The sequence below is a fragment of the Lytechinus pictus genome, unplaced genomic scaffold, assembly GCF_037042905.1.
Source record: "Lytechinus pictus isolate F3 Inbred unplaced genomic scaffold, Lp3.0 scaffold_23, whole genome shotgun sequence".
Taxonomy (NCBI): domain Eukaryota; kingdom Metazoa; phylum Echinodermata; class Echinoidea; order Temnopleuroida; family Toxopneustidae; genus Lytechinus; species Lytechinus pictus.
Window position 1 is genome coordinate 1,258,900 of NW_026974143.1, and position 72,089 is coordinate 1,330,988.

The 72,089-nt window shown below is 38.5% G+C and overlaps 2 protein-coding genes and 1 long non-coding RNA gene across 3 annotated transcripts; 1 reads left to right on the forward strand and 2 right to left on the reverse strand.

The window, feature by feature from the left end:
- The first annotated feature begins 22,577 nt into the window (after window positions 1-22,577).
- LOC129261898 (uncharacterized) lies at window positions 22,578-30,682 on the forward strand. Its single transcript, XM_054899924.2, has 4 exons — window positions 22,578-22,658; window positions 27,729-28,238; window positions 29,282-29,509; window positions 30,410-30,682. Exons 1-4 carry the CDS (start codon window positions 22,578-22,580, stop codon window positions 30,680-30,682), a joined length of 1,092 nt encoding a protein of 363 aa, XP_054755899.2.
- Window positions 30,683-32,010: 1,328 nt separating this feature from the next.
- On the reverse strand, window positions 32,011-50,089 carry LOC135158000 (uncharacterized). Its single transcript, XM_064115207.1, has 16 exons — window positions 49,230-50,089; window positions 47,250-47,315; window positions 44,986-45,048; window positions 43,523-43,567; window positions 43,059-43,103; window positions 42,432-42,503; window positions 42,005-42,115; window positions 41,027-41,297; window positions 40,101-40,377; window positions 38,823-39,059; window positions 38,299-38,375; window positions 37,893-38,000; window positions 37,187-37,389; window positions 35,079-35,147; window positions 34,752-34,847; window positions 32,011-34,133 (listed from the first exon to the last, which is right to left on the reverse strand). Exons 1-16 carry the CDS (start codon window positions 49,439-49,441, stop codon window positions 33,863-33,865), a joined length of 2,223 nt encoding a protein of 740 aa, XP_063971277.1. The 5' UTR covers window positions 49,442-50,089; the 3' UTR covers window positions 32,011-33,862.
- A 12,824-nt stretch (window positions 50,090-62,913) lies between these two features.
- LOC129283924 (uncharacterized) lies at window positions 62,914-66,938 on the reverse strand. The gene is made up of 3 exons (XR_010296842.1): window positions 66,739-66,938; window positions 64,637-64,889; window positions 62,914-64,036 (listed from the first exon to the last, which is right to left on the reverse strand). It is a non-coding gene; the product is annotated as an uncharacterized LOC129283924 (long non-coding RNA).
- Between the last annotated feature and the right edge of the window lie 5,151 nt (window positions 66,939-72,089).

Here is a 72,089-nt window from a genome sequence, read left to right on the forward strand (position 1 = left end):
AAGATCAATTTGGTTGATTTTCAAGACATAAAAAGGTGATTTCGATTAGCGGCGAATGTATTACCAGACCGAAGTGGAATTGTTGGAATACACGTATATAATACATAATTATATAACACGCGCTATATTTTCGTCCAAGCACCCCCTACCTTTTGGGGCATCGTAGACCCCGTCCCCCTTTTCTGTGCACCAATGTTCACCCCTAAATCGATGAAGTGATTAATAAAGATCAATTTGGTTGATTTTCAAGACATGAAATGATGATTTCGATTAGCGGCGAATGTATTAACAGACCAAAGTGGAATTGTTGGAATACACGTATATAATACATAATTATATAACACGCGCTATATTTTCGTCCATGCACCCCCTACCTTTCGGGGCATCGTAGACCCCGTCCCCCTTTTCTGTGCACCAATGTTCACCCCTAAATCGATGAAGTGATTAATAAAGATCAATTTGGTTGATTTTCAAGACATAAAATGGTGATTTCGATTAGCGGCGAATGTATTACCAGACCAAAGTGGAATTGTTGGAATACACGTATATAATACATAATTATATAACACGCGCTATATTTTCGTCCATGCACCCCCTACCTTTCGGGGCATCGTAGACCCCGTCCCCCTTTTCTGTGCACCAATGTTCACCCCTAAATCGATGAAGTGATTAATAAAGATCAATTTGGTTGATTTTCAAGACATAAAAAGGTGATTTCGATTAGCGGCGAATGTATTACCAGACCAAAGTGGAATTGTTGGAATACACGTATATAATACATAATTATATAACACGCGCTATATTTTCGTCCATGCACCCCCTACCTTTCGGGGCATCGTAGACCCCGTCCCCCTTTTCCGTGCACCAATGTTTACCCCTAAATCGATGAAGTGATTAATAAAGATCAATTTGGTTGATTTTCAAGACATAAAATGGTGATTTCGATTAGCGGCGAATGTATTACCAGACCAAAGTGGAATTGTTGGAATACACGTATATAATACATAATTATATAACACGCGCTATATTTTCGTCCATGCACCCCCTACCTTTCGGGGCATCGTAGACCCCGTCCCCTTTTTCTGTGCACCAATGTTCACCCCTTAATCGATGAAGTGATTAATAAAGATCAATTTGGTTGATTTTCAAGACATAAAAAGGTGATTTCGATTAGCGGCGAATGTATTACCAGACCAAAGTGGAATTGTTGGAATACACGTATATAATACATAATTATATAACACGCGCTATATTTTCGTCCATGCACCCCCTACCTTTCGGGGCATCGTAGACCCCGTCCCCCTTTTCTGTGCACCAATGTTCACCCCTAGATCGATGAAGTGATTTATTAAGATCAATTTGGTCGATTTTCAAGACATAAAATGGTGATTTCGATTAGCGGCGAATGTATTACCAGACCAAAGTGGAATTGTTGGAATACACGTATATAATACATAATTATATCACACGCGCTATATTTTCGTCCATGCACCCCCTACCTTTCGGGGCATCGTAGACCCCGTCCCCTCTTTCTGTACACCAATGTTCACCCCTAAATCGATGAAGTGATTAATAAAGATCAATTTGGTTGATTTTCAAGACATAAAATGGTGATTTCGATTAGCGGCGAATGTATTACCAGACCAAAGTGGAATTGTTGGAATACACGTTTATAATACATAATTATATAACACGCGCTATATTTTCGTCCATGCACCCCCTACCTTTCGGGGCATCGTAGACCCCGTCCCCCTTTTCTGTGCACCAATGTTCACCCCTAAATCGATGAAGTGATTAATAAAGATCAATTTGGTTGATTTTCAAGACATAAAATGGTGATTTCGATTAGCGGCGAATGTATTACCAGACCAAAGTGGAATTGTTGGAATACACGTATATAATACATAATTATATAACACGCGCTATATTTTCGTCCATGCACCCCCTACCTTTCGGGGCATCGTAGACCCCGTCCCCTTTTTCTGTGCACCAATGTTCACCCCTAAATCGATGAAGTGATTAATAAAGATCAATTTGGTTGATTTTCAAGACATAAAATGGTGATTTCGATTAGCGGCGAATGTATTACCAGACCAAAGTGGAATTGTTGGAATACACGTATATAATACATAATTATATAACACGCGCTATATTTTCGTCCATGCACCCCCTACCTTTCGGGGCATCGTAGACCCCGTCCCCCTTTTCTGTGCACCAATGTTCAACCCGAAATCGATGAAGTGATTGATAAAGATCAATTTGGTTGATTTTCAAGACATAAAAAGGTGATTTCGATTAGCGGCGAATGTATTACCAGACCGAAGTGGAATTGTTGGAATACACGTATATAATACATAATTATATAACACGCGCTATATTTTCGTCCAAGCACCCCCTACCTTTTGGGGCATCGAAGACCCCGTCCCCCTTTTCTGTGCACCAATGTTCACCCCTAGATCGATGAAGTGATTAATAAAGATCAATTTGGTTGATTTTCAAGACATAAAATGGTGATTTCGATTAGCGGCGAATGTATTACCAGACCAAAGTGGAATTGTTGGAATACACGTATATAATACATAATTATATAACACGCGCTATATTTTCGTCCATGCACCCCCTACCTTTCGGGGCATCGTAGACCCCGTCCCCCTTTTCTGTGCAACAATGTTCACCCCTAGATCGATGAAGTGATTTATTAAGATCAATTTGGTCGATTTTCAAGACATAAAATGGTGATTTCGATTAGCGGCGAATGTATTACCAGACCAAAGTGGAATTGTTGGAATACACGTATATAATACATAATTATATAACACGCGCTATATTTTCGTCCATGCACCCCCTACCTTTCAGGGCATCGTAGACCCCGTCCCCCTTTTCTGTGCACCAATGTTCACCCCTAAATCGATGAAGTGATTAATAAAGATCAATTTGGTTGATTTTCAAGACATAAAATGGTGATTTCGATTAGCGGCGAATGTATTACCAGACCAAAGTGGAATTGTTGGAATACACGTATATAATACATAATTATATAACACGCGCTATATTTTCGTCCATGCATCCCCTACCTTTCGGGGCATCGTAGACCCCGTCCCCCTTTTCTGTGCACCAATGTTCACCCCTAAATCGATGAAGTGATTAATAAAGATCAATTTGGTTGATTTTCAAAACATAAAATGGTGATTTCGATTAGCGGCGAATGTATTACCAGACCAAAGTGAAATTGTTGGAATACACGTATATAATACATAATTATATAACACGCGCTATATTTTCGTCCATGCAGCCCCTACCTTTCGGGGCATCATAGACCCCGTCCCCCTTTTCTGTGCACCAATGTTCACCCCTAGATCGATGAAGTGATTTATAAATATCAATTTGGTCGATTTTCAAGACATAAAAAGGTGATTTCGATTAGCGGCGAATGTATTACCAGACCAAAGTGGAATTGTTGGAATACACGTATATAATACATGATTATATAACACGCGCTATATTTTCGTCCATGCACCCCCTACCTTTCGGGGCATCGTAGACCCCGTCCCCCTTTTCTGTGCACCAATGTTTACCCCTAAATCGATGAAGTGAATAATAAAGATCAATTTGGTTGATTTTCAAGACATAAAATGGTGATTTCGATTAGCGGCGAATGTATTACCAGACGAAAGTGGAATTGTTGGAATACACGTATATAATACATAATAATATAACACGCGCTATATTTTCGTCCATGCACCCCCTACCTTTCGGGGCATCGTAGACCCCGTCCCCCTTTTCTGTGCACCAATGTTCACCCCTAGATCGATGAAGTGATTTATAAAGATCAATTTGGTCGATTTTCAAGACATAAAAAGGTGATTTCGATTAGCGGCGAATGTATTACCAGACCAAAGTGGCATTGTTGGAATACACGTATATAATACATAATTATATAACACGCGCTATATTTTCGTCCATGCACCCCCTACCTTTCGGGGCATCGTAGACCCCGTCCCCTCTTTCTGTACACCAATGTTCACCCCTAAATCGATGAAGTGATTAATAAAGATCAATTTGGTTGATTTTCAAGACATAAAATGGTGATTTCGATTAGCGGCGAATGTATTACCAGACCAAAGTGGAATTGTTGGAATACACGTTTATAATACATAATTATATAACACGCGCTATATTTTCGTCCATGCACCCCCTACCTTTCCGGTCATCGTAGACCCCGTCCCCCTTTTCTGTGCACCAATGTTCACCCCTAAATCGATGAAGTGATTAATAAAGATCAATTTGGTTGATTTTCAAGACATAAAATGGTGATTTCGATTAGCGGCGAATGTATTACGAGACCAAAGTGGAATTGTTGGAATACACGTATATAATACATAATTATGTAACACGCGCTATATTTTCGTCCATGCACCCCCTACCCTTCGGGGCATCGTAGACCCCGTCCCCTTTTTCTGTGCACCAATGTTCACCCCTAAATCGATGAAGTGATTCATAAAGATCAATTTGGTTGATTTTCAAGACATAAAATGGTGATTTCGATTAGCGGCGAATGTATTACCAGACCAAAGTGGAATTGTTGGAATACACGTATATAATACATAATTATATAACACGCGCTATATTTTCGTCCATGCACCCCCTACCTTTCGGGGCATCGTAGACCCCGTCCCCCTTTTCTGTGCACCAATGTTCAACCCTAAATCGATGAAGTGATTAATAAAGATCAATTTGGTTGATTTTCAAGACATAAAAAGGTGATTTCGATTAGCGGCGAATGTATTACCAGACCGAAGTGGAATTGTTTGAATACACGTATATAATACATAATTATATAACACGCGCTATATTTTCGTCCAAGCACCCCCTACCTTTTGGGGCATCGTAGACCCCGTCCCCCTTTTCTGTGCACCAATGTTCACCCCTAAATCGATGAAGTGATTAATAAAGATCAATTTGGTTGATTTTCAAGACATGAAATGATGATTTCGATTAGCGGCGAATGTATTAACAGACCAAAGTGGAATTGTTGGAATACACGTATATAATACATAATTATATAACACGCGCTATATTTTCGTCCATGCACCCCCTACCTTTCGGGGCATCGTAGACCCCGTCCCCCTTTTTTGTGCACCAATGTTCACCCCTAAATCGATGAAGTGATTAATAAAGATCAATTTGGTTGATTTTCAAGACATAAAATGGTGATTTCGATTAGCGGCGAATGTATTACCAGACCAAAGTGGAATTGTTGGAATACACGTATATAATACATAATTATATAACACGCGCTATATTTTCGTCCATGCACCCCCTACCTTTCGGGGCATCGTAGACCCCGTCCCCCTTTTCTGTGCACCAATGTTCACCCCTAAATCGATGAAGTGATTAATAAAGATCAATTTGGTTGATTTTCAAGACATAAAAAGGTGATTTCGATTAGCGGCGAATGTATTACCAGACCAAAGTGGAATTGTTGGTATACACGTATATAATACATAATTATATAACACGCGCTATATTTTCGTCCATGCACCCCCTACCTTTCGGGGCATCGTAGACCCCGTCCCCCTTTTCTGTGCACAAATGTTCACCCCTACATCGATGAAGTGATTTATAAAGATCAATTTGGTCGATTTTCAAGACATAAAAAGGTGATTTCGATTAGCGGCGAATGTATTACCAGACCAAAGTGGAATTGTTGGAATACACGTATATAATACATAATTATATAACACGCGCTATATTTTCGTCCATGCACCCCCTACCTTTCGGGGCATCGTAGACCCCGTCCCCTTTTTCTGTGCACCAATGTTCACCCCTTAATCGATGAAGTGATTAATAAAGATCAATTTGGTTGATTTTCAAGACATAAAAAGGTGATTTCGATTAGCGGCGAATGTATTACCAGACCAAAGTGGAATTGTTGGAATACACGTATATAATACATAATTATATAACACGCGCTATATTTTCGTCCATGCACCCCCTACCTTTCGGGGCATCGTAGACCCCGTCCCCCTTTTCTGTGCACCAATGTTCACCCCTAGATCGATGAAGTGATTTATTAAGATCAATTTGGTCGATTTTCAAGACATAAAATGGTGATTTCGATTAGCGGCGAATGTATTACCAGACCAAAGTGGAATTGTTGGAATACACGTATATAATACATAATTATATAACACGCGCTATATTTTCGTCCATGCACCCCCTACCTTTCGGGGCATCGTAGACCCCGTCCCCCTTTTCTGTGCACCAATGTTCACCCCTAGATCGATGAAGTGATTTATTAAGATCAATTTGGTCGATTTTCAAGACATAAAATGGTGATTTCGATTAGCGGCGAATGTATTACCAGACCAAAGTGGAATTGTTGGAATACACGTATATAATACATAATTATATAACACGCGCTATATTTTCGTCCATGCACCCCCTACCTTTCAGGGCATCGTAGACCCCGTCCCCCTTTTCTGTGCACCAATGTTCACCCCTAAATCGATGAAGTGATTAATAAAGATCAATTTGGTTGATTTTCAAGACATAAAATGGTGAATTCGATTAGCGGCGAATGTATTACCAGACCAAAGTGGAATTGTTGGAATACACGTATATAATACATAATTATATAACACGCGCTATATTTTCGTCCATGCACCCCCTACCTTTCGGGGCATCGTAGACCCCGTCCCCCTTTTCTGTGCACCAATGTTCACCCCTAGATCGATGAAGTGATTTATTAAGATCAATTTGGTCGATTTTCAAGACATAAAATGGTGATTTCGATTAGCGGCGAATGTATTACCAGACCAAAGTGGAATTGTTGGAATACACGTATATAATACATAATTATATAACACGCGCTATATTTTCGTCCATGCACCCCCTACCTTTCGGGGCATCGTAGACCCCGTCCCCCTTTTCTGTGCACCAATGTTCACCCCTAGATCGATGAAGTGATTTATAAAGATCAATTTGGTCGATTTTCAAGACATAAAAAGGTGATTTCGATTAGCGGCGAATGTATTACCAGACCAAAGTGGCATTGTTGGAATACACGTATATAATACATAATTATATAACACGCGCTATATTTTCGTCCATGCACCCCCTACCTTTCGGGGCATCGTAGACCCCGTCCCCTCTTTCTGTACACCAATGTTCTCCCCTAAATCGATGAAGTGATTAATAAAGATCAATTTGGTTGATTTTCAAGACATAAAATGGTGATTTCGATTAGCGGCGAATGTATTACCAGACCAAAGTGGAATTGTTGGAATACACGTTTATAATACATAATTATATAACACGCGCTATATTTTCGTCCATGCACCCCCTACCTTTCGGGGCATCGTAGACCCCGTCCCCCTTTTCTGTGCACCAATGTTCACCCCTAAATCGATGAAGTGATTAATAAAGATCAATTTGGTTGATTTTCAAGACATAAAATGGTGATTTCGATTAGCGGCGAATGTATTACCAGACCAAAGTGGAATTGTTGGAATACACGTATATAATACATAATTATATAACACGCGCTATATTTTCGTCCATGCACCCCCTACCTTTCGGGGCATCGTAGACCCCGTCCCCTTTTTCTGTGCACCAATGTTCACCCCTAAATCGATGAAGTGATTAATAAAGATCAATTTGGTTGATTTTCAAGACATAAAATGGTGATTTCGATTAGCGGCGAATGTATTACCAGACCAAAGTGGAATTGTTGGAATACACGTATATAATACATAATTATATAACACGCGCTATATTTTCGTCCATGCACCCCCTACCTTTCGGGGCATCGTAGACCCCGTCCCCCTTTTCTGTGCACCAATGTTCAACCCTAAATCGATGAAGTGATTAATAAAGATCAATTTGGTTGATTTTCAAGACATAAAAAGGTGATTTCGATTAGCGGCGAATGTATTACCAGACCGAAGTGGAATTGTTGGAATACACGTATATAATACATAATTATATAACACGCGCTATATTTTCGTCCAAGCACCCCCTACCTTTTGGGGCATCGTAGACCCCGTCCCCCTTTTCTGTGCACCAATGTTCACCCCTAAATCGATAAAGTGATTAATAAAGATCAATTTGGTTGATTTTCAAGACATAAAATGGTGATTTCGATTAGCGGCGAATGTATTACCAGACCAAAGTGGAATTGTTGGAATACACGTATATAATACATAATTATATAACACGCGCTATATTTTCGTCCATGCACCCCCTACCTTTCGGGGCATCGTAGACCCCGTCCCCCTTTTCTGTGCACCAATGTTCACCCCTAGATCGATGAAGTGATTTATTAAGATCAATTTGGTCGATTTTCAAGACATAAAATGGTGATTTCGATTAGCGGCGAATGTATTACCAAACCAAAGTGGAATTGTTGGAATACACGTATATAATACATAATTATATAACACGCGCTATATTTTCGTCCATGCACCCCCTACCTTTCAGGGCATCGTAGACCCCGTCCCCCTTTTCTGTGCACCAATGTTCACCCCTAAATCGATGAAGTGATTAATAAAGATCAATTTGGTTGATTTTCAAGACATAAAATGGTAATTTCGATTAGCGGCGAATGTATTACCAGACCAAAGTGGAATTGTTGGAATACACGTATATAATACATAATTATATAACACGCGCTATATTTTCGTCCATGCATCCCCTACCTTTCGGGGCATCGTAGACCCCGTCCCCCTTTTCTGTGCACCAATGTTCACCCCTAAATCGATGAAGTGATTAATAAAGATCAATTTGGTTGATTTTCAAGACATAAAATGGTGATTTCGATTAGCGGCGAATGTATTACCAGACCAAAGTGAAATTGTTGGAATACACGTATATAATACATAATTATATAACACGCGCTATATTTTCGTCCATGCAGCCCCTACCTTTCGGGGCATCATAGACCCCGTCCCCCTTTTCTGTGCACCAATGTTCACCCCTAAATCGATGAAGTGATTAATAAAGATCAATTTGGTTGATTTTCAAGACATAAAATGGTGATTTCGATTAGCGGCGAATGTATTACCAGACCAAAGTGGAATTGTTGGAATACACGTATATAATACATAATTATATAACACGCGCTATATTTTCGTCCATGCACCTCCTACCTTTCGGGGCATCGTAGACCCCGTCCCCCTTTTCTGTGCACCAATGTTCACCCCTAGATCGATGAAGTGATTTATAAATATCAATTTGGTCGATTTTCAAGACATAAAAAGGTGATTTCGATTAGCGGCGAATGTATTACCAGACCAAAGTGGAATTGTTGGAATACACGTATATAATACATGATTATATAACACGCGCTATATTTTCGTCCATGCACCCCCTACCTTTCGGGGCATCGTAGACCCCGTCCCCCTTTTCTGTGCACCAATGTTTACCCCTAAATCGATGAAGTGAATAATAAAGATCAATTTGGTTGATTTTGAAGACATTAAATGGTGATTTCGATTAGCGGCGAATGTATTACCAGACGAAAGTGGAATTGTTGGAATACACGTATATAATACATAATAATATAACACGCGCTATATTTTCGTCCATGCACCCCCTACCTTTCGGGGCATCGTAGACCCCGTCCCCCTTTTCTGTGCACCAATGTTCACCCCTAGATCGATGAAGTGATTTATAAAGATCAATTTGGTTGATTTTCAAGACATAAAATGGTGATTTCGATTAGCGGCGAATGTATTACCAGACCAAAGTGGAATTGTTGGAATACACGTATATAATACATAATTATATAACACGCGCTATATTTTCGTCCATGCACCCCCTACCTTTCGGGGCATCGTAGACCCCGTCCCCTTTTTCTGTGCACCAATGTTCACCCCTAAATCGATGAAGTGATTAATAAAGATCAATTTGGTTGATTTTCAAGACATAAAATGGTGATTTCGATTAGCGGCGAATGTATTACCAGACCAAAGTGGAATTGTTGGAATACACGTATATAATACATAATTATATAACACGCGCTATATTTTCGTCCATGCACCCCCTACCTTTCGGGGCATCGTAGACCCCGTCCCCCTTTTCTGTGCACCAATGTTCAACCCTAAATCGATGAAGTGATTAATAAAGATCAATTTGGTTGATTTTCAAGACATAAAAAGGTGATTTCGATTAGCGGCGAATGTATTACCAGACCGAAGTGGAATTGTTGGAATACACGTATATAATACATAATTATATAACACGCGCTATATTTTCGTCCAAGCACCCCCTACCTTTTGGGGCATCGTAGACCCCGTCCCCCTTTTCTGTGCACCAATGTTCACCCCTAAATCGATAAAGTGATTAATAAAGATCAATTTGGTTGATTTTCAAGACATAAAATGGTGATTTCGATTAGCGGCGAATGTATTACCAGACCAAAGTGGAATTGTTGGAATACACGTATATAATACATAATTATATAACACGCGCTATATTTTCGTCCATGCACCCCCTACCTTTCGGGGCATCGTAGACCCCGTCCCCCTTTTCTGTGCACCAATGTTCACCCCTAGATCGATGAAGTGATTTATTAAGATCAATTTGGTCGATTTTCAAGACATAAAATGGTGATTTCGATTAGCGGCGAATGTATTACCAGACCAAAGTGGAATTGTTGGAATACACGTATATAATACATAATTATATAACACGCGCTATATTTTCGTCCATGCACCCCCTACCTTTCAGGGCATCGTAGACCCCGTCCCCCTTTTCTGTGCACCAATGTTCACCCCTAAATCGATGAAGTGATTAATAAAGATCAATTTGGTTGATTTTCAAGACATAAAATGGTAATTTCGATTAGCGGCGAATGTATTACCAGACCAAAGTGGAATTGTTGGAATACACGTATATAATACATAATTATATAACACGCGCTATATTTTCGTCCATGCACCCCCTACCTTTCGGGGCATCGTAGACCCCGTCCCCTCTTTCTGTACACCAATGTTCACCCCTAAATCGATGAAGTGATTAATAAAGATCAATTTGGTTGATTTTCAAGACATAAAATGGTGATTTCGATTAGCGGCGAATGTATTACCAGACCAAAGTGGAATTGTTGGAATACACGTTTATAATACATAATTATATAACACGCGCTATATTTTCGTCCATGCACCCCCTACCTTTCGGGGCATCGTAGACCCCGTCCCCCTTTTCTGTGCACCAATGTTCACCCCTAGATCGATGAAGTGATTTATAAAGATCAATTTGGTCGATTTTCAAGACATAAAAAGGTGATTTCGATTAGCGGCGAATGTATTACCAGACCAAAGTGGCATTGTTGGAATACACGTATATAATACATAATTATATAACACTCGCTATATTTTCGTCCATGCACCCCCTACCTTTCGGGGCATCGTAGACCCCGTCCCCTCTTTCTGTACACCAATGTTCACCCCTAAATCGATGAAGTGATTAATAAAGATCAATTTGGTTGATTTTCAAGACATAAAATGGTGATTTCGATTAGCGGCGAATGTATTACCAGACCAAAGTGGAATTGTTGGAATACACGTTTATAATACATAATTATATAACACGCGCTATATTTTCGTCCATGCACCCCCTACCTTTCGGGGCATCGTAGACCCCGTCCCCCTTTTCTGTGCACCAATGTTCACCCCTAAATCGATGAAGTGATTAATAAAGATCAATTTGGTTGATTTTCAAGACATAAAATGGTGATTTCGATTAGCGGCGAATGTATTACCAGACCAAAGTGGAATTGTTGGAATACACGTATATAATACATAATTATATAACACGCGCTATATTTTCGTCCATGCACCCCCTACCTTTCGGGGCATCGTAGACCCCGTCCCCTTTTTCTGTGCACCAATGTTCACCCCTAAATCGATGAAGTGATTAATAAAGATCAATTTGGTTGATTTTCAAGACATAAAATGGTGATTTCGATTAGCGGCGAATGTATTACCAGACCAAAGTGGAATTGTTGGAATACACGTATGTAATACATAATTATATAACACGCGCTATATTTTCGTCCATGCACCCCCTACCTTTCGGGGCATCGTAGACCCCGTCCCCCTTTTCTGTGCACCAATGTTCAACCCTAAATCGATGAAGTGATTAATAAAGATCAATTTGGTTGATTTTCAAGACATAAAAAGGTGATTTTGATTAGCGGCGAATGTATTACCAGACCGAAGTGGAATTGTTGGAATACACGTATATAATACATAATTATATAACACGCGCTATATTTTCGTCCAAGCACCCCCTACCTTTTGGGGCATCGTAGACCCCGTCCCCCTTTTCTGTGCACCAATGTTCACCCCTAAATCGATGAAGTGATTGATAAAGATCAATTTGGTTGATTTTTTCAAGACATGAAATGATGATTTCGATTAGCGGCGAATGTATTAACAGACCAAAGTGGAATTGTTGGAATACACGTATATCTCTTGGCTTGCTTCGCGAACGAAGATTTATAAAGGCAGTCCACGTCGACTGCAGGCACGCATGTGACTCACAAGGCCAATACTTGATAGACAGGCCCGGCCACAGCGGCCGCAGTCAAAAGTCACGTTTGGTGTGGCTGCTGAGGCTTCGCGATTCTTTCTGCGGCGACGTTTCTCCCTCAGGTGATCTTTTCGGGATTCCTCGAAAGAAGAGGCAGCCTGATGGACTATATGTCGCCAGCTAGCACGGTCAGCAGCCAGAGTAGACCACTGGCAATGATCGATATGGCATGTACCGAGGGACTTCTTCAGGATGTCCTTGAAGCGTTTCTTTGGAGTCCCTCTGTCACGATTGCCAGTAGAAAGTTCGCCGTACAGGGCTATCTTGGGCAGGCGATGGTCTTCCATTCTTGAGATGTGTCCTGCCCAACGGAGCTGAGTCTTCAGCAGCATGGCCTCGATACTGGGGATCTCCGCCTGTTCAAGGACCTCAACATTTGTGACATAGTCGGTCCAGTGAATGTTGAGGATGATCCGGAGACAGCGCTGATGGAAACGCTCCAGGAGTCGCATGTGGTGGCGGTAAGTTACCCACGACTCAGAACCGTGCAGTAGGGTGGTGAGGACAACAGCTCTGTATACGCTGATCTTGGTGCCCCTTTTCAGATGCTTATTTCTCCAGACCCGCTTGTACAGTCTGCCGAAGGCACTGTTAGCTTTGGCCAGTCTGTTGTCTACTTCCCTGTCAATCTTGGCGTCTGAAGTAATTGTACATCCCAGGTAGGTAAACTGGTGAACGCTCTTCAACACAGTCTCGCCAATAGTGATGTGAGGAAGGCGGTACTCTTCCCGGGGTGCAGGTTGATGGAGGACTTCCGTCTTCTTCAAGCTGACTTCGAGTCCGAAGAGTTGAGCAGCCTCCGCAAAGCAGGATGTCAAGCACTGCAGGGCTCTTTCGGTATGGGCAACGAGGGCAGCATCATCGGCAAAGAGAAGGTCTCTAAATATTTGCTCACAAGTTTTTGTGTGGGCCTGCAGTCTCCTGAGATTGAATAGACTGCCATCGAGGCGGTAGCGGATGTAGACAGCCTCGTCTTCATCAAGACCTTCCATGGCCTGCTTGAGCATTACGCTGAAGAAGATACTGAACAGCGTCGGTGCAAGGACACAACCCTGTTTCACACCGTTTGTGATTGGGAAAGATTCGGAGTGATGGCTGTTTAACCTAACTTGGCCACGCTGGTTTTCATGCAGCTGGGTGATCATACTGAGGAACCTTGGGGGACAACCGAGGCGTTCCAAGATTAGCCAGAGGCCCTTTCTGCTCACCGTGTCAAATGCCTTGGTTAGGTCGACAAACGTTATGTACAGTCCTTTATTTTGTTCCCGGCATTTCTCTTGGAGCTGACGGAGGACGAAGACCATGTCTGTGGTACCTCGGTTTGCTCTGAAGCCACACTGGGTTTCTGGGAAGTGGTCTTCTGCGATGACAGGTACTAGCCTATTCAAGAGCACTCGGGCAAAGATTTTTCCTGCGATGGACAGTAGAGTGATACCCCTGTAGTTTGAGCAGTCAGACCTTTCCCCCTTATTCTTGTATAAGGTAATGATGACTGCATCGCGGAGGTCTCCTGGTAGCTTGCCCTGTTCCCAACAACAGACAAGGAGTTCATGGAGCTTGTTGTGTAACACTGGTCCTCCACATTTCCATATCTCAGGTGGAATTCCATCAACTCCTGCTGCTTTGCCACTCTTCATCTGCTCAATGGCTTTTGTAAGTTCTTGCAGAGAGGGCGGTACATCCAGTTCCTCCTTGACTGACAGCTGGGGGATGCGGAGGGTTGCTGAGTCCTGGACAACCCGGTCAGCTCCAAAGAGTGCCTGGAAGTGCTCAGACCATCGGGTAAGGATAGATGTCTTGTCTTTGAGGAGTGTCAGTCCATCCGCACTGCGTAATGGACTCTGAGCCTGGTGTCTGGGGCCATAAACAGCCCTGATGGCTTCATAGAAGCTTCTGTAGTCACCAGCATCGGCGTACTGCTGTGTTCTTGCTGCAAGTTTGGTCCACCACTCATTTTGCATCACACGAAACTTACGCTGGAGGTTGTTGCAGATGTGACGGAAGGCAGCTTTCTTCACAGGACAGGACGGATGTGACAGGTGGGCCTGGTGGGCCGATCTCTTCTTTTCCAGCAGTTCCTGGATCTCTTTGTTGTTTTCGTCAAACCAATCTCTGCTCTTCTTTATGGAAAACCCGATAGTTTCCTCAGATGACTGCAGAATGGAAGCTTTAAGCGAGTTCCATAGTGTTTCAGGAGAAGGATCCTCTAGGCAGCTGTTGTTTTCAAGCTTGGCCTGTATGCCTACCTGGAACTCAGCTTTCACTTCAGCTGATTGTAGCTTGTTGAGATCAAACTTTTTCCTGCGGGGGCCTCCCTTTCTTAGCTTAGGTTTGAAATGCATCCTGAGTTTGCAGCGCACTAGGCGATGGTCAGTATGACATTCTGCGCTGGGCATCACTCTGGTGTGAAGGATGTCGTTTAGGTCACGTCCACGCACTAAGACATAGTCAATGAGGTGCCAGTGTTTAGAACGAGGATGCATCCATGTTGTCTTGAGACTGTCCTTTTGCTGGAAGACGGTGTTGGTAATGACAAGTTGTTGTTCCATGCAGAGCTCCAGCAGCAAGCGTCCGTTGTCGTTACACTTTCCAACACCATGCCTTCCGAGTACTCCTTTCCAGGCGACATCATCCTGTCCTACTCTAGCATTAAAGTCGCCGAGAATTAACAGCTTGTCGTCTGCAGGGGTGCTTTGGAGAAGTCTGCGGAGTTCCGAGTAGAACATGTCTTTTTCTGCAGGATCGGCTTGAAGAGTCGGAGCATACACACTAAAAAGTGTTGCATGCTGCTTGTTCTTTAGAGGCAGGCGCATGGACATGATGCGGTCGGAATGACCAGTTGGTAGGTTTTCCAGCTTGGAGGCGATGGAAGATTTGAGCATGAAACCAACGCCAGCTAGACGTCTTTCCGTTGCAGGTTTCCCTGACCAGAAGAGGGTGTATCCAGCGCCCTGCTCATGTAGGCTGCCTTCTTCTGAGAAGCGGACTTCGCTTAGGGCAGCAATGTCAACATCAAGCCTTGATAGTTCATGCGCGATAAGAGCAGAGCGACGTTCCGGTCGGTTGCTGTCAGTTCGGTCAAGCATAGTTCTGATGTTCCAGCATGCTAGTTTCAGTGTTTGTACACCCTTACAGGTGGGTGTGTACCTTTTTTTCTTTGTTGTTGTTCGACCGCGTGAGAAGATGCCCGTTGACCGCGGCTAGCCAACTGGGTGATGAGAGACGAGCTTTGGTTAGGCCACCTTTTCTAGGCCCCTCTCCGTGTGGAGCAAGCAGTGCTGTCCCTAGATAAGGCTGCTCGGTCGTTCAGGGTGCTGCCGAATGATGCCGTCGTCTCTGGGTCAACATCAGGCGACCAATATCCTGAACCGCCTGCATGCAGGATTGGAACTGCGGCTTCCAGTGACATCTTCCACCTGCCGATTTCGCCCCTTTCCCGTCGCTACAGGGCTTTGTAAGTTTGGTGGCGTTTTGGACATGGACATGTCCTTTATGCCTGCGCTATGGAGGTTTAAAGCTCGTGGATAGTGTTGGTAAAGGTTTAAAAAATTCCAGTTGCATGAGTCTTTACCATTGAATAGCAATTACTGGTAACAACTGGAAGTGAAATTGACAAAATTGCTTCTTGAAAATGTCAAATTTTGATATAAAGACTGAGAAATAAAATCATTCTCCTGGACTGAATTTCTCCGATATTTTGCTGAATTTCGGCACTCGTATATTCGAGAATAGTCAATTTAAATAGCGCCCACTCTCGTCCACGGCTGATTTGGTTCCAACCAGTCGTTGATTGTTGGCCGATGCGCTCTACCAAGCCAAAAATATCGTTGCGAGCGTAGTCTGCTATTTACGTGTGTACGCTGGTCGATCATTGTGATGTGACGAGCATGGCAGCCGCCGATCCTCTCCCGTAGCGAGAGCGGCGCGAGGATCGCAGGTCGTCGTTATGGCATGGTTAGAATAGATAAAAATAAGACAAAAATATGTGGACTTACTTACCCTTATGCTATCCCTATAGTTTACAGCTTTTGTTTACTGTAGTTTGTTTTGACGTTCATGACGTACTGGAGAGGTTTCTGTGAACATTTTATAGAGTTTAAACGGCTACAAATGCCAAGCTTGAACGGCAAAATTGGTCGAGCGACCATGCACAGATCAAGGGATTGCTTGAATTGGCGGGATGTGTGATATGTATGTACGTATTATGTAAACACTGCATGCATGCAATGGATATCTCTCAGCGCACGCTCGCCTCAGCGCTATCCACCTCCGAGCTCCATGTAATGCATGGCGCTTGGCTTGAAAATTACGACCAGCGAATGCTAAATGCAATTTTACCATTACCGTTGTGTGTGAGTTGGAGTTTGTCAGACCTGTGTCAATCATATAATGATTATTTACGTCTGGGATCGACCTTTAACGTCACCATCCGAAAGACGTGACTAGGGCTCGAACCTCTGCATCAATTTGGAACCTCCCCACATAACTTCGATTACAAGCGCACATCACAACGCCAATCACCGCCCCCTCTGCTCAAAAGTATATATTTTCCATTTGCGAAGGGGGGGGGGTACTAGTCTGCCACCCTGGCGGAGCTCATGGGGGGTGGCAGGAAATTGTGAAATGGGGAAAGGGAGAAAAGAGAGAAAGGGAAAGAAAAGGAAAAAAAGTGAAGGGAAATAGAGAAAGAGAGTGGAAAGATTGATGGGGAAGAAAAGAGAGAAAGGAAGACAGGACGAGGACAGGACTAGGGAGAAAGAACAGATAATAGCGAAATGAACATATAAAGAATATTAGAGATAAGAGAATGCAACGGTAATTTATGGCGGGAAAAGGAAAGAATTAAAAGAGGCAAGTGCCCGGGGGCGGCAGAAAAATGTAGGCCTATTGCCGTACACATGCGTGACCAAATTATTTCTAAGTACCCCCTAAACGAGTTTTTCTCTGTGTGCATAATAATATTTATCCACCTACAAATTTTTCGCTGGCTTCATTTACACATTAATTTGGGCTACTAAACTAGTTGTCGCCATGATCTCTACAATAAACGATTTTTTACCATCGGGACGAACCCGAACACTTCAAAAACGAGGAGGAAAGGCCCCTGGAAAAAAACATATCGTAAAATGGTTTGGTTTGGCTCGTCTAAAAAATAGCTTTGGAAAAAATACCCTAAATAGTTTTGTCCCCACAACTGACCAGTAACTTGGTGCTTTGATAAGCCACCCGCGTCCAATACTGAAATAAAACACCCCTTTAATCGCGAGGTGGCAAAAGGAACTAAGAAATGAGTTGGAATGTGGGGTAAACTGAATTAAAAAGCTTGGAATTGGAATATGACGAGGAATAAAACAATAGGAGGAAGAACAAAAGGAATAATGTGAAAGCGTATTATGTGCCATGAAGTCTATTTCAGCTTGCTAAATGGAGGTCTCCCACATTTTGAAATGAATTATGTCGATATAATGTAATCTGATTATGTTTCAAATATTAAGAAAAAATGTCAGATTGTATGAATTAGACTATATTACAATTAGAATGACAATATTATGCATAAGTTATGTTATCCATTATGTTATTAGTTTATTGTTATGTTATGCTGAGAAAAAATACACTTCGCTTTAATTTTGTTACTGGATCGTGGAATTAATGTAATCAAATTAATAAATTTCACGCAATAACGGACGCAATTTGGATAAAATGTTCATGTATGGCGCTGTTAAAAGGATATCCTTGCATGCAAGATATTGCGAGTACAAACATTTTGACATTTCATGTAATAAGACGTGAAAATTATACATGCAGAGCACTGAGTGAGATCGTTTTATCATGAATAAAATGTGTATCTAACTAAAGAATCATCGCGAGAGCGAGTGCGAGCTATATATTTTTTAAATAATACTGACCAGAAAAGAAACCTGCAAAGGAATGCATTTTGTGACATATGCAGGATACATAATATCTCACGAAGCAAGCGCGAGATGAAAAATTGTGATCTTCAACAATCGATGCGAGCGCGAATTTATGAATAAAAAACTATTATGCTTTATTAAAAATACGGGATTTCATTTGGAAAACACGCATATTTCATTTTGAAAAATGGCATATTTCTTCTACGAGATTTTTTTTTTTTTTTTGGGGGGGGGGGTACTCCCTGCCCCCCGCTATACGTTGCCCCTTTCGTTGAAATGGAAACGGTTGGGGAAGATGTAATGTGATAAAAATTGATCATTTCGAATTTACGCCGAATCATGATGTCTTTTTAAGACACGAAACTTTGAGTGATCCGATGAGTTGACGCCGTATCAAAATACAAAATAAAATGACTTAAAAATCATTGGCGGCGGAAGCCAAAAAATTTAGAGGGGGTCCACCTGAAATGTTGGTGATGGACACAGGTAAAAAATTTGACAAGCAAAAAAAAAAAGGTCATCAACAAAAAATTTAGGGGGGTCCGTCCCCCCACCTCAAATTTAGTGGGGACAGGTCCCCCCGCCCCCCCCCCGCTTCCGCCGCCTATGCTCAAAATAATTGAGATATATAACACAGGAAAATGGGACGCCCCCCCCCCCCCCGGAAGGAGCAGCGGCACACATACGGAATCCGTTTTTCTTGTAGTGAACAATCTCAAGTGCATCGCTGGGCTCAATCAAAGCGTTGCTAGTCTGATAAGAAAAAATGACCAACATAAAATGAAAAATATGAATAAAAATATTTCTACTCTCGAATAAAAATAAATAAATAAAATTCCCAGGTCCATGGATAATATGAGAGCAAAGACCATGCATGATTAGCCTTTTTGCATGAACATGGTGTACTTGAAGGTGGATGACGTTAATTGGTCCTATAAATTATTAGGCAAGTCGCACCACCATTTTTTTCTCATCTCTCGTTCCGCTTGGTCATGCGTCTAAAAAACGGGACAGTTTTGAAAAGTATATAAATAATTTGTTTCAAATTATTATACCTATATTTTGATGTTAATAGATGCTCTGACATCTTATCTTTGAAATGCAATTTAAAAAAATATTTTTTGTTAATGCTTGAATTTTCCTTTATAAGTAAGAAGACTTTTGGTCAACCAAGTAAGAAGATTTGCATTATTAATTGGGAAGAATTCGTAATCATTCAAAACTTTTATTATGTGAAACAAATTATGTTATGGTACCTATAAAAGACATGAATCCTTCACCAAGTTTAATTATGTGGTTAGCAGCCTAGGAATGGATTCATGTCTTTCAAGGGCAATGGTGTAGCTATTGAGTAGATTTTGAAGGAGCAAGATATGGCAGATCTGGTAAAATGTATTAAAAAGTTGTGAAGCGAGCAAGCAAAAAAATTCCACCTTTTTATTAAAACATCCAACTTTGTGATTTTGACATAATATTCAGAAATATTATATCATATTTCACTTTCTATGTTTTTTTTTTTTTTTTTTTTTTTTGGGGGGGGCACCCCGATCCCCCACCCATCAGTATGCCATTGTTCAAAGGCACCATAACCTTATTAGCACACAATGAAAGGATTTGAAAGAAAAATAGACAATTTCCCATACTTCGGTTTAAAAAAAATGTTCTTGCCTAAAGGAATATTCAAAGCTGAAAGAGAGCATACTGAAAAGGAACAACAACAGAACTATTCAATAAATAACTAGATTTGGAAATGAATTTTGACCGCATAATTCGAAATTATGGCAAAGATAATGAAGTCTGCTGATTATAGCAAGAAGTCCGACCGTCATATTTATCATTTTATGCCATTTTGGCGCAAGCCTCCTTTTAAACCCCAGACAAAAACATTCCGTGTTCGCTCAAGCATGAACTAAACTAAATTATTTTAATGGCATTTGGAGGGTAAGACCTTAGAGCACCTATTGACACCAAAATATGGAGATGATTTGAAACAATAATTTTATGGACTTTTCAAATTTGTCCCGTTTTATAATGGATAATAACTATATTGTTGGTTCGGAAAATGAATGTGCATGCATGATGCCGCGAGAAAGATGAAAAAACGTTTGTTTTCTCACAGATGTCAAGTGCAATTGCTGGTCTCCTTTCTTATGTTTGTGGCTGTATTCATTGTTCTTACAAGCCCAAATAGAGAAGGGACGGTTGCCCGCCCCTTAGAGGAGTTTGACACTTCTTTCATTTTTTTTTCGACACATTGATCTAAATTCCACTGAAATTGCTATCATAATAGGCCATATGGTTATTATGATAGTATTGTACTGTTCATGTGTACCCATCATTATTGCCACTGCACTATAGATATTCTTCTTCCGGCGACCCCTAACAAATAATACAATATTATTGTTACAGTGATGGCGGACCTGATTCATTTTATAGTGGCCTCCTTTCGATTTTTGTGATTTTTATTGAAAGAAAATAAATTATCGGTACCATAATGACCTTCACTTTGTAGTGGAACCCCCCCCCCCTCTTTTTTAAATTTCTCGCTCAAACCCCTCTTTGGGGAAAAAGCTAAGGATCCACCCCTTATTTCATTCCCTATAGTCCCAAGTTCGATAAGACACTGTACGAATGAGGTCTTATTGATTGAATTTTCACTCTGCCATGAAAAAAAACCCGCTAGTCCAGCCAGTAAGACATCGGAAATGCGTGTTGGGTTCTAGCAGGGGCCGCGGAAGCTGGGGGGGGGGGGTTCAGCCCCCACACCTTTTTTTTTTTACAAATTAAACCGTGCACAAAAACGTAAAAATGACCATAAGATTGTGATTTTTTGCATGGTCTGCCCCTCTTCCAATTTGGAAACCGTTCCGCGGACCTTGTCTTGTACCAGTACCACTGGGCCTCAGCCCACCATTCACTTCACAGGCTCGGCTTCCGTATCATACACCCATGTACGATATCATTCTAGTGACTAGTCTACAACTGCAGACCCACATCTGAGTGTGTGTATCACAGCTGATTCAAGGAGTCTGCATAGCAGACTAGGTCTACTGGGGCTGCAAATGTGGGGAGAAGATTTTCAAAGAAGAAGCAGACTCTGAAACGGCTGGTTTGCTTCGCAAACAAGCCACGCCGCAGCGCGCGAAGCGCGCTGACTTCCCACCTCACGAGCCATTCAGAGTCTGCATAGCTCCGCCGGTAAAGAGAGTCACCTCCAGCCCCACCCCGATCTCAACAATCTCTACCCTCCGATTCTATGACACCCCACTCTCCACTTGACTTTTTTGAAATAATCTTTCTGTGTCTTACTCCTTTTCTGTACCTATATATATCTATCGATATTTACAAACATTTATTTGGTCTAATTAACACACATAGCGTGAGACACATTGGCAAATATCATCGTTCGTTCTGTGACATTTTGTTTTATTTACCCACGGTATATCGTCAGAAACATGCAAGCACCATTGCTAGAGAATGGAAGAGCTCATCGGCAGAGGCTGATAAGATGGTTGTAAGAGTCAACGCCAACCCCTCAATTCGACATGCATGGTCAGCCACCAACGTCACCCTCCGTGTTATGTATATAGTCTTGATTTACAAGTCTTTCCATTGGCATATCGGTATCAAAGTGAATTATGTTATTGTGATAAGATTACATGAATGTTGAAAGGCGATCATTGATAGCTCTAATAAGTCGACGCATGAAGTGTATATTCACTTTATATATGTATATATATATATATATATATATATATATATATATATATGTGTGTGTATATATATATATATATATATATATTACTACTAATGGAAGGCGGGTCTGAGACGTTACGTACGAAAGACTAGTATGTGAGATTAACCAAAGAAAAACCAACAGGAAAGGGGGTTGGCTCCCAACTCCCATGCATAAACCAAGGAAGATTTCCCTATTCACAATAAAACGATAGCAATAACTTTCGCATTGATGATAGACCTTTCCACCCTTTCCAAACGTTACAAGTTACAAACGTAAGTAAATCTTCTGAAGTTTCTCCAAGAGGTTTGTACAGCTATATATCTAGCATCATGGATACCTCATCACCAGATGATTATGATCCTTATGAAACTGATCTGGATGAAGCCTATGTCCGTTACTTTCAACAGGAGGTAAGTTGTAGTCATATCTTTTATGTATACAGTATGTGGTTGTTCATAATTATGGTTTGCGATGTATGTGGCCCAGGTTGGAGAAAAATTATTATGTATCAATATCAATAAACAAACAATGGTGAAGATACTTTTCAAAATGACAACGATTCTTGACATGCGTAATTTTGAATTTTAAAAGGAAATATAGAAAAGAAAAACACTATATTATGGTAACCCTTTTTTGGTTTCTGACGATATAATTTCCCCAGTCTTCTCTTTTTCTGTTTCTCACGTGGACGTGGGGGGGGGGGGGTAGATGGGGTGTATACTCATGTCCGACCGCTATTTGTATATACAACGCAACGATCTACAAGCGTCCCGAAAGGTATCATTTCAGGTTCTCATGATATCCAATTATTCCTTTGAAATATAGGAAATTTGGGTCAAATGTCTACATCCTAGCATAATTTGAACCTCATTTCCAGGAGGTACTGCCTGTCACCATCCACCATGCAGCACTACTATCATGACAATAGAAAAGTGTTAGGAGGGCTTATTCACCGCGTCGGCATCCCTATAGCACCCCGCTTCCCAGGGCCTCCGCAATATCACTTTCGGGATACATCTTTGAATCTTTGATCAACAAGTGGGTCTTCATGCATCCAAAACTTGCTGTTGTAAGGACCTTCTTCACAAGATTTTATTAGGCTGCACACAGCAGACAAAGTATGTGCACCGGTTTATTTCCAATTGGTCTGATATGCCAATTCGTCTACTAGTAACCTACTAAATGAAAGTAACTCATATATCCTTGGTCTGTCATCAATTCGTCCACTATCCACATGGTCTAATTGCAATTTCGCCTATAGTTTATACTCACCATTCCACCTGCAGTTGGTCCGTTAGCCATTTATTCCATAAACCATTGGTCTTATTGGATAAGTTTCAATAGAGCTAAATGAATGAAAAGAAAATGGGTATATAGACCAAAATGCATGATTATTAGACGAAATGGTCACGGACGAACTGGTGAATAGACGACGTGATTATTGGACCAAATGGTTGTTAGATGAAACGTTGATGGACGGAATGCCCTAATTAGACTACATAAATGTAGGTAAACCAGATGAGCGGACGAGTTGGCAATAGATGAATAGACATTTTGCCTGTGCCCACACCTACACGCTATTTATTGTAAAGGGGGGGGGGGGGGGCGGGTAAACAAAATGTTCATAAGTCGAAGAACAATTTTGTGACTAGATAAAAAATCAATGAAATGTAATGTTCTTTCTATTTCAAATTATGCAACATGCTCATCTCGATTTAGAAAGCAAGCCCAGAAAAAAGGGTTTTTTATTAGAGAGGGTTCGGTGCATAAAGTATTCACTCCTGACAGAGCACATAGTAATCTTTAGTGTTTTTGGTTTTCGTTATAATTCGAGTAGAGGGGAGCGGGGGGGGGGGTATACGTGTTTGGTGACACTTGCATGAAGTATGGTATTATTTTGAAAATGGAAAATACGTATCAATTACAGATGTTTTGTTCGGATTTTTAGGCAGGGTAAACTGAACCAATTAACTAGCTTGCTTAGAATCTAGAATTTTATCTTTGGCAGATGCACGAAAAACTGTTCAAAACAACAATGGTACGCTGTCGCGGCTATAACAGCCTTTTGTATTCGGTGTGAAGGCGCAACCTCCGACTCGATATGCTCACCCCCCCCCCCCCCACACACTGTGATATATTTCGTTGAGGGAAATTTGTCAAGTAACTGCTCGATGCTGTCGTCTCGCTCACCCTTTTTTTTTTGGGTGGGGGCGGTGCATGATAAAACTGAAATATATATATGCCATATTTGTCAACGTTTTTGCACCCCAATTTCTTTTTACTGAAAATACATTTTCATTATAAATTAGGTCTAATGTATGGGGAAATTGGATAACGATAATGAAAGAAAAACTTCAACAAAACAAGAAAGGGAAAACAAATGTGACATTTCATAATGCAGGTATTCGTGCCTAATTTATAGAATGCAAAATAGGCCTACATTGCATAATGGGCAATTTATATTTATGTTTGTCTTTATTGCAGCCACATGGCTTTATCAAACTTGAAAACATATAGGGCCTGCCAATGCCTATTTATATTCATATATTCAAATGAATTCAGGTATTCACCTGGAGAATAACAGCTACTCCTCGGCTTGCACTCCGAAAACCTAGCAAGCCTTTATCTTCCATATTAGAAAAACAATGGTAGCTTTGATTTGTAATTTTGAGAATTAGTTATATGCTTCAGTGCAGAGACTCATAACAAAGTCAGAAGGGGGTGAATATATAGATCTACCCGACTTTTTTTTGTTCAAAGTGACCTATGAGTTTGATTGAAATGGTGACCCGACCTGCGCTTCACCACGGCTTCACCATGCACGAGCTAAATAATCTGTAACCTTTTTCATGTGTCCTAACTCTGATCATGGAGGTAGAATCCATGCTCTGGCCAGGGACGTCCAAGTAAAGCTACCGTACCCCCCCCCCCACCCCCACCAATCTCCTACGTTCCACTGCCTTGTAAACACAGCAGCGAGCCAGCTGTCTCGTACATGCTTCCCTGGTACATGTATAGTCGAAATTCCGTGTGCATTTGTCCGTGTGTGTGTGTTTCTGCATCATGCCTTGATTGCGAAATCCGGCTTCGATGCATTCCGGCATGCATACACTCTTCATTGAGCAGGCAGTGAACACGACGCTGTCCGACTGCCGAGATCCCCTGTTTTCGAGAAGTTCCTTCTATTTTCAACCAGTGATGTACAGAAAGTACATTCAAAAAAGGATATGAGCATGAGCATATTGGGCCGTGGCGTCTGTGTGCGACCCGAAAGGCAGAATATCGAGGGAGAGAGAGGGAACTGGAGTTGAAAGGGGGGGGGGGGGTGAAGTGGAAGAAAGGAGGAGGAATGTACTATTGCATTTTATTTTCTGTCCATCATTCCTCTTCCATTATGCGCATTGAGTTCAATTTTATTCCCTTATTACTTTTGATATAAACAGAGGCCTAGTAAAAAAGGGAAGAACAAAGCGACGGACAGAGGCGATCGAGGTATAGAGAGTGGGAGGGAATGAATATAGGGGGGGGGGGCAATCGAATTATATTTTGTTGGGATGTGGGGGTGTCCATCACGAAATCCTGAATTGGGGTCTAGGAACTGACCATGAGGGTAAAATACGAGGTATGTTCATGTATTATGGCGCTAGCTTCCAGTGGCTCCTGCAGCTAGGGCATGCAGCTAGCTCTCTCAAGGCCTTGGCCTGGTGCTCGCGCTGGACATTTTTGGCAGGGTTGGGGAACTGAGATGTTTCATAACGGGGTCTTGCGAACGGGTCGGGTGGCTTTTCGAATTTGAACGGAAATTAGTCAGTTGGAGTATTTCTAGATAAATGAAAATGAGGTATGAAAAGGAAGGTGTCATCAACGCGGCACGTCCCCTTGCCATCAATATGCGGCCCTCTGGGCCTGGGGGAGATGGGAGACAGATGAAATAAGAATGTCATCACTGATTATACCCGAAATGCATTTGTTTTTATTCCCGCGGCTTTTCTTTTACCTCTAAAAGTCACAGTGCAATGCAAATTACAAACATTGACGGTTTGAGTCGATGGTCTATCCCCTTGTGGATAATTTTGCACTTAATTGGTCTAATTAATTGTCACTTTGTCTATTTATCCCTCATATTCCACGTCTACCTCCATGTTCCACTCAATCTCTTTTGGATTTACGCTGTCCAATGAAAAATATTGAAAATATTGTGGGAAATATTGTCAGGTGTAGTAGTAGGCCAAAACTGTGCCCCTGACTAAACCGATTGTTGATAATGACAGACTGTACTGTGATAAGACGAAATGTGTAGGCCTATATTTGGCTGGTGATTGGATAAGGTCAGGTTGACCATGACGGAGACTACAGCGGGTCAATATCGATCGCATTTTACTGAAAGGCACATGCAGTTGCATAAACTACCAAGGAGATATCACCTCACTTCTTCTTGCTATACGGTTATTTTGTCTTCGTAACTGTCTTGGGGTCATTGATTTCGATTGGGTGCTAAACACTGATTCCATGGATCACCAAATTCCCTTCATTATATATCTCGATAATATTTCCCTTCCTTTTGACATCAATGTCTCCTGTCCAACTCTTTCAGGAGGCCTACCAAGTGGACACGAAAGAATCATGCGCAAAATACGGAGAAAAACATTTTTTTTTTTTTTCTATTTACCGAAGGAACGGCAAAAATTGCACACTGACCAGTTCTGTAAATTTGATATGAGAGAAAACATGAAACCCCTACACAATTTAGAAAAATTCTCAATATTTAATATTAGAGACAAAGTATAGTAGAGGAAATAATTTTGGGGAGACGAAAAGGGAATATATTATTTTCCCCTAATACAGGGCCTGAAGAAACCCATGAACCAGGATTAATTCAACATTTTGCGTTTCTCTATTAATTGTCATGAAAATGGTATTGAAATGAAGTGTACGGGAGAGTGGGATAAGGACCCTTTTTTATTTCCAAATATATCTTTTTAATGTGAGGTAATGTATAGAAACGTGATTAGATGTCTATTACAAGATCTAGAGTAGACCCACATTATATCCATTAGAAATGTTAGAACTAATTTGCATTAATGAGTCATAACTACTTTTGTCGGGTGGCTTTACTTGCCCCCACAAACAATAGGTCCTAATCCAGTTGACTACCATTCTTGAATATACCTCCTTTCTTCCCTTTCTAATTATGCCCCTATTATTCTTGTCCTCTAAGGGAGTGTTAATGTTGCAAGAATATATTCGTGATTAATTGCAAATTTCAGAAGCGCATTTACGAGTGATGGATCAATTACAACTAAAACAAATCAATTATACTTCTTGATGTAAAAAGCAGGCCATCAATCAATCAATTACATATTTGCAATGAAATGCACGAATTTTGATCAATTTTGGACATAAAATTGACTTGCGACCAATTGCGAGTTTCTTGCAACGCTCCATTAGATTTTGTTTCCCTGGTTTTTTTTTAAATAAAGGATGGTTCACCAGTCGACCCAGTTGGTCCTAGCTCTCCAAAAAGACCCAGGGTTACAGAGGAAGTACAGTGCATTGACCCCACTGACCAACCATCGACGTCAGGTCTGCAATCTTCCAGAGGGCAGCGAGGAAGTCGCAGAAAGCGGAGAGGGCGTGGTCGTGGACAATCCTGGATAGACGGTTTCCAATCAGACACCTCATCTTCGCTTCCCGAAGGAGAAACTACAAACACAGGAAGAGCCAAGGGAAGAGGGAAAGGGAGAGGCGAATCCAGGGGGAGAGGAGGTCGAGGTACCAGAAGTAGAGGCGGAGCAAGAGGAGGAGCTAAAGGGAGAGGAGGAGCTAAAGGGAGAGGAGGAGCCAGAGGGAGAGGCGTGACCAGAAGTCGAAGCAGGGGAAGAGGCAGAGGTGGTGCTAGGGGCAGCGCAGGAGTTGCCTCCCGAGCAGAAGTAGAGGGAGACGTGGAAAGAATTCAAGCGCTTCGTGAAGCGAGAAAGCGAAAACTCAAAGTAAGTTAAATGGAAAGATGAAGAAGGGAAGATTCTCCCTTGACATGAAAAAAAAATTGGCCAGGGGTGGGGGGGGGGGGGGTTGTGAGCACTGAAAAAGTGCCCTACTCTATGCAAGAAAATGCTCCCTCACGAACGTAATATTTGCCCCTTTCACAAAAGAGGACAGGTTTTAAGCGGTTTGCTCGAGCCACTTTGTGCACTTTCTCGAGTCTTTGTACCTAATAAAAGTGCCTCTCAAGAACATGTTTCCCTGTAATGAAGGGCCCGTTTTATTTTTTTTGAAGAGTACCCCTTTGAAACGAAACATTTTTAACATGTTTTATAATACCACTCATGAAGGAAAAATGTAAGAATATTCCTCTGTGCCTTCCTACATGTTCCCCTTGAATATAAGGACCCGTTTTATTTGATAAAACGAGTGCCCCTTTGAAAAAAAACCAACATTCTCATTTCTATGCATTTATACTTATGAATGAGCAAAATGAAAGAATAATCCTACGTGCTCAATATTACACTGAATAGTCAATTATCATGATAGATTGTATTAAAACTTAACATCGCATCTTGGCCATTTCCTTTTTTAATATTTCTTTAATTTTTTATCCTTGACGGTTGTGGAGCAGGGGGTGTTGGTCCCCAAGTCCTCCACCATTCGGATGCATAGGGGTCTTGATTTAATTTTGATCTTGTGCCAATGTTGCTAATCATTTTAGTGAACTTCACGAGGTTCTGGAGACCTTGGCTTCAATTAGGTTAGTCTATTTGATGAAATATTTCATGTTTTTCTTGCATAAAAAATGCAAAGGAGGACAAAAATTTCAAAAAGTCTGAGAAATCTTCAAATGCGTTTGTTTTTGTCAAATTTTACTTAGGAGAATTAAAACCAAGTTGTTGAAAATGAAAACCTGTCAAAAATCATGCCTGTAAAGCATGAAAATCAGAACCAAAAAGTACTCTATTTTTTGTACCAAATATTGCAATAATTGATGCAGTATTTCTGATTCCTTGGGTTTCATCCTTTTCCTTTACCTGCTTTCTAGGAGGACATATCGAGGATGTCTAGAGAGGAAATCGAATCATTGCTCTATAAAACAATACAACGAAGACCAGGCATGTTGTTTGATCTCATGATGCAACCCCCCGATGACAACATCCCAAATGGAGAGAATGTGCCTTGGTGCACTTGTGGCAGATGTATAGACATGCCCACCGATGCTGAAAGGTTGTGTTGTGGGAGAAACCCCCAGGACTGCACCAGCCAGCATGCCGTAAGTATGCACCTTCTATCCTTGTGGGTCTTAAAAATAAAGGCACCTCACAAAATGCCATGCATACATATGACCGTGAAGATTATTCTCGGAATAATTAGATAACACATTTCTATGTTATGTGTTAAACGCTTGGATAATCAGGAGGTATAAGATGTTATGGTATATGCATGGTTGCAATGGATGAATCCAGATGCCAATGATGTCATAATTATAAATCCATTTTCATAGAAATTGTATTCAGAATTGACAATAAAAAGAGTTTTTTTTTAAGAATATGTTTAATAAGTGTTTTTCAAAGACGATTATGACATCATTGACTGGATTCATTGATTGCAGTCCTACCACATACCACATAAATATGGTACCAAATTATTTGGGAAGATTCTCTTTCAGGCCACATCTACTGATCATAATTATATTCATGATGTATTTTTTTCCTTTCATTTAAAATATCATTTCATTTAAAATATCACCATTCATTACAAGAGGCATATACGCATAATTTCTAATGGGGGGGGGGGGTTCAAGCTGAATAAAATGTTGACAAGCAAAAGGTCTCCACCACCGACTTTACTTTGTTTAGTACCCTACAAAAAAATTGACAAGCTAAAAAGAAAAAAGTCTTCAACCTTTTCCAAGGGGGAGTTTTGAATTATTATATGGATAGAAAACTTTTTCGGGGGGGGGGGGGGTGGGTACAAATAAAATTTGAGGGGGGGGGGGGTGAGCACCTGTAGCCACCCCCTAGATACGCTACTGTTCATCATGTATAAATATGCATGAATATTGTTTTGTATCACTTGCGACAGTTGCTAGATCATTTTGCACACACTCATATATATGCAAACAAGCAGATCTTTAGTTCATATTTTTCTGTTTTATATTGTGTTTGCATAGGTCTTTGAACTGATTATTGATGAGGCAGCATTATTGATCCAAAGGGCAATGTGGATTGACTTGTATAATCTAGAAGATGATCCTCAGGAACCAGGAGAAGAAAACCGGGCCATGAGACATGCTGCCTACCGGAGTTTTGTATTTTGGCAACATGGACGATTAGGGCAAGGAAACAGACGGGTCATCCCCAGCTGTTGTGTGACCAAGATACGGTCTCTTTACCCTAGTTTAAATGGATTGTATACTGGTTATCTTCCTGGAAGATTTGTGTAGCATAATTAAAGTCATGATTTTTGCCTTCTAATGCAGACCATTATTTTTGTTGTCACAGCCCTTTCTTTCCATTCAATTACTATTAGCTGGTTTTGACTTTCTTCATGTTCCTTTCATTGTCATATTGGTTTATTTTGGCGGTGTCTGCTCTCATTACATATTCTAGGGGATGTAAGGAAATAAGCCCCCAATTACATTCTGAAAACACAACACAGGTGATGTGACATGTTATTTACTTCTGAGTAGGTTATATCAACATTATAGTTTATACAGGAGAGTGTAGAGCAAAGAAAATGCATATGACATGCACAAACTTTTGATGTGATGGTTACCCTTTGCTGCCGTGTCACAGAAATGCATCCTGTTATGGTTATATAAGAAAGGTGGACTGGTAATGTTATGAACAAATAAATCCCGAGATTGGAGGTTAGCTTGTGTGAAAACAGAAAATTCAAAGAAATCTGTGTAAACTGAATATAAATCGAACAATTAATAAGAAAGTTTATTGACCATTCAAATTTTTTATCACTAATGCATAGGCGGATCCAGGGGGGGGGGGGGGAGTCCCTTCACTATTTCTTATATCATTTCCTCTTTCATTTTTTGTCCTGTACTCTGATATGAGATATAGTGGTATAAATTTGAAGACTGATGTATGGGTTTAACAGATCTGGGTCCCGTTTCATAAAGGACTTGCAACTATTATAACTTTGCCTTTATGGCAACTACCATGGAAACCTGGATTTTGATTAGCTGCTGAGCCCTGTTGCCATGGTAGTTATCATAATGACAGTTACAACAGTTGTAAGTCCTTTATGAAATGGGACCCAGGTTTATTAACACTAATCTGCTGAAGTTGCCACAGTAGTTGAAACAGGTTGTATTCAGTTGCATTATTCAATGTTTAGGCATTCATTCTTGCCGGATGGACAATATATTTTATCTTAGGGTGTTTACAACAGCCTCATATGCAATTCAAACTCCGGCATAAATATATAAATTTCATGATCTCATGATGTGTACTCTGTAAAATTAACAGTCATTCAATCATTCAGTTTCTATTCATTGATATCCTTTAATACATTATTGTAAGAAATATATTTTTAACAGTTCAAGGCAGTAAGTAGATAATGGCAGAAACATCATATAGCAAGATGTATCTCACAAGCTGTGAAATGCATGTAATACTTCGATTAAAATCATATCAAAATACAAAGAATCATACCTTTTATGACTTCTCCCTTTGTTCGTATGCCAATGGTGAAAAAGAGACTGAGAAAAATCATAATTTTACTTAGTTAGGAATAACAAAGTTACAATTCCTGAGGTGAATTGGCAGTGTTTGTTTCATTATATAGCCTGCAATATTGGCATGAATGTGGATGGCACAACCTGCCAAATATTGAAGATAAAACATCCAAAGAATACAAACAAATTTTTTAAAGATTGATTGCATGCATTTGAATTCATACCACTAACATCTTGGTATAATCAGTAAACTAGGAAAGGAATAACCCTCAACAATAAGGCATCAATACCTAAAGTGATTGCACTGGTGTTTCATGGCAGTATATCATAGTCATAGATATCAAAAGCAAATTCAGGAAACTTGGTTTTTACACACATTTCATCAAATTTACTATCTGCTTCTAGCCATATTCAAAACTGTTTTGCTAAGTTTTGTTCTCTGATTAGAATTTATTTCATGACATATATGAGTGAAATGATGTTACAATTACAATGAATAAAAAGATGGAGAAGTGAATGGATGAAATGTGAATTCATGAGGAATTCACTATCAAAAATTGTTTACGAAATTTGATATCACTTAACACGTGCCTACATAAACATAAAAATTTATTATAAATTTGGAGTCATGCCAAAATCGGCGAATTTAACGATATAAGATTTTACAATAAACAAGGCATTTTTTGCAATCATGCCGTTGATAGCAAAATGTGGCAATTCTTAGTAATACCGTTTAGTCATTGGCATCAACATAAGGCCTTTTGATCCACCAAAATATTCTGGATTAGTTGGGATTACAAGTTGCGAATCCACCAGAATCTGATTATACCATAATCATGGCCATTACAAACAATGACCTACATGACATAGACCTTACGACCCAAGAAACTAATCTTATCCTCAATCGAGCAGAGTTTGAAGAAAATCCATCATATGGTTCTTTATAACCTGACTAACTGATAGTACAATCTCGTGTAGGGTCACTCCTAGGAAATGACCTGACATACTAGTTACCTTTCCCAGTTCATTTTCTTTAATGTATGAATGTTTCAAATCTGATAAGAACTATGCATAAAAAGTTGATCTGAAAGCTACTCTTGCTGGAGTGTCAACTGCCATGATAGTGGAAATTCTGATTCCTAATTGGTTCTTCCAATATTAAGGTGACAAATCATTGTTGCCGAACTGGGAATGAGATGAATAACTTTTCACAAAAAGCACAATCCATATGATAAAATGACAAGTTTATCAGTCCTAAATAACCATTGACCTTCATCATGTGACATGAAACTCATCCAATAAACAGTGTATTTCGATGCCCCTTCATCCAAGTTTCATGAAATAGGTCCATATAATTTGAAGTTACGATATTTTGAAAACTTAACCTTTCAGAATTCATTGACATACAGACAATAACTGACCTTAAACTCATGCAAGACTATCTGTAATACTTTTCACCATCAGGCCTTAGTCTCATACCTCGGATCAATAAAATTTAAAAGAGATGATTATAATTCAAAATAATACCAACATGTTCTCATGTCATTGAGCCTACAGCTTTTTACTTTCATGATGTGAGCTGAAAATGATCAGTAATAATTGTCCATGTTACATGCAATATATCCATATACTTAAAAACTTTCTGTAGTTGCAGCAAACAATTATTTCATGAGAAAGTCTTTTACACAAAGTTTGACATCCTTAACCACAACTGGTATTGGTCTTTAATGCCTTCACGGTCAAAGGGTTAAATGACCTTAATTGACCTTGGTTATGTGACCTGAAACTAATACAAGATGAGCACTGATAATTGATTGCCCTTGTGTTAAGGGACAATTCTGTGCATTGATTGCGAGAGAAGTTATCATATGAACACAGCAAGCTCTGTGAATTTGCCAATTCAACTAGACAAATTTTGCAACATTGAAGTACTCAGTCAACCTCACTTTCTTCCACTTCATTTCGGCCCCTTCTTCTTGCTAAGATCTCATCTATTGGAGGAGCAGGAAATGGAGCAAGACGGGGGCGAATTAGACGTGGGTCATCTGGCCCGATTGTTGCTCTCCTAAACATTGGTCCTTCATCTGTTGCCTTCCTAACAAAGATGTCCTTCATCAAAGGTTCGATGTAGTCGTACGTCTTTGGGACTTTCACTCTTACTGCGACGTAGTCACCAGCATGCTTTGACCAAACTGCTACTTTTCTGCATCAGAGTGAAATGGGAAAAAAAATTGTAAAAACATCCATTTTACATTAGCAAAAACCAATAAGCACATCTCTCACAATGATACATATTGATTTGATTGGTGCCAATCTGATCACTTTTTTTTTCTACATTGCAAATACCGGTAAGCACAAATCTTCCAACAACTAGCTTTCCCCAGATTTCCATGAATGGAATCTAGATTGCACTAGGAAGAATTTATCAATGCTAACGATTATCTTCAAAAATGATGAGTAAAACATTCAAGCATGGCTAACATTTTTCACAAAGGTAGTTACAAAATCAAAATATAATTTACTTCAATTAAAAGAGGCGCAATAGCTCGGTCAGAAGAGAGGGAAGATCCCGGTGACCCTGGTTTGATTCCCACTCGGTGCATTAGTACCCTTTGCTAAGGTAGTAATCCTCATTACCAGGTCCCTCGGGAGGATCGCAAGTCGTCGGTCCTCTGGTTACTTGTTTAAAAGCATTCATGCTTTCTTAGCAGTCAGATATTTAAAAAAAACTAAATAAAGAGGATTTAAAAAAAATCACTCTCACAGCACTAAGCTAGTTGTTGATTAATGTTGATTTGTAAAAATTACTTGGGATGCTTACTTTCGTGTTCCATCTGCATTAGTCTGGTATGGACGGTCCTTGTGGGACATGAAGTCAATCACAGCAAGAAGGTTCCTTGCTCTGTATCCAGGATACCTAGTATAAAGAAATGTGTTTAAAAAAACAAGAAATACATATTTAATTCAATTATTTATACTTCCAGCTCTTTCCCATTATCTCACAGCAAATGGTACTCATACCTTTTTGTAAAGCTCTGTAATGGCTTTTACGTAATATTTTGGTCGCAGAAATTAAGGATGTAATGCTGAAGTGGAAACAAATATTAAAAGAGAAGTACATGCTACATTTGTTAAAAATCATACTCACCGAAAGGAAAACCTCTTGGATGCATACATTAATATGTGGTTGTGAAGGCTCTCGAGCATGCTTGTGTGGCTGTAATAGATTATACAGAGAAAATTCTGATTGATATTTCATAGGTCTATATGGCAATCTCGTGTTATTCATGGCAGAATCTACAAACCTAAAAGATCAAATTCTGGGAAAACTCTCATTGTTAATTGTCAATTTATGCATAAAAACAAGTTAGCTCAAATTAACTAAATAAAAGTATCAAACCCCTAAAATGCTTATTTTTGGTTCACAGACTCTTCATAGGAGTCTGATCAAATGTAGTAAAAAAAAATTAACATCAAATTCATTTTCTTATGTTGTTTTCTAAATTAAGTTCTTCTTCCAGGGCAAAATATCTCTTCAGCCACATTGCTATGCTTAACCATAAATAGACTGGGCTATTTCAACGCCTAAGAAGACTGGGGGGGGGGGGGCTGATTCAGCCCCCCCCCCCCCTTATGATCTCAGCCGTCAATCGCGCGATTGCGACGAAAATTGGCACGCGCGTTACCCATGGCATTATCTACAAAACTATGATATCAAATTCTGCGAAAAATCTCATTGCTCATTAATTATGCTAATTTATGCGTAAAATCATATGTTTGCTCTAATTAATAAAGTAATGCCTCTAAAATGCTAATTTTTTGTTTCATATGCTCTAGATGGGCATCTGATCAAATTTATTTTTCAAAATTTTCAACATCACATTTATTTTCTTATGTATTTTATTGTTTTCTAAATTTCTTCTGTATTTCGTTGTTTTTCAAATTTTTGTTTTTTATTGTTTTTTCAATGGAAATCGTCAGCGACTTTATTTTGACCATAAAAAAGATAAAATTAATTGATTTTAGGCAGTAAAAGTAAAATTAATGATCCATTTATGAATTTTGGCTAAAAACACCATTTGCATTGGATTTGTACACTGATTCACGTTTTTGAGTAATTTTGGGTCTGCATGCATTTACGAAATGTTGTGTAATTTCGGAACGGCGTACCCGCAGGTCACAATTTTGGTCTCAAAAGTTGCGCGAGACTTCAAAGTAAAAAGTCAGCGAGTGACGCGGTCAAAAAATTTCGTGCGGCGGATTTATCGCGAAACATGTCGAGAGGGGGGTTAAATCAGCCCACCCAGTCTTTTTAGGGTTAAATGCAAAGATAAAAAAATGTATTAGTATCGTCTTCATGCATACAAGAAACAGGATCCCTCCCTCTAGTCCTTTTAGGAATCTATTTAGGTAGACTATGTTTCATGAAATAGATCAATAAACTTTCTAAGTTGTGATGCAAATTCAACAAATACCCAACATTAACAGAGTTCACTGAACCTAATTGACCTTTCATCTTGGTCATGTGACCAGAAACTCGCACAGGTTGTTCAGTGATACTTGATTACTCTAATGTCAAAGTTTTATGAACTAGCACCATAAAAAATTAGTTAGAATGGAAATTCAGCAAATACTCCTAACAAGCCCAAAGTTCATTGACCCTAAATGATCTTTGACCTTTGTCATGTAAGATGAAACTGTCTAAGCTTTCTAACGTTCTAAGTTATGATGACATTTCAAAAACTAAACCTTAGGTTAAGATTTGATGTTGACGCCACCACTGCTGTCGGAAAGCGGCGCCTATAGTCCACATTTCCACTACATACAAAATTTATGTTGAATTATCACATTAAAAATTGAGCAATTTAAGATTTCATATGCGCAATGTCTTGTCACTTCAGAACTACATAATCTGGCATTGCAATTCTTTTCTTAAACTGTGTACAACCTTGAAAATACGCCATGAAATACCATGACCCCCTTTTTGTGTGACAAATCTATCGAAAAAAAAGAATCCTGAAGATTACTTGAATGGTGCATGATTTTACATGAGAATTGTACACTTCTGCGTGTAAAACAATGTTTTGACCCTTGACCACAAGACAAACACATCTTATCATCTCATCACCTCTCATACTCATACATTAGGCAATTGATGTATGAATATGAGTTTATATCTATGAGACAACTAAAACACATAATGCCATCAGCATCTACCAGAGGTGATGAAGGCAAACAAACGCATGTTACTCTTACCGGTAGTTGACATAATGGCCCAAGTTGGTTAGAAACCTCTTGTCATAGCACACCTGAACCAGAGCTCTGTGTGGGTCTCCCCCACGTTCCAACCACTCCTCTCTCTCCTCAAGATCACCATGAGCACACTCAGCTGCACCTCCGAATCCAGCCACCCATGAATGTTGATTAGTGACATGGTGTGTCAAGCCATGCCACTTGGCCTGCGAATTTGACAATAATAACAAATGGAATACTATAAAGCAACATTCTTAAATTGCAATAAAAGCAATATTACAAGTACAAAACCTCTAAATGCTAGTCCATCATTCACTCTATTAGTGTTGTGTTAGGTACCAATTTCTTGTGTGATAGCACAATTATGTTGCAAAGTCAACATGCACTGGTGTCCCCTCTTATTCAGCTTTCTCACCAGTACAAAAAATCAAATCATCCGAGAACAATTTTGTTTGTATGTACATGCTATTGTAGAGTATGTACATGCTATTGTAGAGCAGATGATGGAATTCAGCAGTAACAATAGAGAGGGAAGTAAATGTGAAAGCCCCCCTTTCCAAGGTCCATATTTGAATTGATTATATTAGCCGTTCTACCAAGTTAGGCAGGCCAAAAGAAGACAAAGATGAGGGAAGATTGTGGCAGGAAACAAAAGCATGTTAAGACATTGATTTTTTTTAAAATATCAGTTATGAGAAAATAACCATACCTTCAAATCTACAAGATTCCCTCTGCATGTTTTGGAGCAGTACCAAAAATGCCTGATGATATGTTTCACCCAATACAATAGGCTTCTTGTTGATGCTTTTGATGATGCCTATAGATAAGAACATGTAAATAGATGATCATAATAAGAGAAACAGACACTTTGTGTGAAATAAAATGTGTATTTGTTAGAAACCAAACATTTGAACTAACATTGAAAATCCACAGTCGTGACTGGCTATATGCCATGTATCTCTGGAGAAGTGGGAGGGAATTTTGAAATAAAAGAGATCATAAATGGTGAACAACCACTCCCAATGTAGTCTCTGTCATGAAATATGTCACATCATTATTATTTCCCACATACGAGAAGATTCCTTGCAAAACGTAAAAATTTTAATTCAATTTACCTTTGCAAGTTTCTTAGCAAGGTTCTTGGCACCGTGCCAGACATCCCAAGAGTGCTTCACTTCAGGCTTCGATTCTCCTTTGTGAAGGAAAAAAGTAGAGAAAAGAAAATAAGTTCATTTAGGTACAAAATTAACAACAGATTTATTTATATAATTTTATACCTCTAAAACAATTTGATCCATGAGATAAGAACTGACATTTTTGTGCGTGCTAAGTTTCTTCAAACGCACATGTTCGATGGTAACAATCATATGCCCCTCTCCCTAGTTTTTATAGGTGTAATCATAGCGCAGTCTTTTCAGGGTTCAAAAGACAAAATTAGGTCAATTCATCATGTCCATAAAAATCTAGAGGTTCTAAAAATGGGACTCAGCTGCAAAGCTGCATTGTTAAGTATTTTGGTGACTCTGCATATAGTTTATACTGCACATAGTTTATAGGAAACAAAAAAAAAATACAGAAAAGATAATATAAAGTAATGTGAAGGATGGCAATAAAATTGAAAAAAAACAAAAAAACATACTCATGTATTTCCCGATTGAGGGGTGGGCATCCGTTACCACCTCCTTGACTTGCAGACCTCTCTCCTCCATTATGGATAGCCCTTCCTTCAAGGCTTTTGCCTCCATGACATTACTTTTCATGCCGACCTCCCTCTTATCGACAAAACCGACATGGAGCACATCGTTTGTTTCATGTTCCATAAAGGTATATGTACAATATTGTGCACAGTGGCCAGGGCTGTCATTTCGTGCGTCCCCTGTAAGAAATTTTGGTAAAAGAAAGGTTCATAGGATGAAAAAGTCACTTATAGATTGTGAATGCATTGATTGTAAGCCATTAATTACCTTAAAAACAAAAAAAAGTTATAAAAAGCCAGAGTTCATGTGTTGTAACAATTTGCTACAAAGCCACTGAAACCAACCGTCATTCATTTCCAAACTTTTATTTCCATTAAAAAAAAAAAATTGCATTTCACCAATATATGATGACAAAAATGCTAAGTACTCCACTTTTGAAATGGCATTTGAGTCATATAAGGGAGCGTTTATCACAGATCTTGAAACAATGATTATCCTATGGAAAAATGTGATGACAAAATGTCTGTCAAGGCTTTCTTTCTCTTCACCCTAATACTTTGGGGGTATTTTAAAACTAGTTATTACCAGGGAGGGGCCATTATCACCCCCCTCGAGATCACAGTCATGGGTTGCCTTTTTGCCTCAAAATTTTGAACAAAGGTCAAGAATTATGTAATCTACAAACTTGTATAGCTGAATTTATGGAAAAAAAGCCTTTTTATATTTGTAATCATTTTCTGGCGATTTTGGGCATTTCTCACAAAATAAAGCCTTATGAATATCAACTATTGGTACATATATTGTTTATAACTCTATTATCAATTCCTGTAAGTTGTGTGTTAATTATTCAAATGATTTGAAACAATGATACTTACTAGAAAAGTATCTTCATTATTTGGAAAAGCTCCTAATTTTGTCCATAGAGTTATACAGTCATATACAGAAATAGTGAAACGTGTTCAGTAAACATAATCTGACACCTGCACGGCAGGTCCGATCGCCATATAGTTAGTATCAAAATATGTGGGAAGGTTCAGAAAAAAGTCATGCCTTTTTTTTCTTGAAACATTGAGGCATTTCAAGTTTCAGCAAAAAATTGACAGGGGGGGGGGGTCGTAATGACCTCCAAACCCCGGGGAGTATGAGGTTTAATTTGTTTCAACATTACTTTTGTCATTAATGAATCAATCATTGCTAGAAACTGTTATTAAATAACTTACCACATACAACAACTGGAGTTGCTTTGTGCTTGGTTATGGATGTATCCTGGATCCCCTTCCAGCAAGCCTCTACTGCCGGGATGGCATACTGGGCCTGGAGTGCATGAAATGTCCTTTGGGACATGAAGTTCAATTTTGAGAATCGGAATAGCAATTGGATTTTTTGGAAGTTGTTTCCAGACAGCAGAATAGAGCTACCAAGCCTAACGTCACCCACATGGCTTCTTCCTAGGACCTCCTGGCTGCAAAATTTACGTTCATGTTCTTTAGGACACACCTTCAACAAATAGAAATGAGGAAATATCCAATTAAGACAAAGATAAAATTAAGAGACAGACTCTACTACAAACTCCACACTGGAAAAAGTAAAATGTGTAGTAGAGAGAAAGGACATAAAACAAATACTTTCTTATGTCCTGGATTGCAATTCAAGCTTCTAAATATATTTGCAACAAATAACTCTGGAACGATTGATTGATATATATCTACATCTACGCAATGCATGCAAGTATGGTACTGAAGAGGGACTGTACTCTTTAAAAAATGTACACTGATATTCCCTTTGAAATAAATTAATACAGGTGACTTGTGGTTCACTTTTTTCAGAAAGGAATTCTCCTTTTCCAACAGTTCTTTTCTGAACCGATTTCATGCCAAGATGAAGGCCTCTCCTACAATATATGATAATTGGATATATACGTTTAGTGCCTTTTTATTTGTAAAATATTAACTAATATCCTGCATAAAGCCAGGGGAGGAATTTCTTTTAATGAATATACCATAGTGAAGTAAACTGAAATAAAATAGAATTGTATAGCCTAACATGACATTAGAACCAATCTCAAATGCTTAAATGCAAGACTGACTTTAAAGCTTATTCTTTAACAATCACAATCCCTACATTTGGATACAATGCTAGCACTTACCCAAGTCACATGCCCAGCTGAACCATTGGCATCATGAACTGTTGCAGTTGTCTCTGCGCCACAAACTGCACATGTTGGGTAGGCTTCTTTTGCCAACTGCTTCAATCTGGGTTTTGAAATCACCACAAACCCTAGGTCCGAGGCCTCTTCTGGTGACACTTTTATATGCAGACCTGACCTTGTTGTCTGTACACTGGACTCTAATTCATCCTGCTCGCCAAGGACTTCTTCGTCCTCCCCGATTCTCCTCAGGAAAGCTATATCCTCAGGCCTGTTGAAGAAGAAAGGACCCCCCAAAAAAGGTTCGATTTAAATCATCCTTATTATTGTTCTCTATTTATCATTTTGGCAATACCTGCCTCTCTGACCTGCTTACAAAAAGTCTTGGATTTTTATCATGCTGACATCAAGCAAAGAGGGGTGCATTTTTTCCTATCTTGCATACCCCAATTCTAACTACTAACTTCATTTTTCTGCTGGAAATTTTACGAAGGGTTAAGTGCACACTTGCCCAAATACAAACATAATATATAATTACTAGTATTGTAAAGTTTTAAAAACTACTTCTAAATAAAATGCATTTGAGGAAATGAGCGACAATAATGGGTATACTCTCTGCTGGCAGTAAATGCTCGATCTTGATAATCATTTTTAATAAAATTTAATCAGAATCTGACAAAAGGATTTCTGAATTAAAATAATAATGGGAACTAAGGATTATTCAAATTCATTCAAGCATATTTCCAAGGTATGCATAGATTTTAATTGAAATTAATCACAAAGGTGGCGCAATGATTCCCCATTGAAATTTAGATATCCTCACATGGGTTTGTTAGTTGTTCCTCATTCTGAATTCTTTTCTGAGGTTGTATTCCCTAAAAATACAAGTATTATGTTATAAATTATGTTATCAGGTTGCCGTCATCAAAGAATGAGGAAAACATTACAACAATTTTGTGTATAAATTGCAATAATTACCGTCTTTGTAATAAAACCTCTGCAGCAAAATCGCTATCATCATCATCTACAATATCCTCCTCTTCATGTGGATATATGTAGTCACCTACTTCAGCAAAACTTACGCTGATGCTGCAAAATCAGAAAAATGGTAAAATAATTTTGTAGATCAACCAAGTAAAAAAAAATTATTATGTAGATGTGTACATTCTTCAAAGAGGAATGCATGTACTGCATACATTTCTGTAGACACACTGAAATCACTGAAATATGAATGAAATCCAAATAAAAGATAGAAAGGTGCAACTCTGTATGATTAATTTGTATAGTATATACCAGATCAGCATGAACATTCTGCATAAAATAAACTTAAAATCCCTGTGTACACTGTAAGGACAGTTGCATACCCAATATAAACAGAGGATCACATAAATGTACATTAACTTACTCATGTACATCTGCATTGTCAATATCAAGTTCTTCCTGCTGCGGTGGACTTGACGGTGCTCCAGATACAGGCCTTTCAAGATAAAATAGCAGAAAACCTTGTTAGTGTAGTTATAAAAGTTGGAATTATTATTTAACCAGATTTAGCCTGCGCTCATCTGTCAGCTATGAATGTTGCAAAATAAGACTGAGACTGCAATCAGTTTACTATCATTGTCAAAGTAAATAAATGTACACAAATCTGAATCTGATTAAACAATTACATAAAAAAAAACATCAGAGTAGGATGTTTAAGCATACATTGACCTGTGCAAGGGCAGCCTTTGACCCAATATTCCAGGAACAAAGCTTTATCCAGGTAATGTCTCTTACCACATTTATATGTAGGGTTTATAAGGACCTCTGTGATGTTTTATCTCAATATAACAAAATCTAATCAGTTTGTCACTCATACATGTATGGCCAAAGTTCTTGAAGATGAGCCATCAAATGATTCTTCATCATGAGAATGTAACAGATGGACAGACAATCTGAAAACACAATGCCTCCATTTACAATGATCCCAAAAATGCTTTTCTGTTGCTCTCCAACAAATTATATAAAGTGGGGTACAAATAAATAAACTCACTGTTTTGAATGAAGTGATGACGGCATGGATAAATCATCAGAGGAGCTAAAAGAAAATTAATAGTAGGATTTAATACATTTAAGATAACATACTTGACCAAAAATTAGTTATTACTTTTTTATAAAAAACAAAAATTATTCACAGCCTATTCAAATTAAAATTGTTACACCTAACCTAACTCTGGATACTAAAAATAAGACATTGATATACTAATATTTCAATGCATTAACAAGAGTTACTTTTGACTTTTCACACTATATTCTTCAGGTATTGCAAGGAAAGGTAATTTTCAGATGCACTATTTATTTCCTTTGTGACCTTTGTCATCATAGCCCCAAATCTTATACATGTATACCAAATGTAATTCCCCCTCTTTAACTCCTTTGCTGGGTAAAATAAAAAAAAAATGCATTGCATTTGGCCTTCAAAACTAGGTAAGGGGGCACACAAATAAATAAACTCACTGTTTTGAATGAAGTGATGACGGCATGGATAAATCATCTGAGGAGCTATAAGAAAATTAATAGTAGGAGGATTTAATACAATTGTGATTATGGCGTACTTGACTCAAGAATGAATAAATAATTTTTTTATCTTTTGGGACAATCATAAAAAATGTGATACTTGTGTTAGATTCAAAACTGATTTAAAGACGGATTCTCAACTGCACAAGAGCCAAAATCTATGCCTCTGCCAATGCCAGCTCTGAACTATATCCCATACTGTATATTGCATATTACCATTTAGATGTATGGTTTTAGAGGCACAGATATATTTAGACGTCTTGCGAGGTTGTTTCAAAGAGACAAAATATTAAAACTTAATTTTAATGTGCATGCCTATGAATTGGACGAAATTAATATTTTGCCCCGCCCACAAGATTATCATTGGTAAATAATTGATATTGTGCATGAAGCTATTGTTACGTCACAATAAAATTGCATGGCATATTAGTTGCAAGGTGTGGCAAGGGAACGAGATTGCATCAGTTGATTGAATTCAATGTTTAAAACATGACAATGATCAGTCGCCATGATTTACAGGATTAACATGAAATGGTAAATAAAACCCCACTTTTTATTCATTAATCTATGTTTAGCTTTGTGGGGGTATCTAAATATTAATACTGGATGACCCATTTTTGTGGGATGCGTAGAAATATTGTTACTCGCTGAAGAACAATATTGGATTTGTCTCTGACTCATCGAATATTGTTCTTCAGCTTGTACAATAATTCGACGCGTCCCACTCAATAAATAATAACAATTTTTATATACCGCAAAATTGCAAAATTGCCTCTAAGCGGTTAAGAGAAAGGAAATGAAGTATAAAGGAAATAGAAATACTTTGCACAACAAAATGTATCAAAACTAATATTACAATTTACAACTTTCTCAACAAATCATGAATAAAGAAATACCATCAAATGGACCAATAAACATATATGATCAATTTAAGATTTAAAAAGATGAGTTTTAAGCATAACTTTAAATGTATTAACAATAACTCAAAACCATCCAATAATCCCTATTAAAATATCTAAGCCCTGGAACACAAAGGGATGTTATGACAATGTGATATGCCCTATACAAGATCTGCATTAGTATTATTATTATACTTTATTCTGAAAATGTGAAAACCATCACATCAATCTAATTACACTGGTAATCATAGTCTTTAAAAAAATGATTTTATTTGAAAAGAAGAGTAGGTTCATGCATAAACACAGTTTGAAGTCATAACTTGATTATTTAATTAATCAATATCAGATAATCAGTCCCAAATCCATACATGATCCGATGGGTTCTTGAAATGTCACACAAACAAAAACAGGATAAACGGACAATTGAAAGTTTTGTGCCTCCAGCACTACTCACAGTGGGTGGGGGCATAAATTGGTACCCTAATTTGGTAAATGCTGACCTACCTATCGAGAAGAACTTGGACCTCAGTTCCATCTTTGCCAGGAGTTGATATCTGAACTGTCTTCCTGTAACATACATGAATGGTAATATACATGTACATCTTCATCTGGATAGATTATCTAATGCTTTATAATCATTCCTCTACATGTACATGTTACCTCAATCTACGTCAACACATACTTCAAAAACCAAATTCTTTCAGAATTCCAAACAAGATAATCATAGCTCCATAATTTTTTTCTTGAATCTATTAGAATGGATTTAGCATTTAAGTTATTCAACTCCATGTACATGTACACTATTATTTTGTAAACCCTCAATAGACATTCGCTTCCTAAACTGTATAAAAGGTGGCAACAACATGGTATTTAAAATAGAGGGGGTGGTTATTTGGGAAGCAAGATAACCAGGTGACATGATACTACTATTATGGAATGACACTCTCTAGACTTTCCCTTTTCCAAATTTCTTTGTTCCTTCCCTTTCCCCACTTTGTTTTCTGTTTTGTACTTGAAAAAAAATTGGAGTGGGTGGGGGTTGGCAGGCGTAATCGTACGTACATGCACACCTTGATGATCAAACAGATTTACTTTACATTCTTACAGACTATTTATCTATTGCTGGAAGATAACCAAATATATTTTGTTATTATTTAACAACTACATGTAGCTCACCTCTCCCAATCAAAAACTGTTTAACCCTAAACCTCCCAGGGGATTCTGATTCTTGGGGTGGGGGGCATTATAGCCCCCCCCCCTTAAGATCTCAGCCGCGGGTTGCGCGATCACAACGAAAAATTTGCATGATGGTAGAGAATGACGTAATTTACACAGTTGCATTGGTAAATTTCACTGAATTCATATTTTATGTGAATTAAATATGCTAATTTATTTTTGAAGTCATTCTTTTTGCTCTGATTCACTAAATAAAGCTCCTAGTCCTAGAATGCTATTTTTTGAGAAAATATTCTTTACAGCATTCCTAACAATTGTGAATGAAAACAATTCTGGTACCAAGACCAATTTCTTATATTTTATTGTTTTTTAATTTCTTATGTATTTCTATATTTTCTTACTTGTTGTTCCTTTAATGTTTTTTCAATGGAAATCATTTCAGACTTAATTCTGATCATAAACAAGGCAAAATTACAGTGCAATTAAGTTTGATCAATTAAAGTAGAAATAGTGATACATGAATTTGGCTAAATATACAATATGCGTTGGATTTGTACATGAAATCATGTTTATGAGCAATTTGGGTCTGACATGCAGTTACATAATGTTGCGTAATGTCGTAACCACGCGTCACATATTTGGTTTCAAAATTTGCGCGAGGCTTGAAAGTAAAAAGTTAGTGAGCGGCGAGGTAAAAAAAAATTGTGCAGTAGATATATTGCGAAAATTGTAGAGGGGGGGGGGGCAATTATGGCCCCCACCCTGGGAGAATTAGAGTTAAAGGAGAATGAAACTTTTGGAGCAAGTTAGCTTTTGTGAAAGCAGAAAAATCAAAGAATAAGATCAACAAAACTTTGAGTAAAATAGGACTAGCAATAAAAGAGTTATGAGCATTTGAATGTCGAGATCACTAATGCTATGGAGATCCTCCCATTGGCAATGCGACCAAGATCTGTGATGTCACACACGTACAACTCTCCCATTTGGACACTGAAAATATACCCCAAAACATCTCTTTTTGCTCATTCTAATCATATGACAAACGATTCATCAATGATATAATGTTGTGAAACCTCTGTACTTGTCATCTCATAAAGAGAACACCTCACCTTGTGATAGACTCTATAAAAGTGAGAATATAAGTGAAATAAGTACTAAAGTAATGAGGGAGTTGTACGTGTGTGATATCACAGATCTTGGTCGCATTGCCGTTGGGAGGATCTACATGGCACTAGTGATCTCAATATTCGAATGCTCATAACTTTCTTATTATTCATTCAATCTTCCTCAAACTTTCAACAATATGTTTCTTTGATTTTTCTCTTTGATATGGATTCAGCTGGTTTCAAGGGTTTCATTCTCCTTTAAACTAGAAATCAGCAATGGGCATGCATGTAACAATCAAAACAGAACTAAAACAAATTAACACCAAACTGGTGATGCTGGCTCAACTTGTTTGACCTTTTTGACCAAGTACAGAATGTAAAATACAGGTAGGTAAATACAGTTTTGTCTCACAAACAAAATGACCAATCAGATTATAGAATTCATGAAAAAAATATGACCCACTAAGAGATAAATATCATACTTACATGCTCAAATTGGCTCCAGTCACCACTGATTGCTCTGAGTCAGTCGTTACTTCCTTTTCTTCAGACCTAAAAAGATAAAAGCAATATGAACTTCTGAAATAATATCTATAGTACCCGCATCTTCCTAATTCCAGAATCAGAATTGGCACAACTTCGCTTATAACAATCACTTTAAAGAATTATTATTCAATTTTTTATCTCATATCTCATCACTGTATAGTCACTGATTTCTATTCGGCCATTGTTTCCAAACATGAACTTTCACTTGTCAAATATCTATACTACATATCTGAAAAAGGGACGGCCAATTGAAAACTGTTGGTATAGCTTCATTACTTAATTATTAGACTTGTATTACCTTGATAAACTAACCCGGTGAACTGTGGAGGGGGGGGGGGGTAAATGAACCACCCCCCCCCCTCCTGACAATTTCCATGACCATTAATTCAACTGCATTTTTTTTTACAGGGCTGCTCGCTTACTTTTTTCTTTTGATTCCTGCGCTTCTTTTGAGACCAAATTTATGATGGCCGGATATCTTGGTTTACGCAACATAAGCATACTGATTCGTACCAGTACAAGTCAGACCCAAAATTGCTCCAAAAACATGTACATCTCCAGAAACGTTATTTCTGTCTTGAGTTGGATCTATGTTATCAAACGTAATGATTGATTAGCTATAAAATAAATAGAATCAAAGGACATCTGGATGTGAAGTGTGACTGAGTTTAACTTGAAGTCGCAAATAACAAGCTACATCTAGGCTAGATTATATTTTTATACTCATAAGTCTAGACTAGGCAAAATATAATCAGGAAGAAAATAGAACAATGATTAACCCTAAATAGACTGGGCTATTTCGATGCCTAAGAGTAAGATTAAGAAGACGAGGGAAAGGGCTGATTCAGCTCCCCTTATGGTCTCGGCCGTCGTTCGCGCGATCGCGACGAAACTTGGCACGCGCGTTACCCATGGCATAATCTACAAAACTACTAGATCAAATTCTGCGAAAAATCTCTTTGCTAATTATAATTATGCTAATTTATGCATAAAATCAAAATTTTGGTTTAATTAACTAAATAATGCCCCTAAAATGCTAATTTTTGGTACACTGACACTTTATATGAATCTCATCAAATGTAAAAAAAAAAAATTCAAAATCACAATTATTTTCTTATGTATTTGTTTTCTAAATTTCTTATGTATTTCTTTGTTTTTCGACTTTATGTTTTTTCTATGGAAATTGTTGGGGACTTTATTTGGAGCATAAATAAGATGGAATTGATTGATTTCAATCTGTAAAAGGAAAAATAATGATACATTTATGAATTTAGGCTAAAAACTCTATTTGCATGATTTGAATTAGATTTGTAAATTGTACACAAATTCACTTTTTTCTGCAATTTTGGGTCTGCATGCCGTTACGAAATGTTGCGTAATTTCGGAACCGCGTACCTGGGGGTCGCAAATTTGGTCTCAAAAGTTGCGCTAGACTTGATTGTAAAAACTCAGTGAGCAACGCAGTCAAAAAATTTCGCGCGGCAGATTTATCAGTATCACGAAAAATGTCGAGGGGGGCTGAATCAGTCCCCCCCCCCCCCGTCTTTTTAGGGTTAAGTATTGCCATTCACTCATGCATTGGTTGCTCAATACCGGTAAGGCTGCAACATTCATGCAGACTGTCTCGAGCTAAACTAAAACTAATGAACAGATTCTACAGCATAATAATAAATTAAATAATTTGATTCCGGGCGCGGCGCGGGGACTCGCGCAACTACCGTACCGTACCCCTGGCCCTAGCCCTAGTGTTCGGGCGCGGCGCGCGGCTGTACTGCTAGAGCTGCCCAAGATGAAGTGCATGCCGGTGACTGTCGGAAGTTATCAATTACAAGGTAGAATCTTAAGTTATATCGATTAAGTCCTTATAGGCATAAAATGAAGAGGGTGTAAAGAATTCGATAAAAAATTAGTTCTACTCACATGTCCAGCAAGAGGGACAAAAACTGGTCATTGGTCAGTCCTCTTGCTCCTCGTAGCTCACTCCAGCGCTCGAAAACCTCACTATGTACTCTGATTGTTCCTCTCTTCTTTCGCGAAAGTTCGTACACTTTGTTAGACTCTCTCCTCCTAACAAGTCGGGTGCCTGGAGATGCACCCTTCGGTCCCCTACTCCCTCCTTCCTCGTCCCCCATATCCTCTTGATAAGCTAAATTATTAATTATTGTGCGGTGAGACTGAGATTGAGAACCTTCTTTCCTTCGGCTTCGAGTGAATTATACAGTAGAGCGTTTCGTGTTGGTTGCGCTGGTTGCGGTCTAGCGCTCGATCGATCGCCGGCCTGGCTGGGCCAGCTACACGGTACCGACTACCGGTAGATGCGGACCGTGCATTGCTGCAGCAACTATGCACTTGACGAAAAATAACATACATCTTTGCAAACAATGTGGAACAAAGAAATAAAGTTAGAAATGAATACTTTACGGGTAGAGGGGTGATTAAAAGTAGAGAATGACTCAGTAACAATTAACATTAAACATGCACTATCTTTACATAGGCGCACGAACACCATCGTGGTACGCCTCAAACCAAAACAAATGTTCTACTTTCTATTGTAGAGGGAGCTACATAGGAATTCAAATACAAACCGCCGCGGCGCGCCGAGCCGACGAAAAAAACTCTGCAGGGATACCCGTCATTTTATAAAATCGATTAATTTCACCATCAAAACAGAATTTCTGTCCATCTATTTCATGTCATATCATTTTTAGGGCAAACACAATCATATTATTCATAAATGAAGTGAAATGATGACAAACGCATTTTTGAGAATCTCCAAAACTATCCACCCTCTTTAAAGTGGAGTACAGTGTGCGCAGTCCTGGCCCCACCCTTTACACCCGGGGTTCATCTGCCATAGCCTAGCTAGCTGGGACGGTGACAGCGAGGTCCTCGAGTCGTAGGTTTTACATCAGACTTTCCTTGTCCTAGATGAAAGGCCTGCCAAGGCTAGAGAGTTCCATCTACCCTGATTTGCTGGATGGCCGCTGTTGGCTCTCCTAGGCCAGCGCCCTTTAAGATGGATCTTACTTTTCATTCCATCAGGGTGTCCAGCCACCCTCCACACCGAAACCCAAAAGGAAAAGGTGGGGGAGACGGTTTAGTCGCCGTCGACTCGACCCTGAAACAGGTAGTACTGGCTTCCAGGTTACCAGTAGCAGAAAACTGTCAGGTCTCCAGACCTGACAAGCCTCCTGACCTGACCACAACACGTATATAATACATAATTATATAACACGCGCTATATTTTCGTCCATGCACCCCCTACCTTTCGGGGCATCGTAGACCCCGTCCCCCTTTTCTGTGCACCAATGTTCACCCCTAAATCGGTGAAGTGATTAATAAAGATCAATTTGGTTGATTTTCAAGACATAAAATGGTGATTTCGATTAGCGGCGAATGTATTACCAGACCGAAGTGGAATTGTTGGAATACACGTATATAATACATAATTATATAACACGCGCTATATTTTCGTCCATGCACCCCCTACCTTTCGGGGCATCGTAGACCCCGTCCCCCTTTTCTGTGCACCAATGTTTACCCCTAGATCGATGAAGTGATTTATAAAGATCAATTTGGTCGATTTTCAAGACATAAAATGGTGATTTCGATTAGCGGCGAATGTATTACCAGACCAAAGTGGAATTGTTGGAATACACGTATATAATACATAATTATATAACACGCGCTATATTTTCGTCCATGCACCCCCTACCTTTCGGGGCATCGTAGACCCCGTCCCCCTTTTCTGTGCACCAATGTTCACCCCTAAATCGATGAAGTGATTAATAAAGATCAATTTGGTTGATTTTCAAGACATAAAAAGGTGATTTCGATTAGCGGCGAATGTATTACCAGACCAAAGTGGAATTGTTGGAATACACGTATATAATACATAATTATATAATACGCGCTATATTTTCGTCCATGCACCCCCTACCTTTCGGGGCATCGTAGACCCCGTCCCCCTTTTCTGTGCACAAATGTTCACCCCTAGATCGATGAAGTGATTTATAAAGATCAATTTGGTCGATTTTCAAGACATAAAAAGGTGATTTCGATTAGCGGCGAATGTATTACCAGACCAAAGTGGAATTGTTGGAATACACGTATATAATACATAATTATATAACACGCGCTATATTTTCGTCCATGCACCCCCTACCTTTCGGGGCATCGTAGACCCCGTCCCCTTTTTCTGTGCACCAATGTTCACCCCTTAATCGATGAAGTGATTAATAAAGTTCAATTTGGTTGATTTTCAAGACATAAAAAGGTGATTTCGATTAGCGGCGAATGTATTACCAGACCAAAGTGGAATTGTTGGAATACACGTATATAATACATAATTATATAACACGCGCTATATTTTCGTCCATGCACCCCCTACCTTTCGGGGCATCGTAGACCCCGTCCCCCTTTTCTGTGCACCAATGTTCACCCCTAGATCGATGAAGTGATTTATTAAGATCAATTTGGTCGATTTTCAAGACATAAAATGGTGATTTCGATTAGCGGCGAATGTATTACCAGACCAAAGTGGAATTGTTGGAATACACGTATATAATACATAATTATATAACACGCTCTATATTTTCGTCCATGCACCCCCTACCTTTCAGGGCATCGTAGACCCCGTCCCCCTTTTCTGTGCACCAATGTTCACCCCTAAATCGATGAAGTGATTAATAAAGATCAATTTGGTTGATTTTCAAGACATAAAATGGTGAATTCGATTAGCGGCGAATGTATTACCAGACCAAAGTGGAATTGTTGGAATACACGTATATAATACATAATTATATAACACGCGCTATATTTTCGTCCATGCACCCCCTACCTTTCGGGGCATCGTAGACCCCGTCCCCCTTTTCTGTGCACCAATGTTCACCCCTAGATCGATGAAGTGATTTATTAAGATCAATTTGGTCGATTTTCAAGACATAAAATGGTGATTTCGATTAGCGGCGAATGTATTACCAGACCAAAGTGGAATTGTTGGAATACACGTATATAATACATAATTATATAACACGCGCTATATTTTCGTCCATGCACCCCCTACCTTTCAGGGCATCGTAGACCCCGTCCCCCTTTTCTGTGCACCAATGTTCACCCCTAAATCGATGAAGTGATTAATAAAGATCAATTTGGTTGATTTTCAAGACATAAAATGGTGATTTCGATTAGCGGCGAATGTATTACCAGACCAAAGTGGAATTGTTGGAATACACGTATATAATACATAATTATATAACACGCGCTATATTTTCGTCCATGCATCCCCTACCTTTCGGGGCATCGTAGACCCCGTCCCCCTTTTCTGTGCACCAATGTTCACCCCTAAATCGATGAAGTGATTAATAAAGATCAATTTGGTTGATTTTCAAGACATAAAATGGTGATTTCGATTAGCGGCGAATGTATTACCAGACCAAAGTGGAATTGTTGGAATACACGTATATAATACATAATTATATAACACGCGCTATATTTTCGTCCATGCAGCCCCTACCTTTCGGGGCATCATAGACCCCGTCCCCCTTTTCTGTGCACCAATGTTCACCCCTAAATCGATGAAGTGATTAATAAAGATCAATTTGGTTGATTTTCAAGACATAAAAAGGTGATTTCGATTAGCGGCGAATGTATTACCAGACCAAAGTGGAATTGTTGGAATACACGTATATAATACATAATTATATAACACGCGCTATATTTTCGTCCATGCACCCCCTACCTTTCGGGGCATCGTAGACCCCGTCCCCCTTTTCTGTGCACCAATGTTCACCCCTAGATCGATGAAGTGATTTATAAATATCAATTTGGTCGATTTTCAAGACATAAAAAGGTGATTTCGATTAGCGGCGAATGTATTACCAGACCAAAGTGGAATTGTTGGAATACACGTATATAATACATAATTATATAACACGCGCTATATTTTCGTCCATGCACCCCCTACCTTTCGGGGCATCGTAGACCCCGTCCCCCTTTTCTGTGCACCAATGTTTACCCCTAGATCGATGAAGTGATTTATAAAGATCAATTTGGTCGATTTTCAAGACATAAAAAGGTGATTTCGATTAGCGGCGAATGTATTACCAGACCAAAGTGGCAATGTTGGAATACACGTATATAATACATAATTATATAACACGCGCTATATTTTCGTCCATGCACCCCCTACCTTTCGGGGCATCGTAGACCCCGTCCCCCCTTTCTGTACACCAATGTTCACCCCTAAATCGATGAAGTGATTAATAAAGATCAATTTGGTTGATTTTCAAGACATAAAATGGTGATTTCGATTAGCGGCGAATGTATTACCAGACCAAAGTGGAATTGTTGAAATACACGTTTATAATACATAATTATATAACACGCGCTATATTTTCGTCCATGCACCCCCTACCTTTCGGGGCATTGTAGACCCCGTCCCCCTTTTCTGTGCACCAATGTTCACCCCTAAATCGATGAAGTGATTAATAAAGATCAATTTGGTTGATTTTCAAGACATAAAATGGTGATTTCGATTAGCGGCGAATGTATTACCAGACCAAAGTGGAATTGTTGGAATACACGTATATAATACATAATTATATAACACGCGCTATATTATCGTCCATGCACCCCCTACCTTTCGGGGCATCGTAGACCCCGTCCCCTTTTTCTGTACACCAATGTTCACCCCTAAATCGATGAAGTGATTAATAAAGATCAATTTGGTTGATTTTCAAGACATAAAATGGTGATTTCGATTAGCGGCGAATGTATTACCAGACCAAAGTGGAATTGTTGGAATACACGTATATAATACATAATTATATAACACGCGCTATATTTTCGTCCATGCACCCCCTACCTTTCGGGGCATCGTAGACCCCGTCCCCCTTTTCTTTGCACCAATGTTCAACCCTAAATCGATGAAGTGATTAATAAAGATCAATTTGGTTGATTTTCAAGACATAAAAAGGTGATTTCGATTAGCGGCGAATGTATTACCAGACCGAAGTGGAATTGTTGGAATACACGTATCTAATACATAATTATATAACACGCGCTATATTTTCGTCCAAGCACCCCCTACCTTTTGGGGCATCGTAGACCCCGTCCCACTTTTCTGTGCACCAATGTTCACCCCTAAATCGATGAAGTGATTAATAAAGATCAATTTGGTTGATTTTCAAGACATGAAATGGTGATTTCGATTAGCGGCGAATGTATTAACAGACCAAAGTGGAATTGTTGGAATACACGTATATAATACATAATTATATAACACGAGCTACATTTTCGTCCATGCACCCCCTACCTTTCGGGGCATCGTAGACCCCGTCCCCCTTTTCTGTGCACCAATGTTCACCCCTAAATCGATGAAGTGATTAATAAAGATCAATTTGGTTGATTTTCAAGACATAAAATGGTGATTTCGATTAGCGGCGAATGTATTACCAGACCAAAGTGGAATTGTTGGAATACACGTATATAATACATAATTATATAACACGCGCTATATTTTCGTCCATGCACCCCCTACCTTTCGGGGCATCGTAGACCCCGTCCCCCTTTTCTGTGCACCAATGTTCACCCCTAGATCGATGAAGTGATTTATAAAGATCAATTTGGTCGATTTTCAAGACATAAAAAGGTGATTTCGATTAGCGGCGAATGTATTACCAGACCAAAGTGGAATTGTTGGAATACACGTATATAATACATAATTATATAACACGCGCTATATTTTCGTCCATGCACCCCCTACCTTTCGGGGCATCGTAGACCCCGTCCCCCTTTTCTGTGCACCAATGTTCACCCCTAAATCGATGAAGTGATTAATAAAGATCAATTTGGTTGATTTTCAAGACATAAAAAGGTGATTTCGATTAGCGGCGAATGTATTACCAGACCAAAGTGGAATTGTTGGAATACACGTATATAATACATAATTATATAACACGCGCTATATTTTCGTCCATGCACCCCCTACCTTTCGGGGCATCGTAGACCCCGTCCCCCTTTTCTGTGCACCAATGTTCAACCCTAAATCGATGAAGTGATTAATAAAGATCAATTTGGTTGATTTTCAAGACATAAAAAGGTGATTTCGATTAGCGGCGAATGTATTACCAGACCGAAGTGGAATTGTTGGAATACACGTATATCATACATAATTATATAACACGCGCTATATTTTCGTCCAAGCACCCCCTACCTTTTGGGGCATCGTAGACCCCGTCCCCCTTTTCTGTGCACCAATGTTTACCCCTAAATCGATGAAGTGATTAATAAAGATCAATTTGGTTGATTTTCAAGACATGAAATGGTGATTTCGATTAGCGGCGAATGTATTAACAGACCAAAGTGGAATTGTTGGAATACACGTATATAATACATAATTATATAACACGCGCTATATTTTCGTCCATGCACCCCCTACCTTTCGGGGCATCGTAGACCCCGTCCCCCTTTTCTGTGCACCAATGATCACCCCTAAATCGATGAAGTGATTAATAAAGATCAATTTGGTTGATTTTCAAGACATAAAATGGTGATTTCGATTAGCGGCGAATGTATTACCAGACCAAAGTGGAATTGTTGGAATACACGTATATAATACATAATTATATAACACGCGCTATATTTTCGTCCATGCACCCCCTTCCTTTCGGGGCATCGTAGACCCCGTCCCCCTTTTCTGTGCACCAATGTTCACCCCTAGATCGATGAAGTGATTTATAAAGATCAATTTGGTCGATTTTCAAGACATAAAAAGGTGATTTCGATTAGCGGCGAATGTATTACCAGACCAAAGTGGAATTGTTGGAATACACGTATATAATACATAATTATATAACACGCGCTATATTTTCGTCCATGCACCCCCTACCTTTCGGGGCATCGTAGACCCCGTCCCCCTTTTCTGTGCACCAATGTTCACCCCTAAATCGATGAAGTGATTAATAAAGATCAATTTGGTTGATTTTCAAGACATAAAAAGGTGATTTCGATTAGCGGCGAATGTATTACCAGACCAAAGTGGAATTGTTGGAATACACGTATATAATACATAATTATATAACACGCGCTATATTTTCGTCCATGCACCCCCTACCTTTCGGGGCATCGTAGACCCCGTCCCCCTTTTCTGTGCACAAATGTTCACCCCTAGATCGATGAAGTGATTTATAAAGATCAATTTGGTCGATTTTCAAGACATAAAAAGGTGATTTCGATTAGCGGCGAATGTATTACCAGACCAAAGTGGAATTGTTGGAATACACGTATATAATACATAATTATATAACACGCGCTATATTTTCGTCCATGCATCCCCTACCTTTCGGGGCATCGTAGACCCCGTCCCCCTTTTCTGTGCACCAATGTTCACCCCTAAATCGATGAAGTGATTAATAAAGATCAATTTGGTTGATTTTCAAGACATAAAATGGTGATTTCGATTAGCGGCGAATGTATTACCAGACCAAAGTGGAATTGTTGGAATACACGTATATAATACATAATTATATAACACGCGCTATATTTTCGTCCATGAAGCCCCTACCTTTCGGGGCATCATAGACCCCGTCCCCCTTTTCTGTGCACCAATGTTCACCCCTAAATCGATGAAGTGATTAATAAAGATCAATTTGGTTGATTTTCAAGACATAAAAAGGTGATTTCGATTAGCGGCGAATGTATTACCAGACCAAAGTGGAATTGTTGGAATACACGTATATAATACATAATTATATAACACGCGCTATATTTTCGTCCATGCACCCCCTACCTTTCGGGGCATCGTAGACCCCGTCCCCCTTTTCTGTGCACCAATGTTCACCCCTAGATCGATGAAGTGATTTATAAATATCAATTTGGTCGATTTTCAAGACATAAAAAGGTGATTTCGATTAGCGGCGAATGTATTACCAGACCAAAGTGGAATTGTTGGAATACACGTATATAATACATGATTATATAACACGCGCTATATTTTCGTACATGCACCCCCTACCTTTCGGGGCATCGTAGACCCCGTCCCCCTTTTCTGTGCACCAATGTTTACCCCTAAATCGATGAAGTGAATAATAAAGATCAATTTGGTTGATTTTGAAGACATAAAATGGTGATTTCGATTAGCGGCGAATGTATTACCAGACCAAAGTGGAATTGTAGGAATACACGTATATAATACATAATTATATAACGCGCGCTATATTTTCGTCCATGCACCCCCTACCTTTCGGGGCATCGTAGACCCCGTCCCCCTTTTCTGTGCACCAATGTTCACCCCTAAATCGATGTAGTGATTAATAAAGATCAATTTGGTTGATTTTCAAGACATAAAATGGTGATTTCGATTAGCGGCGAATGTATTACCAGACGAAAGTGGAATTGTTGGAATACACGTATATAATACATAATTATATAACACGCGCTATATTTTCGTCCATGCACCCCCTACCTTTCGGGGCATCGTAGACCCCGTCCCCCTTTTCTGTGCACCAATGTTCACCCCTAGATCGATGAAGTGATTTATAAAGATCAATTTGGTCGATTTTCAAGACATAAAAAGGTGATTTCGATTAGCGGCGAATGTATTACCAGACCAAAGTGGCATTGTTGGAATACACGTATATAATACATAATTATATAACACGCGCTATATTTTCGTCCATGCACCCCCTACCTTTCGGGGCATCGTAGACCCCGTCCCCTCTTTCTGTACACCAATGTTCACCCCTAAATCGATGAAGTGATTAATAAAGATCAATTTGGTTGATTTTCAAGACATAAAATGGTGATTTCGATTAGCGGCGAATGTATTACCAGACCAAAGTGGAATTGTTGGAATACACGTATATAATACATAATTATATAACACGCGCTATATTTTCGTCCATGCACCCCCTACCTTTCGGGGCATCGTAGACCCCGTCCCCCTTTTCTGTGCACCAATGTTCACCCCTAAATCGATGAAGTGATTAATAAAGATCAATTTGGTTGATTTTCAAGACATAAAATGGTGATTTCGATTAGCGGCGAATGTATTACCAGACCAAAGTGGAATTGTTGGAATACACGTATATAATACATAATTATATAACACGCGCTATATTTTCGTCCATGCACCCCCTACCTTTCGGGGCATCGTAGACCCCGTCCTCTTTTTCTGTGCACCAATGTTCACCCCTAAATCGATGAAGTGATTAATAAAGATCAATTTGGTTGATTTTCAAGACATAAAATGGTGATTTCGATTAGCGGCGAATGTATTACCAGACCAAAGTGGAATTGTTGCAATACACGTATATAATACATAATTATATAACACGCGCTATATTTTCGTCCATGCACCCCCTACCTTTCGGGGCATCGTAGACCCCGTCCCCCTTTTCTGTGCACCAATGTTCAACCCTAAATCGATGAAGTGATTAATAAAGATCAATTTGGTTGATTTTCAAGACAATAAAAGGTGATTTCGATTAGCGGCGAATGTATTACCAGACCAAAGTGGAATTGTTGGAATACACGTATATAATACATAATTATATAACACGCGCTATATTTTCGTCCAAGCACCCCCTACCTTTTGGGGCATCGTAGACCCCGTCCCCCTTTTCTGTGCACCAATGTTCACCCCTAAATCGATGAAGTGATTAATAAAGATCAATTTGGTTGATTTTCAAGACATGAAATGGTGATTTCGATTAGCGGCGAATGTATTAACAGACCAAAGTGGAATTGTTGGAATACACGTATATAATACATAATTATATAACACGCGCTATATTTTCGTCCAAGCACCCCCTACCTTTTGGGGCATCGTAGACCCCGTCCCCCTTTTCTGTGCACCAATGTTCACCCCTAAATCGATGAAGTGATTAATAAAGATCAATTTGGTTGATTTTCAAGACATGAAATGGTGATTTCGATTAGCGGCGAATGTATTAACAGACCAAAGTGGAATTGTTGGAATACACGTATATAATACATAATTATATAACACGCGCTATATTTTCGTCCATGCACCCCCTACCTTTCGGGGCATCGTAGACCCCGTCCCCCTTTTCTGTGAACCAATGTTCACCCCTAAATCGATGAAGTGATTAATAAAGATCAATTTGGTTGATTTTCAAGACATAAAATGGTGATTTCGATTAGCGGCGAATGTATTACCAGACCAAAGTGGAATTGTTGGAATACACGTATATAATACATAATTATAGAACACGCGCTATATTTTCATCCATGCACCCCCTACCTTTCGGGGCATCGTAGACCCCGTCCCCCTTTTCTGTGCACCAATGTTCACCCCTAGATCGATGAAGTGATTTATAAAGATCAATTTGGTCGATTTTCAAGACATAAAAAGGTGATTTCGATTAGCGGCGAATGTATTACCAGACCAAAGTGGAATTGTTGGAATACACGTATATAATACATAATTATATAACACGCGCTATATTTTCGTCCATGCACCCCCTACCTTTCGGGGCATCGTAGACCCCGTCCCCCTTTTCTGTGCACCAATGTTCACCCCTAAATCGATGAAGTGATTAATAAAGATCAATTTGGTTGATTTTCAAGACATAAAAAGGTGATTTCGATTAGCGGCGAATGTATTACCAGACCAAAGTGGAATTGTTGGAATACACGTATATAATACATAATTATATAACACGCGCTATATTTTCGTCCATGCACCCCCTACCTTTCGGGGCATCGTAGACCCCGTCCCCCTTTTCTGTGCACAAATGTTCACCCCTAGATCGATGAAGTGATTTATAAAGATCAATTTGGTCGATTTTCAAGACATAAAAAGGTGATTTCGATTAGCGGCGAATGTATTACCAGACCAAAGTGGAATTGTTGGAATACACGTATATAATACATAATTATATAACACGCGCTATATTTTCGTCCATGCACCCCCTACCTTTCGGGGCATCGTAGACCCCGTCCCCTTTTTCTGTGCACCAATGTTCACCCCTAAATCGATGAAGTGATTAATAAAGATCAATTTGGTTGATTTTCAAGACATAAAATGGTGAATTCGATTAGCGGCGAATGTATTACCAGACCAAAGTGGAATTGTTGGAATACACGTATATAATACACTGTTAGAAAAATTTCCGTTTTTTAACGGAAAAAGTCCGGCAGCAAAATTTCCGGACTTTTTTTTTTTTTCCGTAAATTTACAGAAAGTGGTAATTTATGGAAAAGTTCTGTAAAATATACAAGATTCCGTAAATTACAATTCTTGAAAATACGGACTTTATTTACGGAAACTTTACAGAAAATTTACATAAATTAACATGATTCCGTATCAATAATTAACGGAAAAAAAAAATTTGTCCGGAAATTTTGCTGCCGGAATTTTTTTTTTTTGTCCGTAATTTTACGGATTCCTTTTCCGTAAAATTACCGTACTTTTACAAAATTCCCATGTAAAATACGGATTTTATTTACCGAAATTTTACAGAAAATTTACGTGAATTAACATGATTCCGTATAAATAATTAACGGAAAAAAAAAATTTGTCCGGAAATTTTGCTGCCGGAATTTTTTTTTTTTGTCCGTAATTTTACGGATTCCTTTTCCGTAAAATTACCGTACTTTTACAAATTCCCATGTAAAATACAGATATTATTTACAGAAATTTTACAGAAAATTTACGTGAATTAACATGATTCCATATAAATAATTAACGGGAAAAAAAAATTTGTCCGGAAATTTTGCTGCCGGAATTTTTTTTTTTAATCCGTAATTTTACGGATTCCTTTTCCGTAAATTTACCGTACTTTTACAAAATTCCCATGTAAATTTACACATTTCTGTAACAAAACAAGTTTACAGAATTCTTAAATTTTTTACAGATCTTTTTTAATCAGTAGATACCTTACAATAGGAACGCTGATTTGCTATTTAAACATGTACTCCCAAACACATGGTAGATTGTATGAATGCATTCACTTAAGGCCTGAACAAAAATTGTGTTGCCCTTTTCTGACCTGGACAAATCGGGCCAGCTTTTTTCAATAATTTTTTTCATACTAAGCTTACTATTTCTAGAATAAAACATGGCAACAGTGATTGTGTCTAGCCCACTCATGAAAATAACCAGAAATATCGTGATTTGCGAGGGCACACAACATAATTGTATTGAAACTTCATTGTGAAATGACTGGGATGGAATAACACTTGTCATAAGAGCCTTGCACATAAACTTTAATGTTGACCTGTAAATTCAATTCAATTCAAAATGGTTTATTAAAAATCCTTTCTTTGCGGCAAAAGCCGAATTGCGAAAATTTACATTTCAAACAAAATCATCAATAACAAGGTAAAAAAACTTATAGTACTACGAACAAATTTCAATATAGACATATGTAACAAAGTATATCATAAATAAATTTAAATCGATACTCACTGATCAATAAAAAAAATTGAAAAATATTCAAAATACATGTAAATATGAGTGGATAGAGGAAATGAATTGGAAAGCAGAAAGGAATAGAAATAGTGGAAGAGAGAAGAGAGGCAGAGAGAGAGAGAGAGAAGAGAAGAAATTGATGGTGGAAGGGAAACAGAGAGAAAAGGGCGAAGAAGCAATTAGGTCACATTTTTTCATACATGCTGCAATAATACATATTTTGGCAATTTTTGTGACTTCAATTCAAATATTAAGTTTACGACTAGATATCAGTGAATAATTGCTCATATGAAAGAAAAATATTTTGATTAACAAAGTAAAATGAAATGAAATGAAATGAAACTTGAGTTCGCCAACATAAAGAGAGCCTTGCACATAAACTTTAATGTTGACCTGTAAATTCAATTCAATTCAAAATGGTTTATTAAAAATCCTTTCTTTGCGGCAAAAGCCGAATTGCGAAAATTTACATTTCAAACAAAATCATCAATAACAAGGTAAAAAAACTTATAGTACTACGAACAAATTTCAATATAGACATATGTAACAAAGTATATCATAAATAAATTTAAATCGATACTCACTGATCAATAAAAAAAATTGAAAAATATTCAAAATACATGTAAATATGAGTGGATAGAGGAAATGAATTGGAAAGCAGAAAGGAATAGAAATAGTGGAAGAGAGAAGCGAGGCAGAGAGAGAGAGAGAGAAGAGAAGAAATTGATGGTGGAAGGGAAACAGAGAGAAAAGGGCGAAGAAGCAATTAGGTCACATTTTTTCATACATGCTGCAATAATACATATTTTGGCAATTTTTGTGACTTCAATTCAAATATTAAGTTTACGACTAGATATCAGTGAATAATTGCTCATATGAAAGAAAAATATTTTGATTAACAAAGTAAAATGAAATGAAATGAAATGAAACTTGAGTTCGCCAACATAAAGAGAACTCAACATTAGAATTAGTATGTAATCTGCATTTTATAAAAAACAATCTTTTAATGATATCACATTTTAAGAGTCCAATGAATGATGAGTTCTTTAATTCTCAGCCATTCGTAGTTTGATATTATTATACATGTAACGATAGGGGAAGATATATATAAAAAAAACTACTCCTTGTAATCAATTCTTTTAGAGTTAAAGGTAAATGCTAGTTTGGTAACGATATCAAAATGAGTTCGTACAGAATCCAATGAAATGACCACCAAAGTGTCTGTTTGTATAAATAAAACATATGTGCCAAAGGATTCTGGAAGAAATTGTGTAATTGCTGAGAAATCAGCAAATAAGCACAGGATTCGGGTAGAGCGTCGGGCCCGACATTCGAAGCAATAATTATACACTGTCCCACGTGCGCTTATCTGTGTTGGGGATCTTCAGCCTGAACATTTTTCAGCATAGATTTCAAGATTTCACAAAGTTCAGTTTATGTAACTGTACCAGATCTAGATCCTCGATGATATACTGACAATTAAGTCTTGTTTTACAGACTTTCTCATGAAATCAGTGTTTACTGCAACTACTGGAATTTCTCTTTAAGGTGCCGAATCAACGAGGGCAAGGGGCTATTTCTATATCGTGAAGTTCGACATCGCATCTCTACTGTTCTGGCCAAGCTTCTAGTCTGATATTGACAAGTCCTATTTTGAGGTAGAAGGTGATACAGTTTAGACGTGGGGATTTGCATAGACTTCGCAAACGCAAGACAAGAGTTTGATCCATCTATCTTCAAGAGACATCAGTTCTGACTGGAGTAAAGCATGCTCATATGAAGAATATGCTGCTCCAAAAATGATTCTAAGGGCACGTTTCTGAATACGTTCGATTACTTGTACTTGTTGTTTTGTTAGTGCTCCTGACCATACAGGTACAGCATATTCAACAACTGGTCTCACGAAACTAGTATATACAACTATAAGGTCCTGAAATTACAGACTATGATATTTCAAAGTGCGAAGAACATATAAACGACTATTTGCGCGCTTGACCATATATTCAACATGTGTAGACCATTTCAAATCCGACTGGATTGCTACGATGCAGTGACACATCATGGAGTGAGAGCACCGTCGGGTTTGGTACATTTCTACAAAAACTTATGTCCATTGTGGAACACTTTGACCTTACCATGTGACCTCCGACTGCAGCATAACATGCAGGTCGCCTAAGTACATTTACCATCCAAGTTTGGTTGAAAAGTGACTTACGGTTGCGGAGTTAGGTGTGCTGCCAGGCCATCTGGCAACGATGCTTGTTATTTTCCCAGCCTGATCACAAACAACCTAGCAAAAGACAAAAGAGGAATATCAAATCTTACATTCATAACTGTCTCTATATCGTTCTGGGCACTTAATTTTCAATTTTCTTTGGGACATCCAATGGGAGCACACAACAATTGAGTTTTACAAGTTTATCACATATTTGGAATGCAATTTTAACATGCATGCACATAAAAATTATTGGTGTGCTTTCCATGTTAGGTTGATTTATCCAACAATCACCCCACCCATCCACTGCTTCCATTGCTCAGTACTTGCAAAAAAAAAACAAAAAAAATGCATATTAAAAAAATATGCTACAGAATTAACTACTCATTTTAAAAATTGCCCAATCAAATACGAATCGAATAATTACTATAAATGAAACTGAAGTGATAGGAAATCCTAGGAAAGAAAATTAATGTCACATTCTTTTTTTTTGCCAAACTTTATACAAAATAGTACATTGTTCTAGTTATAGTAATTTGAGTGGCTTTCACATTTGCTTGTATTAGCAATTGCAATCATTTGATCACAATATATGTCGCACACAATCACAAAGGTTGCAAGCAGTCTCAGCACTAATTGTGAAAAGGGCCTAAGAAAGGGTAGAATTAATCTAACCTGTACATTGACCGAGTATCTACTCTTCCTGTTGAGGAAGTATATTGCCTGATCCCCACCAGGGCTCCTGATATATCTACAGTACTGGTAGAACTGTCGCTGAGTTGCTTCAACTTGTTCTCTTGTCGAAGGAAACTTCATGTATTGCCTCTTCCTTCTTGCTATAGCTTCCGAAACATCTTTGATGATTTGACACATTCATTTGATGACTGTGATATTGCTACCTCATCACCATGCATCTTTTGAAATGATCCTGTAAAATCAAACAAACCATATGGTTGATAGGTCATTGTTTCGAGGTAATTTTAAAACAATTCATTGAAGCACATACAGATGATACTTCTGATCAAGCACATATTTCATAAGAATATTAATCTTTTACAAATATCAATTTTCTGCAATTCATTTTAACAAGTGGAGGGCCTCTTACAGTGTTGCCATCATTATGCGATTCAATATAGCAGCAGTACTGATTTCAAAAACAGCCATTGAATAATGTTTATTTTCTGCCCCGTGCTTTTATGACTTTTTACCTTGATGTTTTCGCACATCTATTGATAAAAGTTCGAAAAAACTGGTACGGTACCCCCAAAGTGTACCACTATATAACATGGCACGCAACATACATGGTATTTCCCATACATATTACACAAAGTAGATGTCTATGTGTGATAATTCACATGAACATAAGTCAAATAAAAAAAAAAATCTAAATATTCATTTGGAACTTATGATAATCATGTGGAAACCAACTCGCAGATCTAATGAGCTGTGACCTTTGACCTGCGGACTCCGAATTTGAACTGAGGCTGTATTTTGGTGTCCTATACCTACACACCAATTTTTTTTTTAATCCATTAAATATTTTTTTTACTTATTGCGCAGAAACCAAGGGGGGGGGGGGCGGACGGGGCAATGCATGACCTGATGACCATCCAGGTGCCATTTTGTAAATTTCAAGTCCATTTGCATACTATTCCTAATCCCATCCTTACTCTCTTATCCTGCATGCTACACACTTCTAACAAATTGCTGTAGATTGTTTAAGAGTTGCATGCTCTTCATATTAAAATATGACTTGCCCTTCAAAATGCCGTCTTCATGCCCTAAATTCAAATCCGAAATAGTACATTTAAAAAAAATCATATTTATTGAAATAGAAAGTAGGAAAATCGTAAAATGGCCGTAACTTCCTTGTTTTTATTCATTTTGGTCTGATATTTTTCAGGGTTTGCTAATGGTAACATGCTTCCTTATTCATCTGTTTTTTACGCATAGTAAAATAGCAATAGTAAAATGGCCATCACTTACTTGTTTTCATTTATTTCAGTTTCATATTTTCAGGGTTGACTTATGATAGTCCAAAATTCAACTGTTTTTTTTTCATTCTACACATCAGTGACCATTACCTTTACGAAATAGCGCTCTCTGTTAAAAAGTTGGAATACAGTAAAATCACTTCCTTGTTTCCATTTATCTTGGTATCACTTTTTTTAGGGTTTGCTAATGGTATCATCCCTCATATGGCAAATGGTTTATTTTACGCATCAGTGACCATTGCCTATAAAAATAGTGCCCTCTTAATATTTTGAAAATGTATATCCTCAGGAGTTTTCTCTTTATCTCCTTCTGTTTCTTGCCCTCCATAAAATCACAGGCGTCAATGCATGCACATTGTTCTGATACGATTGCAGTTCTAGTTTTTTGTGTGTATGTTCATCTCGACTTGTTATCTATGTGCCAAGTTTCATAGCTTTTCATCGCAACACAGCCAAGATTCGGGGGGGGGGGGGCGGGGGGTGATCTGCCAATTTAGGGTTATGACGAATTTATAACTATAACCTGACATAACAGTTCTAACAGCAGAAACATCAGAGCTTCACTCCTGCTGTGGTAGTTTTGGAATTTTTAAGTATGCAATTCATAGGTACTTGACTGTTTGCTTAAATGATACTCTTACTTATGTGCTCCCTCTCTGATTTCTAGATATTGTCATCATCATCAACTTTGTCAGGAGACCTAAAATTAATAGAAACAACCTCAGTCAAATAGATTTAACAGAGCCCAGAAACACTCAATAATCGTTTAATTCAATTACCCACCACATAAAAACGGAGAGCCGTCAACACCTGCAAATAAACGGGAAGTGGATCATTCCTCTGTGTGTCCCTCTTCAATTCGGCTTCCAGCATGTTGATGATGTAAATGACGGTTTCTTTTGACAGTCGATACCGATCTCGATCCTCGTACGATTCCAATGGATTTCTAGCATCCCGTAGCCCACGACGTGGTCTTGGCAAAGGTAGCTGTACATGTATGCAGAAGAGTTGAATATTATTTTTAATTTTTTTTATTTTGTGATCTTTATAAACGTTCCAAAAAGTGAACATGTGCATGTAGATTTGATTACACATCTACCAACATAATTACTGCAATCTTAATTGTCTTCAAAAGATTGTCCATAAACAAAAACTACATTCAAAATGTTATTTCAAGTTTTCATTTATGTTATCTCATCAAATCATTTCAATAATACTTTTAAACAAATTAAAACAATGTAAACCAAACTTATCAATCATACCTCTCTTTATAGCAATTCAAGGTTGTGAAGGTGATGGAGATAATCCATGGGTGTAGGTAGATGACAACCGACGACGTAATTCTGTGAAACAATTGTCAAATAACACAAACATTATTTTTTAATAAATAGGCAAATAATTGGAAACATAAACATATAAAAATAATTCATTGGTTTATCACTTTATACAGATCTCATAGTGATTGTTAAATAAAACAAAAACATTGTAATAATTTGTGCAAGATGCCTTTAAAAATAATTTTTTTTTTGGGGGGGCGCTATATTTTCTCTATTATTTGCAAGTGATATGAAAAATATTTTAGAACAAAATTTAAGTAATCAACTCTTTAATATTTCAGCCTCTAAAAATTGGCCTGTGCCGAAAGCAAAAGGAAAAGGTATATTTTGAAATGCAATTTAGGCAAATTGAAAAAAAGCATTTCTTTCTCCTCTTTAAATGCACCAAATAGAACAAAATTATATGGGGTCTTCGGAAATTTTATTTGATCTATGAGAAGCAAGTTCCCATAGAAGAAAGAATAATTACAGCTGAGAACAAATTTCGCTTTCTACTATATGGTCAACATATAGTCAATAGACCAGCATGTTTCCACTTATATTACACTTTCATTTGACTGGCATGTTTCCATTTTCATTACAGTGGACATTGTATAATAATTCAATGAAACACAAGTGAAGACTCTCTTTAATTGATATGTAATGGGAAAAATAGTCTGAGGAAAAAATAAAAGACCTGTTCTAAAACAAACAATTTAATCAAATAATTGGAATGTAGCAATCATTATAAGAATTTAAGCTTGAAAAGAGAATCATTTAATTATAGATAAACCCACAGAGCTGTAAGAAACTTCAACCCGGGCTTCAACCCTTCACAATCATATGCACACTGTCACTAAACCCATGCCCGCACGTCCAGAGAACACATGTACAGCACGCTTCGCATTACCTAAAGCGATGTTCGTGCAGGCTCCACTCCACTTCACTACCGCTACAATGTACGCTCCAACAAGGTCGTCAACATGGCTTGAGCCGAGGTAGCTTCGCATCACACATACACACACGGAACACACAGGCACCAGTCTTAACTGAATAACCAGTGAGCGGCTGAGAATGGAAACCGTCGGTCGCTAGCCAGCACTAAATCATTACTAGATCTACCTCGAGCGAAGTTCGTGCAGGCTCCACTCCATGTCTTCACTACCGCTAGTGACAAAGGTGGGATGGAAATGTAATTTATTGTAAAAATTATAGAAAAAAAAATAAAACGAGGAAGAAAAACATTTTCCCCAACTCGTAGAATATTTTTGGTATTTTCTGAACCATCCAATAATATAAATATTTATGCTGTTTGACCTGTGAGTGATCGCATGCGATGTTTTGAAATCGGCCGTGAATAGTGACGTGAGGAAATAGATACTGGCCCAAAATCAACAATTTAGAGGATAACCAAAGGATGGACACGGAGTGAAATACGGGTGAAGAATAAGAAATTAAGCCATTTTTCTTTCTCGTATATTGTTTAAAATGATTTTTACAATAAATAACATTTCCATTGGCCACCCCACGGCCACGTTTGTCACTCGGAATATCCGATCGAGCTCACCGTCCCGAAGTTCGGGTAGGTGGAGTGTAGTGTAGCGGTAGTGAAGTGGAGTGGAGCTTGCATGAACTTCGCCCGAGGACGGTATACACTACACTACAGTTGACATTGTCATTGATTTGATTTATTTAGATCTAATCTAATCTACCCCTTTACATGCCTTTAGTTTAATTTAAATAAGTTTAATCTTTAATTGCACAAATTAAATATTTTGCGGTTTATATTTTCATCTTGACATTTACAAATGAAGATACAAATGAATATATAAATGGCATCATAATATAAATATCCTTGTGAAGCTCATAAAACAAGCTTGGCCCCCGGGGGGGGGGGGGCACTCGACCAAAAAAGTAGTGGGTATGTGCCGCGGGTGAGACAAAAAATGGGGGCCTTGGCACGGGCGCCGGGTGCGCTAGCGCAGATGGGATGGTCGGACAGCGCTCTGCATGCGGCCGCTTTTCACCAAAACTGCGGCTCAGAACGGCAAAACGGAAAATATGCGAAGCTTTGGAGCGGATTTCTTTCTTCTTTTTTTCTCAATAAGATCAGTAGAGGCGCTGGTCAGAAAATTGGGATCGTCCCCGTTTACAGGGACTGTCTCAGTTTAGGATTTCTCCACACAAGAAATCTAGGAAAGTTCATTCACCTGTTGAGTGCGACACCAATCAAGAGTGCTAGTCAATGTAAACATATCGGGTTTCATAACAAGATTATTGGAAGACGGCAAGTCATAATAAATAAACGGTGAACTGGGGGGAATTGAGGTCACTGAATCTATTTTTAGCACTCTCAATTCCCCTAATTGCTGCCTTTGTCCCGTAGCCGTAGGGAGAAGTGAAGAAAAAACGTCCCCATAAACAAGGACAGTCTCAATTTATCAAGACATAATTTGTCTTGAGACTCTTGGTTTATAAGGATATCCTTGTTTTCTGGGACAATCCCAATTTTTGGTCTTTTATTTGGACCAGCGCCTCTGCCTCTGGCTCTACTGAAGTGAAGATTAAAGAAGAAAATGCTATGCTTTGGAGCGGCTTTCTTTGTTCTTTTTCTCAATAAGACAAAAATGCTATGCCTTGGAACGAAAATGTGAGTGTGAAAATGGGGGTCCCCTCCGCGGCACATACCCACTATGCATTATATACTGAGGTGAGTGCCCCCCCCCCTCCCCCGGGCTTGGCCCACGGCTTCGCCCCTTCATTTCGTTCAACCACAGCGTCAAAATATCCAACACTCAAATGCACCGATGGGACTGTAGCAGCGCGCATGCGACGATACATTGCATCGTCTGGACTTGTCAATGCCAAAACCTTGTTCGTAATCATGAAAACCAACACTATTAATTTCATATAACTGCATAAAACGTATCAATATATTCCAGAGAAGTACAGCAGGAATTTCTTTTACGAATTCAAAGCAAAATACTTACGAATTTCTGATCAAGAAGATCACTTGACAGACACATCCAAGTCCAAGACCGCAAGGAAAATTCTCTTTGCTTCGCGGTTTTTTCACAAACTTCTCAAGTGCGCATGCTCGAAAAGGTCAGAATATTCATCATTAACTTGATTTTTCTGTAAATTTTACACATTTTCCGTAGAAATTGCATATCTGTTAAATCGTGTCCATAAACTTACATCTACTTTACAGTAAATTTACAAAGAAGTATGTAAACGTCTCCTTACGTCAGTAAATTTACCATTTAATCTGATTTTTCTGTAAATTTTACAAATTTCCCGAAGAAATTGCACTTTACACATATTACAAATTAATCTGTTATATCTTGTCCATAAACTTACATCTACTTTACAGTAAATTTACAAGACGTATTGTAAACGTCTCCTTTCAATAAATGATCTTCACTACAAAACGTCAGTAAATTTATTATTAACCTGATTTTTCTGTAAATTTTACAAATTTTCCGTAGAAATTGCATTTTACACATATTACGAATTAATCTGTGGCTTGTCCGTAATACAGCTACACATACTTTATAGTAAATAAACAAAGATTTACCGTAAACATCTCCTTTCAATAATGATATTCACTACAATTACGGACAAGTACGTCAGTAAATTTATCATAAAACCTGATTTTTCTGTAAATTCTACAAAGTTTCCGTAGAAATTGCCATTTCTGTTAAATCTTGTCCGTAAATTTACAGCTACTTTCTAGTAAATTTACAAAGATTTGTACCGTAAACCACTAAACGTCTCATTTCTGAGATTAATTTTTAATATATGTAAAGTGGAATTTCTACGGAAAATTTGTAAACTTTACAGAAAAATCAGGTTATATGATACATTTTCTGACGTTGTCCGTAAACTTACATCTACTTTACAGTAAATTTACAAGATGTACCGTAAACGTCTCCTTTCAATAATGATCTTCTGTACAATTACGGATCAAAACGTTTGTAAAATTGATCATTTACCTGATTTTTATGTAATTTTTACAAATTTTCCGTAGTTTGTATAGTACAAATTAATCTGTTAAATCTTGTCCGTAAAATTACAGCTACTTTCTAGTAAATTTACAAAGATTTGTACCGTAAACCACTAAACGTCTCCTTTCAAGAATGATCTTCACTACAATTACGGACAACGTCAGAAAATGTATCGTTAACCTGATTTTTCTGTAAATTTTACAAAATTTTCCGTAGAAAATGCACTTTAAACGTAATACAAATTAATCTGTTAAATTTCATCCGTAAACTTACATCTACTTACAGTAAATTTACAAGATGTATCGTAAACGTCTCCTTTCAATAATGATCTTCTGTACAATTACAGAAAACGTCCGTAAAATTGATCATTTACCTAATTATTATGTAATTTTTACAGGTTTTCTGTAGAAATCCGTAAATGAACAATTTTATTCCGTATTTTATCGTTTACGGACGATTTCTGTTAAATTTTGTCCGTAAAATTACGGCAATTTTTAACAGTGTACATAATTATATAACACGCGCTATATTTTCGTCCATGCACCCCCTACCTTTCGGGGCATCGTAGACCCCGTCCCCCTTTTCTGTGCACCAATGTTCACCCCTAAATCGATGAAGTGATTAATAAAGATCAATTTGGTTGATTTTCAAGACATAAAATGGTGATTTCGATTAGCGGCGAATGTATTACCAGACCAAAGTGGAATTGTTGGAATACACGTATATAATACATAATTATATAACACGCGCTATATTTTCGTCCATGCACCCCCTACCTTTCGGGGCATCGTAGACCCCGTCCCCTTTTTCT

What these genes read in the sequence shown, in the direction of transcription:
- LOC129261898 (XM_054899924.2), top strand. Translation starts at nt 22,578, where the DNA reads ATGGATACCTCATCACCAGATGATTATGATCCTTATGAAACTGATCTG. An exon ending in TCCGTTACTTTCAACAGGAG is followed by an intron (nt 22,659 to 27,728) that starts GTAAGTTGTAGT and finishes TTTTAAATAAAG; the next exon opens with GATGGTTCACCAGTCGACCC. An exon ending in ACTGCACCAGCCAGCATGCC is followed by an intron (nt 29,510 to 30,409) that starts GTAAGTATGCAC and finishes GTGTTTGCATAG; the next exon opens with GTCTTTGAACTGATTATTGA.
- LOC135158000 (XM_064115207.1), bottom strand. Translation starts at nt 49,441, where the DNA reads ATGGGGGACGAGGAAGGAGGGAGTAGGGGACCGAAGGGTGCATCTCCA. An exon ending in GAGGTTTTATTACAAAGACG is followed by an intron (nt 41,298 to 42,004) that starts GTAATTATTGCA and finishes CTTCTTCAACAG; the next exon opens with GCCTGAGGATATAGCTTTCC. An exon ending in AATGCAGATGGAACACGAAA is followed by an intron (nt 34,134 to 34,751) that starts GTAAGCATCCCA and finishes ACTCTGATGCAG; the next exon opens with AAAAGTAGCAGTTTGGTCAA.